The sequence below is a fragment of the Crotalus tigris genome, unplaced genomic scaffold (genome assembly GCF_016545835.1).
Source record: "Crotalus tigris isolate CLP2741 ecotype Arizona unplaced genomic scaffold, ASM1654583v1 scf7180000017851.206555, whole genome shotgun sequence".
Classification (NCBI taxonomy): domain Eukaryota; kingdom Metazoa; phylum Chordata; class Lepidosauria; order Squamata; family Viperidae; genus Crotalus; species Crotalus tigris.
In genome coordinates this window covers 125159-197247 of record NW_024096673.1, presented here as the reverse complement: position 1 = coordinate 197247, position 72089 = coordinate 125159, and the positions used below count along the sequence as shown (strand labels likewise).

General features: G+C 39.9%; 2 protein-coding genes across 4 annotated transcripts in view; one reads left to right on the top strand and one right to left on the bottom strand.

The window, feature by feature from the left end:
- Positions 1-18759, top strand: part of LOC120308022 (suppressor of tumorigenicity 7 protein homolog) — a 28067-nt gene extending 9308 nt beyond the window's left edge. For both annotated transcript variants that reach the window (XM_039343441.1, XM_039343440.1), the window contains exons 4-6: positions 9566-9658; positions 16756-16895; positions 18451-18759. In XM_039343441.1, coding sequence (XP_039199375.1) covers positions 9566-9658; positions 16756-16895; positions 18451-18546 — 329 coding nt within the window. In that variant the 3' untranslated portion in view covers positions 18547-18759. The remainder of the gene's footprint in view (positions 1-9565; positions 9659-16755; positions 16896-18450) is intronic.
- A 3187-nt stretch (positions 18760-21946) lies between these two features.
- On the bottom strand, positions 21947-70987 carry ASZ1 (ankyrin repeat, SAM and basic leucine zipper domain containing 1). 2 transcript variants are annotated; one of them, XM_039343438.1, is made up of 13 exons: positions 70779-70987; positions 69347-69446; positions 67469-67591; positions 64507-64618; positions 52293-52404; positions 51180-51314; positions 40924-41048; positions 40092-40167; positions 39068-39124; positions 31323-31435; positions 30241-30346; positions 26521-26634; positions 21947-25909 (listed from the first exon to the last, which is right to left on the bottom strand). In XM_039343438.1, exons 1-13 carry the CDS (start codon positions 70875-70877, stop codon positions 25757-25759), a joined length of 1425 nt encoding a protein of 474 aa, XP_039199372.1. In that variant the 5' UTR covers positions 70878-70987; the 3' UTR covers positions 21947-25756. The 2 variants fall into 2 exon arrangements, with proteins under 2 accessions (XP_039199372.1, XP_039199373.1); XM_039343439.1 differs by having other exon boundaries at positions 52323-52404.
- Positions 70988-72089: the final 1102 nt, after the last annotated feature.

The following is a 72089-nucleotide window of genomic DNA, read 5'->3' as shown; positions in this document are numbered from 1 at the left end:
AAGCATGTTTTAGTTGAAACTGTAATATGTAATTTATATACAGGTATGCCTGAGAGAGGCATCATAAGTTCACACCCAATTTTATGACCTTTTTTGATGAAGTTCTTAAGCAAATAACTGCAGTTGTTAAGTGAGAAATCATATGACTGCGATTTGTGGCCTTCCCTGTTGGTTTTCCCATTGATTTCACTTGTTAGAAGTCATCTGGGAAGGTTACACATAGTGATCACATGACTGTGAAATACTGTGATCGTCATAAATGCACAATGGTCGCCAAAGTGCCCCAATCATAGTCACATAACATCAGGGACACCGGCAGTCATAAGTGCAAGAGCCAGTCATAAATCACTTTTTCAGTGTAGTCATAACTTGGGTGACCAAATGAACGGTTGTAAGTTGACAACCTGTATATAATATAAGATTTATATTATTTGGACAATAGAAGAATATTGTTAGTAAGTTAGAAGACTTTCCTTAAGTTTACTAAATTAAATTGGAGCAGATCTCCAAATCAAGGCAGATGCAAATTTCCAGCCTAAATGCCTATTTTGCAGAATAATGGCAGCCCCACAAATGGTCAACACTCTTAAGAAATATAATGGTGCAGTTTGGTGCCAGACACCAGAATGCTGATTGGAGCTGCTCAGTTAGTAGCAGCATTTGACCAACTTTGAACTTTAAGTTTAAAGCTTTGAACTTCAAGTAAACAACATCATGCTTGGACAGTACTTGGATGAAAGACTTCCAGAGTTCACCAAGCCTGTAGAGCAGATCGAGAAGCTGAAAAATATCATGGAATGCACACTTTCATAGCCTTCCTGTTTCTAAATGGTTATTCAGAATACACAGCAATGCAAAAGTAGCACCTCCTGAAATTACTTTAAATTTGCTATGGTTTTTCTAGGATTGGGAGGGATTAAATCTTGAATTTTGAATAAAATCTTGAATAAAACCTTGAATAAAATCTTGAATGTTCAAGATGGCAACAGAGAAAGCAGAGATGGTTACATCACGGGGAGAAAGTTGCTATTAAACTAAGACAAAACAGTAGGAGGAGAGGTGGAGAGGGAAAGATAAGTCATAGAAAGAGAAAAAAGACTGGAGAAGGGAAAAGGAGAGGAAATATTGGAGAAATTAAGAGGAAAACAAAGGAAGTGGCCTGCAGCAAACTTGCCTGCTGAGAGAAGCCCAGCTGCACTCAAGAGGCCTACCTAAGAAACCGGAGGCCTATTGAGCAGAGAGGCGAAATGACTGCAGGCAGCAAAATGAACCAGTGAAGAACAAAGAGGCAAGCTGGTGAGTGATTGGGGCCAGCTGCAGAACTGACAGGAGAGTCAGCTGTGGGGCAGAGAGGAGATCTGACTGAGGGCAGCACAACGACTGGCAGAAAACAAAGAGGCGGGCTGGTGAGATAGCAGAACAGGGAGGAGAGCCAGCTGCAGAGAGGAAAGGAGAGCCTGCGTGGTCAGTGACCTGCCCAGGTGGAGGACTTGTGGGGGACTTGATCAACATTCCCTCTCCAGTGAGATTAGCAGCCCCCCACCTCCTGCTAGCTGGGCAGACCTTCCCAGCAGCCTATCTGGAGGAGGACAGAGGGCCTGGAGCAACCCATCCAACAAAGGCTGAGAGAAATTGGTGTGGCAGAATCAGTGGAGAGGAGAAACACAGCAGTAGAATTGGTGGAGGGGAGATTGCAGCAGCAGAGATGGGCAGCACAACAGATCTGTAAAGCTGAGTGGCGGGCTGAGAGAGCTGACCAGAGAAGAGACAAGGCTGAAAAGACTTGAGCACAGAAAGAGAACAGAGCTGGCAGAGAAAAACGATAAGAAGCTGGAGCAGCAAATGATGGAAGTGAAGGCAACATTTAAGCTTGAGGTCCCAATAGGAAGGGAGGGAAGACCCCGATAGAGAATAAAAATAAATACAGGCCAGAAAATAAAAGATAAATAAATAGGCAAATAATAAGGACAAGAGCGGAACATTAGAAATCAAGGAAGAATAAGATTAATAAAGAGGCATATCTTAACAAGACAAATCTTAAATAATAAGGTAGGGAGAAATTGGAACTCAAAAACTTTTAAAAAATATAAGGAGGAAAAAAATAAATAAAACTAACATAATAGTAAGCAAGTTAAATAAATAAGGTAGAAAAAAAGCAGAAAAAAGGCAGAAAAGGGGATGGGAAAAAATAGGCATAATTACCTAGAACAGAGAAGGTAGAAACATGGTTAAAAGCAAAGCACATCCACCAATCAAAAAAGAGGGATTTTCAAACAACAAACTCATGGAACAGGTGACTGATACTATTGTGGTATGCAATAAATGTTCCATGTATGTACTTATGCCCAAAGAACACCCAAATTATACATGTATAAAATGTAAACTAGAGGAAAAAGTAAGGAATCTGGACGCAACTCTAGCCAAGAAAGCTATTTCCAAATCAAACCAAATAATGAACAAATAACTCCCAGAGTATTTGACCCTGCTGATAAACCTTTGAAGGAAGAGAAATGGATGTATATTACACATAGAAGGAAACATAATAATCAAAGAAAGAAGCGGCATACATCTAACAAACCCCTACTGCCCAATCTAATCCAACCAAAAGCAGCTCCATTAAAACTGAGCAATCGATTTCTCCCCCTAGATCAGTGGTTCTCAACCTTTTTAATGCCGCGACTCCAACTGGTCGTAAGTTGAGGACTACCCAACCAGTCGTAAGTCGAGGACTACCCAACTGGTTGTAAGTTGAGGACTTTCCCTGCCCAGGAGTGCCGCCCCCTGCGCTGGCTGAGGCGTAGCTGGCAAGGGGCAGCGACGGCGCAGGGCGACCACTGGCTGGGCCACCAGCTGGCCCAGCTCAAGGGAGGTATGGCACCCGCCGGGCCCCACGCGCGCCAGCAACCCTCCCTGTGCTCGCCAGCCTCCCACCTCCCACCCCTGGCCCTCTTTTACTTATATTTTTAGTAGTTGCTCAGCAGTTTCCAGACAGCTCGCCTTCACTGCAGACAACTTGCAGCACCGTTTGCAGACTGGGGCTTTTGGCGGGCTCAGCAGGGCAGAGACAGCCTGGACAATTCCGATTGGCTTTTGAAAGCCAATAGACTTCAAGAGAGTCTATTCTATTGGCTTTCAAAAGCCAATAGAATAAAAGGGAGTAGCACAGCTCTGGAAAAGGGGAAAAAATGGCGGACTGCATTGTTTGGCGACCCCCGTGAAATGGTCATTCGACCCCAAATGGGGTCGCAACCCACAGGTTGAGAACCTCTGCCCTAGATGAAAATATGCAGACCCACAACCTCCCGCTCAAAACATGCAGACACCTAGAAAAGAAACATCACCAAATATCCCTAAAAAGTCACATCAACAAACATACCTGACATAAATAGAAAAGCACCCAGACTGTACCCCCCAAAAAGAAGTGATGGTGATAGGAGATTCTATTCTCAAAGGTACAGAACCAGCCATCTGCAGACCAGAATTAAAATCTAGGGAAGTATGTTGTCTCCCTGGAGCAAAAATCAAAGATGTGGCTGAGAATCTAACCAAAATAATTAGGCCCACAGATTACTACCCTTTCCTCCTCCTTCACATTGGGACTGTGAATGACACAACAAAGAATTTGAGTACAATATTGAGAGATTATAAGCAACTAGGCAATAGGTTAAGGAGCTAGGAGCATCAGTACTCCCAACAAAAGGTCAACACCCATTGATGGAAAAAAGAATTATAGAAATAAACCGCTGGCTAAAGGGTTGGTGTCACTCAAAAAACTTTGGTTTCCGGGACCATGGACTGCATTACCTACATGAAGGACTCTTGCAAGGGATGGGCTGTACCTCACGAAAACAGGGAAAATGTACTCTGAAAAAGACTGGCCCAACTCATCAGAAGGGCTTTAAACTAAAATTGATGGGGAAGGATGACTAATCTTTAGAATTTCTAGAACACAAAACCAATCATAAATCCCAAGAAAACTAATCAATGAGGTAGGGAGTGATGAGAAAAAAAGAAAAACTCAGACAATTAGGAGATGCAGAAAACATATCCACGAACAGGCATAAAAGTCTTAAATGCTTATAAACAAGCACTCAAAGCTTGGGGAACAAACAGCGTGCACTAAAAGCAATAGACACGAGGGTAGGTATGACATAGTTGCCATTACAGAAATCTGGTGGGATGAAACCCATGACTGGAATGTACGAATGGAGGATACAAATTGTTCAACAGAAACAGATCAAAAGAGGAAGTGGAGTTGCACTATATGTAAGAGAACACTACAGTGAGGGAAAAAATATTTGATCCCCTGCTGATTTTATACGTTTGCCCACTGACAAAGAAATGATCAGTCTATAATTTTAATGGTAGGTTTATTTTAACAGTGAGAGACAGAAAAACAAAACAAAAAATCCAGAAAAATGCATTTCAAAAAAGTTATAAATTGATTTGCATTTTAATGAGTGAAATAAGTATTTGATCCCCTATCAATCAGCAAGATTTCTGGCTCCCAGGTGTCTTTTATACAGGTAATGAGCTGAGATTAGGAGCACTCTCTTAAAGGGAGTGCTCCTAATCTCAGCCTGTTACCTGTACAAAGGACACCTGTCCACAGAAGCAATCAATCAGATTCCTCTACCATGCCAAGATCAAAGGGCTGGCCAAGGATGTCAGGGACAAGATTGTAGACATACACAAGGCTGGAATGGGCTACAAGACTATCGCCAAGCAGCTTGGTGAGAAGGTGACAACAGTTGGTGCGATTATTTGCAAATTAAGAAACAAAAAATAACTCTCAATCTCCCTCAAGCTGGATTCCATGCAAGATCTCACTTCGTAGAGTTTCAATGATCATGAGAACAGTGAGGAATCAGCCCAGAACTACACAGGAGGATCTTGTCAATGATCTTGTCAATGATCTCAAGGAAAACAGTTGGTAACACATTACACTGTGAAGGACTGAAATCCCGCAGTGCCCGTAAGATCCCCCTGCTCAAGAAAGCACATGTACAGGCCCATCTGAAATTTGCCAGTGAACATCTGAATGATTCAGAGGAGAACTGGGTGAAAGTGTTGTGGTCAGATGAGACCAAAATTGAGCTTTTTGGCATCAACTCAACTCGCCGTGTTTGGAGGAGGAGGAATGCTACCTATGACCCCAAGTACACCATCTCCACTGTCAAACATGGAGGTGGAAACATTATGCTTTGGGGGTGTTTTTCTGCTAAGGGGACAGGACAACTTCACCGCATCAAAGGGACAATGGACGGGGTCATGTACCATCAAATCTTGGGTGAGAACCTTCCCTCATCCAGGGCATTGAAAATGGGTCATGGATGGGTATTCCAGCATGACAATGATCCAAAACACATGGCCAAGGCAACAAAGGAGTGGCTCAAGAAGAAGCACATGAAGGTCCTGGAGTGGCCTAACCAGTCTACAGACCTTAATCCCATAGAAAATCTGTGGAGGGAGCTGAAGGTTCGAGCTGCCAAATGTCAGCCTTGAAACCTTAATGACTTGGAGAGGATCTGCACTCCTGAGAGATGTGACATGTGTGCAAAACTGGTGGCCAACTGCAAGAAACGTCTGACCTCTGTGACTGCCAACAAGGTTTTTGCCATCAAGTACTAAGTTATGTTTTGCAAAGAGGTCAAATACTTATTTCACTCATTAAAATGCAAATCAATTTATAACTTTTTTGGAAATGTGTTTTTCTGGATTTTGTTGTGGTTGTTGTTGTTATTCTGTCTCTCACTGTTAAAATAAACCTACCTTTAAAATTATAGACTGATCATTTCTTTGTCAGTGGCCAAATGTACAAAATCAGCAGAGGATCAAATAATTTTTCCCTCACTGTACATATCTACAGTAATGCACATGATCAAAGATAAAACCCTTCCAGAATGTATATGGGTCAATATAAAAGGAAAAAAAAGTAACATTGCCATAGGTGTACATTACAGGCCACCCAACCAATCAGAAGAAATAGATCAACTCTTTGCCAACCAGTTAACAAATGTATGTAGAAAGATACCACAGTACTATTGGGAGATTTCAATTACCCAGATATCAACTGGGAGACAAACTCTGCAGCGAGTGGGATGTCAAACAGATTCCTAACCAACATAGCCGACAGCTTTGTCATCAAAAAGGTAGAGAAGGAAGTAGACGTAAAACTATACTGGATCTAATTCTTACTAATAGAGAAGAAGTGATAGAAGGAGTTGAAGTTGCTGGAACCTTGGGTGAAAGTGACCACATCATATTAGAATTCAATAAAACGTAAACAAGCAATAGAAAATAATCCAACCAGTTTCTTAAACTTTAAAAGAGCTGATTTTAACAAACTCAGAGAGAACCTAGGAAAGATTCCATGGATGAAAATCCTAAAGGAGAAAACAACTCAAGAAGCATGGGAAGCTCTGAAAAACATGATCATAAAAGCCCAGACCAGCATAATACCACTGAAAAAGAAATTCAAGAAGGAACAAGCATGGTTGCACAGAGATCTCTTTGACAAACTGCAAGACAGAAAGGACAAGTACAAAAAATAGAAAGAGGGACACCTAACTAAGGCTGATTATCAGCAGACAGCCAGAACAGGGAAAGATGAAATCAGGAAAGTAAAGGCTCAGAATGAACAAAGTCTTGCAACAGAAGTAAAGGACAATTAAAAAAAGTTTCTTTCAACACATTAAGAACAAGAAAAAAGTCAAGGAAACAGTAGGTCCACTAAAGAGAAAAGATGGCAAGGAAGTAACAAGGAGTAGGGAGAAAGCAGATCTGCTTAAATCATTCTTTGCATCAATCTTCACACAAAAAGAAATTATAGCCCAACATACCCAAAAACTACTGTAAAAGACAAACTAGAAATAAAAATTAAAATAAGCAAGAAAATGGTAAGAGAATACCTCTCTGACCTTGACTAATATAAATCACGGAGGCCTGACAGATTACACCCCAGAGTTCTGAAGGAGCTGGCAGATGTTATCTCAGAACCATTGTACCACATCTTTCAAAAATCCTGGAACACCAGGGAAGTACCTGAGGATTGGAAAAGAGCTGATATGGTTCCCATCTTCAAGAAAGGGAAAAAAATCACTGAGGAAACTATAGACCAATCAGTCTGACATCAATACCTGGAAAGATCCTGGAAAAGATAACTAGAAGCCAAGTTATAGCTAGTGGCCAGCATGTGTTTGTTAAAAACAGATCATCCAAATCAATCTTATTTCATTCTTTGATGAAGTGACTAAACTAGTAGACCAGTAAAATGCTGTGAACATAGTATACTTAGATTTCAGTAAGGCATTTGACAAAGTAGACCACAACCTACTTCTTGGTGAACTAGAAAAATGTGGAATAGACAACATCACCACGAGATGGATTTATAGCTGGCTGACAAACTGTACTCAACGAGTAGTCCTCCACTGTACTACATCCACACGGAGAGAAGCAGTGGGATACCACAAAGCTCCATCTTAAGCCCCGTACTCTTCCATATCTTCATAAATGACTTAGCTGAGGGAATAGAAAGGGAACTCATCAAATTTGCAAATGACACTAAACTGGCAGGAATAGCCAACACCCCATAATATAAGCTCAAGATCCAAAACGACAAACTGGAACAATATGCCCTATCCAACCAAATTAATTTTAATGTGGAGACAAGCAAAGTTTTACATTTAGGCAGGAAAAATCAAAGGTATAAGTACAGATTAGACAAGACCTGGCTCAAAAACAGTAACTGTGAGAGGGACCTTGTAGTTCTTGTGGACGATCACTTGACTATGAGCCAGTAGTTTGCAGCAGCAGCCAAAAAAGCTAATACAATCCTGGATTGTATAAACAGAGACATAGAATCAAGATCACGTGAAGTATTATTACCACTTTAAAAAACCCTAGTAAGACCACACCTGGAATACTGCAGCCAATTTTGGTCACCTTATTACAAAAAAGATGTTGAGACTTTGGAAAAAGTTCAAAGAAGAGCAACTAAGATGATCAAAGGTCTGGAGACTAAAACATATGAAGAACGGCTGCAGGACTTGGTTTTGGCTAGTCTAAAGAAAAGAAGAAATAGCGGTGACATGATAGTATTCAGTATTTGAGGGGCTGCCACAAAGAAGAGGGGGTCAAATTATTCTCCAAAGCACCAGAGGACAGGGCAAGAAACAATTGTTGGAAACTAACCAAAGAGAGAAACAACCTGGAATTAAGGAGAAACTTCCTAACAGTGAGGACAATTAACCAGTGGAACAGTTTGCTTTCAGAAATTGTGGGCGCTCCATCACTGGAGGTTTTTAAGAAGAGGCTAGACAGTCACTTATCTGAAATGTTATAGGTTCTTCTGCTTGAGCAGGGGGCTGGACTAGAGAAGACCTCCAAGGTCCCTTCCAGATCTATTCTGTTCTGTTCTTTTCTGTTCTGTTCTATACCAGAAGCACTCCACAGCCCTAATACAATTGCAATATTGCTCTAATGTTTTGTATCTAATAGGCATATTATAGTGGAAAATGTATAATAGCAATTATCTATGGTTACATATTATTTACAACATATTTTCCTGTAGTACTTCTGGCCTCCACTCTTGTCTGCACGCATCTGTTTCTAGTAGCTTTCAATTTCTTGCACTTTCCAATTTTCCAATTTAAAGTTTGTTGTTTTTAAAGAGAAAGCTGCTATACTGCAGAATAAAGCTTTATCTCTAGAATTCCTTGGAACTCACACCCAAGAAATAAGACTGCTGGGTACAGCTCATTCATTTTGATATACATCTAGAAAAAAGTTAGGTGTTTGAAGGGTGTAGATGAGATAGTGGATTACACTGTATCATTTCTTTTTGATGCAAGTATATACTGTAGGTGTTATATAGATGCATATGTTTTGGAGCTCAGTTCACATTTCTGTCCTATTAAGTAAATGATTTTTTGCTTTTAACTACTTTGGCTTCTGAGAAAGGTGTTTTATAACTGGGTATGCTAACTTTGGTAACTGTTTTATAAAAGAGAGACACAACTCCTATGTCAATAATTTTGTGAGAACATCCACAAAATCTTCTTAGAATCCAAATAACCGTACCACCACTAAAAGATTAGCGGGTATATATGTTAAATCCATTGTAATTAATGAGACTTACTTTTCAATAGACACGTTTAAGATATTTTGATGATCATCCTTTGCCATATTATTTATATATGTTATTTCCATCTAAAGGCAGGAAAATCAAATTCTTAAACATACCATATATTGATTCAATTTATTTGTATAGGAATATGCTTTGTGGCACATTATGGATAAACAAATGGAAACTATATTAACAGTTCAGAACAAGGTGGACTATATGCAACTTCAAAGAGAAGTTCAAAAGTTCACTGGATTTCACTGCATTGAACTCTACCTAAAAGATATAGTGGACTTAACACCCATAATTTCAATCAAGCATAGACCTATCATTAGCCATACTGAATAGGGATTATGGGAATTGAAAGGCCACACATCTAGAATCCATTAAATTGGAGAAAGTTACTCTGCAGTCTTCAAAACTTGTTTTCTTTTTCTTTAGCTTTCAGAATGATCCCTTATCCTTTGGAAAAAGGGCACCTTTTTTATCCTTATCCCATTTGTACCGAAACAGCAGATAGAGAACTTCTTCCATGTAAGTTTGAATCTTTTCTGGTTTTATCTTTAAGTAAGGAAGATTAAACAATTTGTCTATCAGTTGGCTCATCAGCAAGGAAAGTTTCTGCTGTATAACTTTATCCAGTTGTCTCAAAGATGCTTTTTAAAGAGGCAACTAGACTTTCTTGTTTTTCTTTGAAGATGTTTTGCTTCTCGTCCAAGCACCTTCTTGGATGAGAAGTAAAACATCTTCAAAATAAAACAAGAAAGTCTAGTTGCCTCTCGAAAAAGCACCTTTGAGACAACCATGACCTGGAGGACTGAAAATCGCCATAGACAAGTTTATCCAATTATTCGCAGAATGGAATATAAGGCTTATCCATATTTGGTTTTGCACAGAGGTCTGTCACTGCATGAGATGTAGCAACCAGGTTTGAGTTGAATTACAAGCCCATTATTACATTTTTGTCAGTACACTACTCCCAGATTGAAAGTTGTAAAATAAACTCACTAGATTTAACAGTTAATTCCTTTGCTAACCTGGAATTAAAATCTGACATAACTGTTTTTACTGGGATTGGGAAAGAAAAATGTTGGTTCCTGAAGCTAATTCAGTTTGTGCTATACCTAAGACTTTGACGATCCCCAATTACTTTTTTCATTAAAAAGCTGTGATTATGCGTATTGTGAAGGAGGCAACTGTCAGAATCCAATCATATTTCATCTTTAATTATCAACTATAGAAACTCCCAATTCTGCCTTCTTTGGATTCTGCCATAAGAGGGAGAGAAGGGGGAGAACAAAGGGGCTTTATGGCCCTCACTTCCTTCAGTACACTTCAAAGAGCTGAATGCTGAATGTGTGTTTATTGTAACATCAAAGCGTTAGCACTAGAGAACCTTATCATAACAAAGCAGGATACTTGCCTTTCATGTAGTTACCTGAAGTCTCCATTCAGACGGAAGAAAGAAGAAAGGGGGTGGAATTGTGATACTTGAAACTATCACTGGAAGGGGGGTTGATTGGGTGGGACTACTGGGGAACCCCTTAAAACCTTGAATGGAAGAGCTTGAACCCCAAGTCCTGTCTAGCATGCCTGCAACCATTTTCTCTTAATAAAGGATTCCTGTTGGAAGAATTATTCCAAGAGTTCTGTCTTCTTAAGATGCAAAGTGGGGTGGGTCCTTACATTAGACAGGACTTGCAAAATTAATCCACCTGGAAGGAAGACCCTTGCCGGGGGATTTTGCAAAAATTTACCATGTCAGACAATGGAGCAAGAGAGGGGGAAAACTCCCTGGAAAGAGAGCCACTGACCCAGTTGGAACCTTGCCAGATGTTGGGATCCGAGAGGCCAGATTCCTCAGGAGAAGAAGTGGTGGAGACACAGGACCACAAGCCTCGCTGGTCGATGGGCGTTGGAAAGAAAAGTGAGTGGGGAAAGGAATCAAGAAAGGTGACCCTGAGACGGGGGACCAAGCAACCAGAATGGAAGCAGGAGATGGAGAAATCCCTGTACGCAAGTGAAGAGGGAGGAAGCTGGGCACCATACTCAGACTGGATCCTAGAGAAAGCTATTGACCTGATGAAGAGAACTCTCAGCTCCCTAGGAGAGGAGAATACTGAACCCTACGGCCGCCCCAGTTCCTGGAGCCGCAAAGGGAGAGACACCGGGGACATGGAACCTGCAACCCCAGGGACATCTACTGATCCAGGAACTCCCACCCCCTACCGGACCACAGATGGCAATCTGGACGGAAGGCACTACCACCCACAACAGAGGCACCGATCCATTCCAAGACGTCCACCGTTGGAAGTGAAATTCAAAGGGGAGCCAACACGCTTGGGGTTTTTCCTAACCCAAGTCCTCAGCTACATGGAGGAATATGGGCAGGATATTCCCAGCGACAAAGCCCGCATCCGGATCGTGCAATCTGCCCTGGATGGACCAGCTGCGGATTGGGTAGTGAACTTGCATGACTCCAATGCCCCAGAACTCAGTAACTTCAACCGTTTCATGTCCTCTTTGAGAAGACGATTTGAAGACCCCCTGGCTGATCGCAAAGCCCGTGAAAGAATAACAACGATGAGGCAGGGCAAACGCCCAGTGGCTGAGTATACACAAGAATTCCGGGCCATTGCCAGCAAACTGAATTGGCCAGAAGACATCCTCCTTGGCCGTTTCAAAGACGGACTAAACTATGATCTATATGATGCTTGCCTGCCCCGAGGGGACCCACATCGACTTGAGGAATGGTACGTCTTGGCAGAGGAAGCAGAGATCGACATATTGAAGAGGCACCGCCGAGGAAAACAATGGAGCCGCCCCCCGCCTGAGCTGACACACCAACCGGTGAAATCATCGGATACAGCCAAGAAGCAGATGGGGTGTTTCAAGTGCGGAAGAGAAGGGCATCGAGCTGTAGAATGCCGCTCAAAGGCCCCCCAGCACAACCCAGACAGATCCCCAATCAACAAACCCAGAGGGTATTCAGCTAAGCCAAAAGAAACAGCCATGAAAATGATGGAAATTGCAGAAAACCCCACCTCTGCTCACCAAGGGGAAAGGACTCCAGCCTACACCACAGGGCCGGTGGATGCCTCAGATGACAGCTCGGAGGGCGAACCCCTGGTAAGTGGATGCATCACACCCATCTTCAAAACAGTGACTATATTAATCCCCCCCATGCCCGAAGCTGTGAAGGTGAAAGCCTTAATAGACTCTGGCTGTACCCGCTGCCTCATTAGCCCAACACTAGTGGGGAATCTGGGCATCCCATCCAGGAGACTGGAACAACCAATCTCATTTGGCCAGCTAGATGGATCCATAGCAGGGGGGGTGCCAGCTACCCTAGCCACTTTGCCAATACATCTCTCCCTGGGCAACCATGAAGAGGACTTAACGTTTGTGGTGACCCCAGGTATGGAATGCCCAATGATTCTAGGGATGGAATGGTTGAAAAAATGGAACCCCTGGGTAAATTGGAGGATGACAGAAATCAAATTCCCGAAGGGGGACCCTATGGACTTAAAACCCCAAGGGAGGCTACCAGAATCAAGAATAGAAAAAGCATCCATAGGAGAGGAAAAAAGATTAACAGAAATACCAGAGGAATATAGGGACCTTGCTGAAGTCTTCAGTGAGGAGAGGGCGAATGAGCTTCCCCCCCACCGACCCACAGACTGTACCATTGAATTCAAGCCTGGGGCAAAACTCCCGAAGCCCAGATTATACTCCATGAGCCCAAAGGAGAAGGAGGAAATGGAAAGATTTATAAAAAAAAACCTGGAGAGAGGTTTCATTGAGCCAGCCAAGCCTAAAGTGGCTGCCCCGGTCCTTTTTAGAGAGAAGAAGGATGGCTCTTTACGTTTATGCGTGGATTATAGGGCCCTGAATACAATCAGTGAAAGCAACCTATACCCGCTGCCCCTCATGAAAGACATGCTGTCACACCTATCGAAAGGGAAAATTTTTTCTAAACTAGACTTAAGGGAAGCTTACTATCGAGTGAGAATCAAGGAAGGGGACGAATGGAAGACTGCATTTAACTGCCCCATGGGGTGCTATCAATTCAAAGTCTTGCCATTTGGATTACAAGGGGGCCCTGCAGTCTTTATGCAATTAATCAATGACGTTCTAAGGGAGCACCTGTTTAAGGGGGTCCTTGTTTACTTGGACGACATTCTTATCTTTACCGAAACAAAAGAAGAACACGTCAAACTTGTCAGAGCGGTTTTAAAGAAGCTGCGAGCCGCCCACCTATATGCCAAACTCTCAAAATGCGAATTCCACCAGGAAAGGATAGACTACCTAGGCTATCGCATATCCCCACAGGGCATTGAAATGGACCCAGAGAAGGTCAAAGCAGTACTAAATTGGGCACCACCCCGCACAAGAAAGCAACTACAAAGTTTCCTGGGCTTTGCAAACTTTTACCGCCAATTCATCCCCTCATTTGCCCAGATAGCCTTGCCCCTCACTAACTTACTAAAAACGAAGGGAGCATCCTCAGTAAAACCTAGCCAGCCACTAACATGGACAATGGAGTGCCAAGCAGCGTTTGAGAGACTAAAGAGACTTTTTTCTGCCGAACCAATACTAAGGCACCCAGACATGGACAAGCCCTTCGTAATACAGGCAGATGCAAGTGATGTGGCAGTGGGGGCTGTGCTATTACAAGAAAATGATGATGCAGTATTGCAACCCTGTGCATATACATCCAAGAAACTCACGGAAACAGAACAGCGCTGGCCCGTATGGGAGAAGGAGGCTTATGGGATACGTTGGGCATTACTCACGTGGCGACAGTTCCTGGAAGGCAACAAAATCCCCTTCCAGGTGTGGACTGATCACAAAAATTTAGAAGCCCTGAAAACTTCCAGGAAACTCAATCCCAAACAAGCCCGCTGGTCCCAGCATTTTCACCAATTCCAATTTAAGCTCAAACATTTACCAGGAAGAAAGAACTTCCTGGCAGATGCTCTATCTCGCATGCCCCAATATAACAGCGCACGAACCACAGACTCTAGACCAATAATGGCAGAGTCACAACTGGCAGCACCAGTAACTACAAGAACCCAAGCCAAAATAAAACCACAACTGGACAGCCAAACTGGGATTGAATTCAGAAAAAGTTTGGAAACAGATGAATGGTTCCAGAAAAACAAAAATGTGTGCACAATGAGAGACGGGTTGCCTTGGGTAGGGGAAAAGTTATATATACCAACAACTCAAAGAGTAACTTTCATGCACTTTGCCATGACACAAAATCAGCAGGGCATTTTGGATTTGTAAAAACTTTACATTTAATTAAACGGCAATTTTGGTGGCCATCCATGAAAAAGGACATTGAAAGTTATATAGCCAGTTGTCCAAAATGTGCCACGGCAAAGAGGTTGCAAGGGAAAGTGCCAGGACTATTGCAAACAGTGGCAAGTCCCTCAGCCCCCTGGAGAGAAATAGCCATGGATTTTATAGTGGAATTGCCAGAAAGCAATGGGAATACTGTGGTCTGGACGGTCACGGACTTGTTTTCCAAACAGGTGCACTTTATCCCTTGCCAAAAGATTCCCACTGCAAAAGCCTTAGCAAAACTTTTCATCCAACACATTTACAGATTGCATGGGGCACCCCAACGCATCATCTCTGACAGGGGGGTGCAATTTACGTCTGCATTTTGGAAGGAATTTTTATCCCTCTTAGGAACCACTCAGGGACTGACATCTAGCCACCACCCTCAAGGAAATGGGGGGGCTGAAAAAATGAACTCCGTACTTAAGCAATATTTAAGATGTTTTCTTAGTTTCCAGCAGACCGAGTGGGCGGACTTACTCCCCTTTGCAGAAGTTGCCTACAATAATGCAGTCCACTCCAGCACAGGTTACACTCCTTTTCAAATAGCCACCGGTCAAAGTTTCAACCCCATGCCAGAATTAACCCCAAACGAACCAACGATCCCCTCGCTGAAAGAATGGATGGAGAAATTACAAAACACCTGGCCAATAGTCAGAAAAGCACTAGATGAAGCTAGGCAGGCATATAAAACACAAGCCGATAAAAAAAGGGTTGAGCCTACACCATTCATTATAGGAGAAATGGTGTACTTATCTACAAAATACCTAAAGTCCCTACAGCCCTGTAAAAAACTTGGACCAAAATATATAGGACCTTTTCCAATTAAAAGAATCATAAATCCAGTAACAGTAGAATTAGAATTACCCAAAAATCTCAGGCAAATACACCCAATTTTTCATTGCAGCTTGCTGAAAAGAGAGCATCAGTCACCTCTACGGCCAAAAATCCCCCCCCACCACCTCCAATCATGGTGGAGGGTGAACAACACTTCGAAATAAAGGAAGTCCTTGACTCTAGGAGATATCATGGAGCAACTCAGTACCTAGTTGCCTGGAAACACCTCCCTCCCTCACAAAATGAGTGGGTCCATAAACGTCATGTCAGAGCCCCGAAGCTATTGAAGAAGTTTCACACAGAGTATCCTAACAAGCCTAACTAAATTTTATACTTGTGTTTTCTTTCAGGTGGATCTCTCTTATTTTTAAGAGGGGCCGGATGTCAGAATCCAATCATATTTCATCTTTAATTATCAAATATAGAAACTCCCAATTCTGCCTTCTTTGGATTCTGCCATAAGAGGGAGAGAAGGGGGAGAACAAAGGGGCTTTATGGCCCTCACTTCCTTCAGTACACTTCAAAGAGCTGAATGCTGAATGTGTGTTTATTGTAACATCAAAGCGTTAGCACTAGAGAACCTTATCATAACAAAGCAGGATACTTGCCTTTCATGTAGTTACCTGAAGTCTCCATTCAGACGGAAGAAAGAAGAAAGGGGGTGGAATTGTGATACTTGAAACTATCACTGGAAGGGGGGTTGATTGGGTGGGACTACTGGGGAACCCCTTAAAACCTTGAATGGAAGAGCTTGAACCCCAAGTCCTGTCTAGCATGCCTGCAACCATTTTCTCTTAATAAAGGATTCCTGTTGGAAGAATTATTCCAAGAGTTCTGTCTTCTTAAGATGCAAAGTGGGGTTTGCAAGCCTTTAGTCAAGAATACTCAATGTAACAAAAGATAGAGATTCAAGCTGGGATCTTTAATATGAAATTATCTTCATTGAACAGAAATTCAGTGAAGTATGTGTACATGTATTGCTTTGTTAAATAAGTAAAAATAACCTTGGTGAAAGGATACACATATCAAACTTGGTATTATATAAATATTAATAAAACATACAAATTAATAATTAGCAAAAACTGGATTAAGTATAGTCTGATAACAATTTAATTGATCTTTTTTAAAAAAGAGATACGGATAACTGAATAATTTAATCAGTTATTATTTTGTTCTTAAGTCCAAGGTCCCTTCTACTTTTCATACTTGGGTGTTGTGTTATTTTATTAACTCTGTTAATGCATAATTTTCTTTTTGTTAGTTTAATAAAAAGTTATTTAATTATTAATAGCAGAAAACCAATTACAGTATAAAATTAATTGTAAGAATCATGGAGATTTATAATAAAAATAATTTTAGGAAATTTAACCAGATTGGTTGAAAATCTGTAACTTTGTTTAAAACAGTGTTTTACTTGTTTTTTTTCTTTATTAACGTCTTGGCAGCATTTCATGAAGTCTCTGTTTACCCCAAGAAAGAGCTTCCATTCTTTATTCTGTTCACTGCTGGACTATGTTCTTTCACAGCTATGTTGGCCCTTCTGACACATCAGTTCCCAGAACTAATGGGAGTTTTTGCAAAAGCAGTGAGTAGCATGTTTTCTTGTTTGCTTATTTTGGGATGGTTCAAGGGGAGGGGTGAGTAAATGAATGAATGAAATGGGATAACAGGTTTTTTTAATCAGCAAGCACAACAGTTGCTGTTTTTTTTTTTGTGCCATATGGCAGCTATCCTTTACAAATCATTATTTGTCACTGTATTTTAGAAATGAGTTGGAGGAATGTGATTTGAGTTACTAATCTGTTGCCAGGGCTCTTCCAATACGAGAACATATCATTTCAAATGAAATGAGTAAAATATATGGTTAATTCAAAGAAACATGCCACTTTTTAAATGTGTTATGACAGGAGCACTTAAATTGTTATATTCACATATGGGCAGAATAGTTGAGAACACATAAAGTATTATTAATGTTTACAACCAGCATCATGTCAATAGTTAATGTTAGATTTTTATTTCTTGCATTTAATTTTGATATTGAGACCAACCAAACTCCTTAACAAGTCTGGGCAGCTTACAATTAAAAAAGAAAAAAAAAACATCTGTGAACATATATGAGATCATATATAATAGAATCAGGAGATGAAATGCTACAACACAGTAACAAAATATAAGTCAGATAAAATGCAAACTAAGTTACTGTTGCTGAATAGCCAGTTTCAATGGAGATAAACAAATCACCACCTAAGCAAGGGAATTCCAGGAGCATATATTTTGTCCTGCTCTTGCTACTCTTTCATTCCATTTTTAGTGATAAATGATCAGTTAAAAAAAGGAGGGGGAAGGCTGATATACTTTTATATCCTACTGCAGCCCTATCGGTATATTGCTCTTATGATCTGACTAAATGCTGTTATTTATTATTTGTTCAATTTCTGGCTGGCTTATCCCCAAAATTTCATTTTGATGTATGCCGATTGGTGTACATTCAAAGTGACAAAGTTGTTGTTCTTATATCCTTAAGAATCCCTATCAAACTATTCTTTATATTGTAAAAATGCTGTCACCTTTGGACACCAGCCTTTCCTATCCTCATGCCTTTCAGAAGTAAAGAAATTCCCGAGCTAAGAATTCTGAAAGTTGACTGAAGGGCACCATAAGAGATGAGAGGCCAATAGGTTCACATGAGGTGAAAACCAGAACAAAATTCTTGGGAAAAACAGACCATGATTAAGATGAGGATGATCTGTTTAATGAGTATAGGAACATTGGGAGAAAATTTAATGGTATAATTAAGCAAGAGCCCCATGATTAAAACAGTCATCAGAGAAGGCCAACAAAGAGTACTGGAAAACCTAGTCATAATAGAAAAGAGATCCTCAGTGAGTTGAGGAAGAGGGCTTAAATCATACATCAAAATATATCTGAACTATAAATGATTTCCTTTGTAGCATGCCATCGATAGAAATGTCAACAGGACAGTTTTGTTCTGCAGATTAAATAAACTTTATATTAATATATTGATTCAAATGTATCTACTAAATATATTAAAATTATTTCAAATGAAAATGTGTTATTGCAAGCTAGGTTGAGTGGTACAGATCAGATAACCATAACTCATAACCATAATTTTCTTGCAGTTTCTTAGTACTCTCTTTGCTCCCTTGAACTTTGTGATGGAAAAAGTGGAAAGCATCCTGCCCTCCAGTCTCTGGCATCAGCTAACAAGGATCTAAAGAAAAACAGTTCTCAGTGACTGCCATATTTTCTGTGCCAACTTCCTGTTGACTACCAGAAAGCATGATTTTTTTTTTAAAAGAGAGCCCACGTTAAGCTCCTCATAAATTGTCTGTTATCATAATTTTTGTTGTACAAAATACATTGATGTTTGATTCTATTTTGCTTCCAAAAAACAAAAACTAAAAAAAATAAACTTTTGTGTATGGCAACCATTTGATCTTGTTTTAATTCTCTTCCAGCTTCCATGAGGAATTGAGTGTCATGATTGATTAAATAGGGGAATACAAAGCACCTCCTCCCAGGTTATATTCCAGAAAAGTGGAGAAACTAAGGACAGATTTAGAGGGTGAGGTGAAAGGATGTAACTAACGAGAGCTGGGAGTTTAGGAAGACCTCTGTCAGAGGGAGAGTGTTAAATATTTAGTTCCAGGGAAGGCAAGAATTGACAGCCTGTAAATATAATTGTAAACTAATCTTAACCAATTTCTTTGTTTAAACAGTACAAAGGGACTATGGTGTTCTGCAGCTTATTTCTGAGTCATGATTTGTTAAATATATAAAAGAGAAGATAAAAGGCCATTTCCAAACCAGGAAAGGGTTTAGTAGTGGCAGCAAAACCAATAGACGTTTCAGAGATTATTTCCATTTTAATAGGATTACACTTTTGATTTTAGTAGTGGCAGCAAAACCAATAGACTTTTCAGCGATTATTTCCATTTTAATAGGATTACACTTTTGATTCTAACGATTAAAAAAAGTTAAAGTATGCTCACAACACTGTATATACACAAGACATGCCAAATGTGAAGTTAGAAGTTAGGAAACAAAAAGGACAGCTCATGAGACAGAATAATAACAAACAACAATGAGGTAAAAATTGTCAGAAAAAACGTTAACTGTCAACTATAATTGGAAACGCAGGAACAGAAAGTTTTTTCACACAAAAGACAATTCTGGCTCCAAAACTGTGTCAATAAACAGGTCACCTTTGTTAATATAATGTAAGTTTTCCTCATGAAGGTGTCAGCTCAGAGGAAATGGGGTTCCCCATCATAAGAAACTATATTGCAGGGTAGTGTATATAAGGAGAGGAAAGGGGACAGATAAAACCCACCAGGAAATAATTGGAAAGTCTGAAATAGAAAAACTGAGGAATCCAAAGGAAAAAAAATGACCCATTATGTGGTATGTGAGAAATACCAGCAACCTTTGACTTCAATTAGAACAAATACAGTGTGCACAACTATTAGCCAAGTGAATATTTTGACCATATCATTCTTCATGCATATTTTCCATCTCCAAGCTGTAATCTTAAATGCTTAGTGATATAAGCACATCAGATGACGTGTATTTGTTCACAACCAGGGGAGCAAAAACTTGGGTTTTCAAAATTATAGTCTATATACATAATTCATTGCCATTATTTCAAACTTTTGTAAGGGGTGCAGCTTTTTTTCCTCAGGCAAAATGGCCAAAAAAGAGATTTAACTGACTGAAAAGTCAAACATTGTAAAAAGTCTTTCAGAGGGATGTGGCACTCTTGAAATTGCTACGATATTGGGGCGTGATCACAAAACCATCAAATGTTTTGTTGCAAATAGTCAACACGGTCACAAGAAACATGTTAAGAAAAAAAGATACATATTAACTGCCAAAGATTTGAAAAGAATCAAATGTGAAGCTACCAGGAATACATTATCCTCCAATACTGTCATATTGCAGAACTGCTACCTACCTGGAGTGCCCAGAAGTAAAAGATGTTCAGTGCTCAGAGACATGGCCAAGGTAAGGAAGGCTGAAACCCAACCACCACTGAACAAGACATATAAGTTGAAACTGAAAGACTGGGCCAAGAAGTATCTGAAGACAAGATTTATGGACCGATGAGTAATGCATGATTGATTAGATGGATGGACCCATGGTTGGACCAGTAACGGGCAGAGCTCCACTTCAACTCAAATGCCAGCATGGAGATGGGGTACTGGTATGGGCTGGTATTATTAAAGATGAGCTAGTTGGACCTTTTCGGATTGAAGATGAAACTCAAAATCAACTCCCAAACCTGCCAGTTTTTAGAAGACACTTTAAGCAGTGGTACAGGAAAAAGTCTGCATCTTTCAAGACCATGATTTTTATGCAGGACAATGCTCCATCGCATGCACTGAAGTACTCCATTGCTTGGCTAGCCAGTAAAGGTCTTAAAGATGAAATAATGACATGGCCCCCTTCCTCACCTGACCTAAACCCTATTGAGAACTTGTGGACCCTTCTTAAACATGAGATTTATGGTGAAGGAAAACAGTACACTTCTCTGAATGGTGTCTGGGAGGCTGTGGTTGCTACTGCACAAAAGTTGATTGTCAACAGATCAAGAAACTAACAGACTCCATGAACAGAAGGCTTATGACTGTTATTGAAAAGAAGGGTGGCTATATTGGTCACAGATTTTTTTGTTTTTGAAATACCAGAAATATTTATTTGTACATTTTGAGTTATTATTCTCACTTTAAAAGTTGCAAATAAATGAGATGGGCAAATTTTCATTTAGTTGTATAATTTTCCACACTAATAGTTGCCCAATAATTGTACAAAAAGCCAAAACTTCACTTTTACTTTTTTAAATATTCATGTTTGAGGTTTATTAACTTTTTGGATTGACTGAGAGCACTGTAGTTGTTCAATAAAAAAAATTAATCCTCCAAAATACAACCTGCCTAATAATTGTGTCCAGACAAAGAAAAGAATTGTTTTAATCTACAGACCCTAAATTTATATTTTAAAATACTTTTTAGGTTATAATAAACCCAGTGCTAGTGGTCATTTTAGGTATTGGAAATCAGTGGAACAATATTTTTATATTTGCATTAGCTGACATAATTGCTGCTGCCATTCTCCACTATAAAATGGACATGCCTTTACATACTGCCAGCAAAAAGCAAATCTTTAGGACCTACATCCATTCCTTTCTAATGAGGAATCAGCTTTAGTGGCATTGGAGGTAATGTTGCCGGGATGAAAAAAAAAAAAAAGCAATCGGGTCAGCAGCTTTGAACTACCATTCGTTTTGTGGATGTTGATGTTACACACATGTGCAAAGAGTAGGGCTTCAATTGTTTTGCTACAACTGCAACCTAGACTCTTTAACTCCCAATGAACACTGCTGATTATATTCTGTATTTCATGAATCCAAAGATCATGAACTTGCAAGTTTTTAGTATTTAATTCAACATAACAATGTTTTTAATGTATTTCTCATAAACCATATTAACAAAAAGCAAACATGAACCGACACCAAAGACAAGCCAAAATCACGTATGGTAAAATAGATATCCTCTCCATTGTATTTTATCATAAAAGAGTTGATATGTATTCCTTAACAGAACTGGCTTTCTACTCAAAGCTTAAGTCCAACTTTATTAGCAAAATAAATAGAAAAAAGCTGTTTATGTACAAATAAAAGTGTAACAAAGGCTTCAACACAATAACCAGGAATTACATGAATGGAAAAACAAATGTGATTTTTTATTCCAGTCATTCTTGTTACTTTTCCACATTTTAGCCCTTTCCAGTTTTTTGCACATCCATTTTATCAAGGCATAGAATAATAGAGCCCGAAACATTTATAATCCTAAGGATGTCAAAACATCTAGCACAGCCAAGAACATCACAAATATCACTGCCATGAAAATTAGGTTTGCAAGTTTGGCCAGTGTATCAAATTCTATGAGAAAAAAACTCATTACTATACTATACAAAAAGACCAACATGAAGTACATAATGTTCTATGTCCAAACAATGTTTGTATAAAGAATCTTTCCTCAGGGCAAAAAGAGGTGAGATTATTATTGGGTAAAGTGGCATTCTCTTACACTGTAATTTTTTTCTTACGTTAGATGCTCTATTGGTTTTGCAATTCCCCAATCTAAGGCACATGAAAGTTGGTTTTAGTATAAAACACATTATCCATCCATAAACTATTTGGTAACAGTGGAAAGCCTTTGAACCTGCTACGGCATATGTATTGCTTGAATATGCAGTGCTGAATGGTTAAACAATCAACTGAATTCACACATCGTTTTATATACCATAATGAGCGCCATCTCTTATACTTATTAATCACATTTCTACGCTGTTGTGATTAAGAGATGTTCAGTGGTTTACATAAAGCATCTAGGCAGAAATAAGCAACTACAAAAATAATTTAAAAATACAACATAAAGTACAAATAAACATAGAAACATTAACATTAGGAGCTTTCTAAAACAATTCAGTCTTCAAAATTCTCCAAAGGACTAATAAAAGAATCTGATCTTCTCACAGATGTACCACAATATTGACACTATTAGAGATCATTTCACCACACTCCCCCAAACATCTCAAAATGCAGGATTCACAGCAGTTTCTCTTTTGTGTAAGTTACTGATGGGAGTAGGTTGTCCTGAAGGTATCCAGATACCAACCCATAAGGGTCTTCATTGATCAGTAAAACTACCTTAAGTTGGACCTGGAAATCAACTGGAATCAATGTGAAGTCCACCAAATGTAATGATGTATGCCACTGCATTTTGGACCAATGATTTTTTCCAAGTACTTTTAAAGGGTAGCACCAAGTAGAGTGCATTACAAGTAGTCTAACTGGGTGGTGATAAGGGAGTTTTACTACTACCAGGTCATCTGGTCCGAGGTGATGCTGCAACAGCCAAAGCCATGACCAATCCATTGGCCATGGATTCCACTTATTGATTCAGATATGCTTAGGTTTGCAAGTTTCTCTTGGCTCACACTTGTCCCAAATATTACTCATGAGTACTAAGATTGAGTTCATGAAAAAGCTAAGTGGCCATGTAACCCATTTGTTAAAATATCTGTATACAGATGTGTTAGGGAGGAAAATGGCATAGCAAAGACGTTACTTTTAATAATAGTACTAGAAGAGAGCTTTTCCTTTTGAAGGAATAATAAAAGTTGCATTGGTTAAAGTTGGTCCTTCTTTACAAATCCTGTTCATAGTAAGGATGGAAGTTGGTTATTTGAGAAATATTGAACAACAAGTTGCTTTTTATTTGGTTTGGGTATTACTTAGTTATTGGACCAATTATAATAAGCCAGCTGTGTGACTTTGGCCAGTCATTCTCTCTCAGGCTAAATCACCTCACAGGACAGTTGTTGTGGGGAAAATAGGAGGATGGAGGTGTTTTAGGTATGTTGGTTTTATTATTTATAAAAATAATAAAGGTGGCATAAAAAAAACCTCCCAAATTAACCCTGTATTGTTGAAAATCCTGAATATAATTTAACGTAGTATAATTTCTGTCTAGGTATTTTCTAGTAGCACTAGAAGGCTGAAGACTTCCAAAATATTTGAATGAATGTTTTTTTCTTTTATATTCTGTATGGTAGCTATCTGTTAAAATCCTAATTTTACTAAATTCAGGCTACTACAGCCATGTGTTATAGTTTCATAACACTAATATTTCTTAACTTTTCAAATAAAATAATGTTGCTAAAATTGCAATTTATGGATATTGACTTCGACTTGGCCACCCAAATTCATTAATATACTCTAAGCAAACAGGCTTTTGACTGGTATGTTAATTTCTTACTGGCACCATGTTGTCCATTTGTTAAGCTATATCTGATTTTATTGCACTGTAAGCAATAAAACTCAAGGGAGTTTATTGAATGTCAGTAGTCTTCTTTCAGTTTTTAAATAAAGTATTCTTGAGAATTTCTGTAACAGTTTGTGATACATAATCATGTAAACCCCAATAGTAGTGTTTTAATAGAACCAGGAATATATATGTGACAACCCCTCACAGAGGTTCTCTCATAGGTAGGCCATGGTGATTTAACAAAGTCTTTTCCATTATAACTCATTTGGTTATTGATCTGTTAGTTGCACTGCCTAAAATATATAGTGAATGTGAAAAATAAACCCGCAATGAAAAGGGCGAGCATTTTGGAAATCTACACAGACTGGTATAGTTTCTATTTTCACTTCAGCGTTCAGTATTAATTCAAAATATACCATGTGATGCAGAGATCTAGCCACTGTGGTTTCTTTATGACATGGTATAAAATTAAACAAGGGCAGCCTGGTAAAATATGTGAATCCAAGCTAAACAGGCTGTTTTTCATGAGTTAATAATTTATTAATTCCTAATAATGGGAGCATTTTGCTATAATTATAAAGTAATTTTGCTGAGATCTTTTGATCTTGCTTTTAAAAATACAAGATCAGGAAGTAAACGAATCCAGACAAAAGTAACATTCTTGAATATTAACTTCTTGTAGCAAGGTCAGAATGCAAACTAAGCAAACTTGTGGCCATTGCAAAAAAACATTATAAACAAGATCAAAGTTTATTTTATTTGTTGGATTTGAGTTCCATCTTTCTTCTTCCCAGTTTTCCTAAAATAAGACAACTTCCGTAGGTAGAATCCATAAAGAAATAATTAATAATAGTCAAATACGTTAGTATGAGAGAATATTTCCTGTCTGCTCAAAAAATGCAAAAAAAATCTGATGATGATATATATAGAGAGAAATAAAAGAACTTAACATACAGCTAACGTAACATTCCTATTGGCAGTATAGGGATTACTTGGAGGCATAAATTAATGAATAAAAAATAGTTCTTACTCAGTTATATTATATGCATAAAAATATGTATCTGAAACATAAACATGTATTCATATGGATTTAAAATTTGAAAATCTAAGAATTGGGATTTATTGTGGTGGTGACCAATATATGAAAGTGAAGGTTACAATTCAGCCTCATGACTATTCTGAGAGACACTGCCAATTTACCAGCAGAGCTGTCACAAACACACCCTTTTTCTAATTTTAACAGTGAGCGGCAAATTGTTCGTTTTTGCTATAACCCAAAATCATGCTGTCCGAATGTAATAGTAAACAGCACAAATGTCAGCTGAGTGACTTTGTACCTGACTTGTGCATGACAAAGGTTATACAAATGGAAGTGGGAACATTTTGCTTCCAAATCCTATCTCCACCCTCATTTTTTGCAAAAAAAAACTTGAAACATTGCACCAGCAAAAATAGGTCAACTTCAGTAGCATAATCGGTTTGTGTAAGAAAGCTGCATGCTTAACTTAGAAGTGGTGAAAATCAATCTACCTTTTAAAATTAAAACTGGAAAATTATCTAGCTTTATCCACTATACATAAAATCTTATTTTAATTCAATTTTTCTTTAGAGATAATTTGAAAATAAAGAAAACACATCCAGACCCAACCAGAGTTAGTACTGCTATTTTTAGAAAAGCTGTCTTCCATCTGCCATATTCCACCAAAGGTTGCATTCGGCAAGGATCATCATTCTGCCCATCTTGGAGCTGATAAAAATATGTTGAATAGAAGAAAAAATGTTAGAAATCTATACTAATGTATTCTAGAAAAATTAAGTTAGCCTTCTGTAAATAGACACAGATTTTATATAAATAGCAGAAAGGCAGCATTGTAATTGCATGTGCAAGCCCTAATTAATTTTGCTGTATCTGCTCACTGGCAATTCTGAATAGGAAAAGACTACTGAGTTTCCAAATTGCATGGCCGCATCCCTATTGTTTTTTCTTAGTTACCCATATTTTGCTTTTACAAATAGTCTTGTTTATTGACTTTCTCATTTAGTGACCATTCATAGATCTGTGAAGTAAAGGAAAGCTAAATATAGTAAGTTCATTCACTTAGCAATTGCTTTTCTAACGAAGTTGACAGTCCCACTTGTGACTGCTAGGACGTATTCCTATAATGGCAAATTCTAGAATACCAAATCTATTAATCCATTATTTATTAATCAAATTTGAAGACCGCCCTTCTACCTCACAAGGCGACTGTGGGCAGAGTATTATTAAAACATTAACAATCATACTGCCCGAACAAACTAATACTTAGAAATCTGTTGGTAATTATCATACGTACTCTATTCATAAAGGGATATATGTACCTTATTCATGAGCATTTTTAGTTTTACCACCTCTGCAGTCAGATCTTCAGCACTCAAAATTAGGTCTTCACACACTGTAGCAAGACTGTGTGGTGGACTCCATTCAAGAACCAACTAATAAATTAAAAAAATATCTTTACAGTTACATATGAACTGCATTCCACTGGTATAATTTCACTATTGCAAAGTTTTATTGGTTGAAAAATACACAGGAGCATACACATGTTGAGGTTTTGGATAAGCCGCTCCCATACAAGCTTCCTGCCACATCTTGGAGAGGATTTTCCATCCTCAATACAGTTCACTGAATGAGTGTGGTTTTGTGCTGATATGCAAGCAATGGCAAACGTATGGGGTATCCTCTGTTTCAGGATCTTGTAGGAGAACTGACCATTTTAAGACATATTTAAAGTAATGCATATCAAGGTGATTTTTAGATGAAATGTTGGCAAATCTCTCCACTTGAGAACAGATCTATAGCCAGATAGATTCCAACAGTGTGAAGAGTTTTAAAAATAGTTTTCAACTTACAATAACAATAGGGACTGGAATTTCCATCATGAATCCTCTAGTTTTATGACCACCTTTACAATGATTGTTATGCAAATCATGTGGTCATCATTCCTCAATGGGCATTGCAAAAAACACTGCAAATCACAATCATGTGACTGGACTCTGCAACAGGTAAAAATGCGAACAGGTGGCCAAGCAACCAAATTGCAATCATGTGACATTTTGTGACAGTTGGAAGTGCTTTACAGGCCATAAAGCCTTTCCAAGGCTGACATAACTTTGGAATACCTTAAACACTGGTCGTAGGCCAAGGACTACCTGTATTTGTGTTAGTATATTCTTATATTTTAGGAGTAATTGTAACCTTGTCAGTCATGTTGTTTTACAGGTATCACTTTCTAGTCTGGTCTGTATGATTTGTTTTGGTGTGCTGATCTCCTGGTATGTTCAATCTTGTTACTTATACACAGAGAATCTTCTGGTATGGTTGGATATGCTGATTGGTATTGTTTTACCATTGGTTTAAAACTTGACTTTCATCTTGTATGTTTATTTCACTTCTATTTGCTCTGGTACTTGGGCAATATTTTTACTGCAAGAATTGTACTCTGCTCAGGCTGAGGTATGAGTTTCACCTTACAAAAGCAAGCCTTATGTGGTGCATTCCTTCTGTGGTCAATGACAATCGTATCAGTTATTACTACTATGGCTTTAACTTTTTTTATGCCAAGTTGTGATAAGAGAAAAAGGAATAGACTAGACTAGACTAGACTAGCAGCTGGAAGGGACTTTGGAGGTCTTCTAGTCCAGCTCTCTGCTCAAGCAGGAGAATCTAAATCATTTCAGACAAGTGACTGTCTAGTCCAGGGGTAGGCAACCTTGGCTCTTTTATGACTCGTGGACTTCAACTCCCAGAATTCCTGAGCCAACATGGCTCAGCTTGGAAACCTCTCCCTTTCCCCTCAGCATGGTTGGCTCAGGAATTCTGGGAGTTGAAGTCCATGAGTCATAAAAGAGCCAAGGTTGCCTACCCCTTATCTAGTCTCTTCTTAAAAACCTCCAATGATGAAGCATCCATGATTTCTGAAGGCAAGCTGTTCCACTGGTTAATTGTCCTCACTGGGAGGAAGTTTCTCCTTAATTCCAGGTTACTTTGGTCAGTTTCCAACCATTGTTTCTTGTCCTGCCCTCTGGTGCTTTGGAGAATAATTTGATGCCCTCTTCTTTGTGGCAGCCCCTCAGATGCTGAAATATTGCTATCATGTCACCTCTGTTTTTTCTTCTTTTTAGACTAGCCAAACCCAAATCCTGCAGCTGTTCTTCATGCTTTAGTCTCCAGACCTTTGATCACTTTAGTTGTTCTTCTCTGAACTTTTTCCAAAGTTTCAACATCTTTTTTGTCATATGGTGATGTTTCCATTCTTGACTTTCATTATCATCATCATGATATAAGCAGTACAATATCCCAATATCATGCATCTGAAAATAACTTTTTACCAAGGACTTCCCCAGAACTACCAAGATCAAACAAGTTCTTCATAATGGAGAATACATCACGTCTGGTGATTTATCATGCCCTGGTACTTCAAAAGTTAAGTGGACTAGATGCTGGTCTAGTCCAAGGTGACACTAAGTGATCAATTCAATTCTTTTAGATTTTTTGCTTCTTTATGGAATCTCAAGTTGGTAAGACCCACTGTGTTCTTTTAAGCAAACTGTTAAGCTTCTCCAACAGAAAAAGAATATAGGTAATCCTCACTTACCAACCATTCATTCAGCAACTGTTAGAGGACAAAGGAGACTTACAACAGGTTTCTGAAATTCTCGCCACTCAGTACGCCCATGGCCAGGTGATTGCAATCAGTTCGCACTTAGGGTGGATGCAGCATCCCAGTCACATGATTGCCATTTGAGACCATCCCTGCTAGCTTCCTCCAAACAAAGGAAATGAGTAAGCTAGCAGGGAAGGTCAAAATTTCTCCAGTAAGTTGCTTAGATCCTTTTCTAGCCATTAGTGCTGGCCACTCATGTACTCTCCCCTCCCCAGGTAGAAACCATTCGCTCATGCCTTACCAGCCTATCTGGCACTCATTTAGTGACCTGGGATCCTTGCTTAAGTGGTAATGGGGAGTGCTGGCATTAACTGATGCAGTCAGCTGACAAAATGCTTTGGTCTGCATCATTTAGCGATGGAAATTCCAGATCCAATCACTTGGAAAAATAAATACTTTTCTGGATAGTGTCTGGCATATGTCCAAACTGACATTTTCCCTTCACATACTGTTCTTCCACAGGGCTATAAACTGTTATCATAAGTGTGCAGTTTTACTGTTCATTTAACAATATATTTTCTGATGTCACTGTCCTGGTACAAGATAACAGACTGGATCCCATTCAGTTGGGCTTCAGGCCTGCATATGGGACAGAAATAGCATTAGTTATGCTTGTGGATGATTTCTCATCCTGCTAGGACAAGCCCATCCTACTCGTGCTGGCAGAGAGGGCCTACTTTGGATCCTGTCGTTCAAAGAACTCCAACTATCAGGATCCAGAAGAAAAGTCTTCTCTACTACAGCACCCGTCCTTTGGAACATCTTACTCTCTAGGATAAAATCTACCCCCACTCTATTCTTCCACAAGAGCCTGAAGACCTGGTTCTGCTGGTTGGCCTGGGGGCCAAATGGGGGAATTCTCCACTGGAGATGGCTGCTGGATTTATGGCAGATTTCATTCCCCCCCCTTACCCTCTGCTCTCCACCCATCATCTTGTTATCATAGTGCTATATTCTCATTTTCTTTTTCATTGTTTAATTTATTCTATTATTTTACTTCTGTTGTTTACTTTTTCAATTCTTCCTTTTTATTGTTTTAAGCCATTCTAGAGTAGCCGCAAGGCAAAATAGGCAGTAAATAAATTTAGCAAATAAATAACAATAAATTTCTGGCAAGAGTAGAAAGGGGCAGTGTACCCATCCTTGTTCGCCTTGATCTCTCAATAGCTTTTGATATCATCAACCATGGTACCCTTTTGGGGCTGGGCAGCATAATATTGTGCTACTTCAGCTCCTCTCTCCAATGCCTGTCTCAATCAGTGTTAATATGGAGAGAGAAGTCCAACCCATAGCCATTCCCTTGTGGAGAATTAATTCATTTTACTTAAGTAAAGGATGATGTTCTGAAAAAAACACATTTAGATGAATATTGTACCTTATGAGCATCTGTAGGAAACTGATTAATAATATTCTGCACAGAGGTTTTAAGTTGAATGCATTGTCTTTTTAGTTTCATAAGAAAGGAAAGAAATTCATCACCACTGTAACAAAAATGTTAAACAATTATTCATTTATACTAAAACAGGTAAATTCTTTAAAATTTTAACTTTCATGACTGCAACTAGATGCAAAGGGAGTATTTACTTTCAGATAAGGAATTACTATCAAACTAATTTTTTTTAACAATAACTAGGTAGTCTTATTTATTCTCTTATTTTATGCACATGCATAATGGGTGAGGACATTGCTCACTCTAAGGTCATGTGAGAATGAATATCCTCAGCTCTGACAAATGAATGAGTTACAGTGAGGATAAAAAGTATTTAATCTCCTGCTGATTTTGTACATTTGCCCCCTGACAAAGAAATGATCAGTCTATAATTTTAATGGTAGGTTTATTTTAACAATGAGAGACAGAGTAACAAAAAAATTCAGACAGCTCTTTGATCTTGGCCATGGTGGAGAGTTTACAATCTGATTTATTGCTTCTTTTATACATATAACAGGCTGAGATAAGGAGCACTCCCTTTAAGAGAGTGCTCCTAATCTCAGCTTCTTACCTATATAAAAGACACCTGGGAGCCAGAAATCTTGCTGATTTGATACTTATTTCACTCATTAAAATGCAAATCAAATTATAACTTTTTTAAAATGTGTGTTTTTGGATTTTTTTGTTGTTATTCTGTCTCTGTTAAAATAAACCTACCATTAAAATTATAGACTGATCATTTCTTTGTCAGTGGGCAAATGTACAAAATCAGCAGGGGATTAAATACTTTTTTCCCTCACTGTAATATAAAAAACTTAACTGCAAACTCAGAAAGTTTCCAGGGAGTAGATATTTAGTTTGCTACAAAAGAAAAAGCTAAATAAAAATAAATTGATTTATAATGGCATAAGCTTTAGTATTTCATACTAGATCTTTGCAAAATAATAATTTGACTATTAAATATGAGATCTTTATTACTATTTTTATTTAAATAAATGGTTCATCTTTCTTTTTATCACTATTTTTACCTGAATTCCAAATCTGTCACTGCAGACAGTTCTTCCAACTTTACTTCTTCTATATGTAGTTCTTTAAAAGCATCTAAAATTTTTTGTTGATCTCTGGTATTCTTGATGCCAATCTAAAAATTTAAAAACATTTCTAAGGAGTTTTAAACATTCAAGTCCTTCAGATATTAATTATGCATTGGGAACTCTGCACTTGACGTAATTTTGTTATCAAGGTAAGAATAAAATAAAAAACTACACATCTGAGCAAACAGTACATTTCTGTTTTATAATGAATTTTAATCAATAGATACAAATTTTAATACTTCCCTAAGTGACATAAGACTCAACAAAAAATGCAATACAAAACAATAGATATTTCTTTTGACAAAAAAAATTAAAAAAATTATTTGTTTCTCGACAAAGACGGGATGCAAAAAGGTATGGTACATTTATTTTGAATCATATTTAAAAATAACAATTCTTCTGGTCAATAAAAATGATACTTTTAAAATCTCCAAGATGTGAATAAGGTAAGGTGTCAACATCCAACTTGAGAATCTAAATAACACTCAAGATTAAATCTGTTTGTGAAAATCTTCTGGTTTACTGAATACACTCCGTGATTATGTTGAAGTAAAATTAACTCTGAGGTTCCCACACCAATTCACAGACTTAAACTGTCAGAACCCATTTCTTTGTTAGGGAGGGGGTGGTTCTGTTCCTTTCGGCTTCTTTCTGTGGGTTCTGTCATTCTCTTGGGGGGAGGGGGGAGGCTCCAGGGAACACATATTTTCTCCTTTTTGCTTAGCCACAATGTATCCTCTCTGCCTTTTCTATCTGCTTGTTCTTTGAACTGTTCCCCCTTGATGTCAACCTGGGGTGAGAAAGGACATCTGGCTTATCTCTCACTGCGGAAGAGAAAGATGCGAAGACCCAAGAACATCTTCACAAGCATGTTACAGACTCCGTTATCAGCTCTGTTCCCAAAACAGACCTAACACCTAGGGATTGGCTCATTTGAACTGTCCAGGTAAACTGTTGGGGTGGGGTTTGCTTGATGTTCTTTTAATCTATTGATTTGAGCGGAAAATCCTCAGATCCTGCCTTCTATGCCTGCTTTCTTGGGATGAGGTTTTGAAGCGGGTCCTTCATAAACAATAGTTTTCCCAGTCAAATCCCCAATGTCTTACATAATCCACATCAACAAGTTCACTTTGTTATGGGAACCATCTGCTTCAAATCCACACCCGTTCTGGTGTCCTTGACAAGGCTTCAGGCTCCCACGGTCTGTAACTGACTTGAAAAAGTTTTGTTTCTCCATCTACCCACTTGAGAGTAACACCTCTCCCCTTTATCTAAAGACAAGTTGAAACGCAGACACATAGCCACCAGAGTTTGATGCTTGACATAAGGTAAATAAGAACCTATCAGTTTTGCACAAAATAATGCTGATGCAACACAGCACATTTTATACATTTCATTTCCTTGCTTATATATGTATTGTCATGCTTCCAATAGATGAAAACCATTTAAAAGAACTTCAAGGCAGGCATTTCTTCCTTAAAGAATATTTTTATTTGGTTACAACATAACGGCACATACAAAGGTGAATCCAAGACTAATTTCCCCTCCCTTGGTTACAAAGTTGCAAGTTTCATTTCCCACCCCAAATTGCTGTCATAAATCACATTCATCAATTGTTTGAAATGCAGGAACTCCTCCCAGCTGCTCCAGCCCGCCAAAATGTTATCAACAATGGCCTTGGTTCCCATACATGTGAAATGTTTGGGCTAACTGAAAACTTCTTCTAACTAAATATGTAGCAATGAAGACAAAATGAAAATGACTTCAGTTCGGTTTGTCACAGCATTGACATTCAGCTCCCCTTAAAAGGAGAAATCCCGCAAATCAAACAAGAATAACAGTTAAGAATCCCCTCTCGGTTTACTTTGATGTTTATCATAGAATTTGTAAATCAGTCTGTCAGCTTTCACTTCAATACTTTTCACCCAGGTGGCTTCTGATAACGGATATCCCTTCCGCTGCACTAAATATTGCAATTTTCCCTTGTATAATCTAGCATCAAGGATACGCTTTACTCATTTACATAATGAGTCTCTCCAGCCACAAGTGGGCTAGGTGCTTTTTTAGGAGGGAGTCTTAGAGTTGATTTTCTGAAAGGTTTTAACAGACTGCAGTGGAACATTGGGTGGATCTTTCCTAAAAGACGAGGGAGTTTTAATTCCACAGTGACTGGGTTTATGATTCGCACTATAGGAAATGGTCCTAAATATTTTGCTTCTAATTTTTTGCTAGGTAATTTTAGTCTTAAATACTTTGTAGAAAGATAAACCTTTTCTCCCACACGGAAAGTTTTCTGAGGTGCTCTTTTCTTATCTGCTTGCTTTTTGTAAATTTCTGAGGCTTTTGTCAAAGCTTTGTGTTGTCCCAAACACCCCTCCAAGCAGATACCCACTGATCTAATGTTTGAGAAGTAGAGGGTTCCTAGGGGTATTCAGACATCAGAATAAAATCCCTTCCAGTGACTATCTTAAATAGTGTAAGTCCGGTGTTGCTGTGTACAGTATTGTTATAAGCCACTTCAGTGAAAGGGAGAGCAGTCCAATTTGTCTGCTGGTAATCCACATAGTACCTAAGATATTGCTCCACCATTGCATTTGCTTTTTCAGCCGCCCCATTTGTGGAGGAATGAAAAGCCAATGACAGTCCTTGTGTAAAACTAATCAGTTTGAGGAAATTTCTCCAGAATCTGGCCGTAAATTGAACTCCCCTGTCAGAAATTATCCGTTTTGGCGAACCGTGTAGCTGGTAAATATGCCTGAGAAACAATTTGGATAGTTTCTGGGCAGAGGGGAGGCCTGAGCATGCTATGAAGTGAGCTTGCTTTGAAAAGAGATCAATCACAGTCCATATTACTGTATTTCCTCTACTCTCCAGTAATTCAACAATAAAATCCATAGCAATCTCTTCCCATGGCTGAGAAGGATCTGCAACAGGCTGTAATAGCCCAGGAGGCTTTCCTGGGATCCTCTTCATGGTAGCACAGACTGCACAACTTTTTACATAGTTCTCCACATCTTTCTTTAAGCCTGGCCACCAAAATTGCCTTTGAATTAAACGTAGTGTCTTTAAATAACCAATGTGACCAGCTTGCTTAACGTCATGGCTGCGTTGGAGCGCTTGAAGCCTGAGTGGTTCAGGCAAATATAATTTCCCCCCTTTCCAAGCCAATCTATCCCTATGAATCAAGATGGTTTGATTCTCCTTGAACTATTGATCATTTTTTAGTTCTTGTTTTAATTTCTCTATTAATGGGTCACTTGGATTAGGTGACCTCACATGTTGTTGCTTTCTAGGGTTTATCTGAGAAATAATTTGTGATGGTGGCATAATAGGGTTTATAATTTGTTCACGTTGGCTTTTATATTGGGGTAACCTAGAGAGGGCATTAGCCCCCCCCCCAATTTTCCACTCCGGTATATATTTCAGAGTAAAGTTAAAACGGTTAAAATATTGCACCCAGCGAACTTGTTTGGGAAAGAGTTTGCGGGGAGTTTTCAGTGCTTTAAAGTTCTTGTGATCAGTCCAAACCTCAAAAGGCACCTTGTTCCCCTCTAGAAAATGATGCCAAGTCAATAAAGCCCATTGGATTGCAAAAACCTTTCTCCCAGACAGCCCATCTTCGTTCTGTGTCAGTGAGGTTTTTTTTGAAGTGTAAGCGCAGGGTTGTAATTCTCCTTTCGGGTTTTTTTGTAATAGGACTGCCCCCACAACCACATCACTGTGGCTGATAAACTTCAATGATAAACTGCTCTTCAGGATGAGGGTGTTTGAGAACTGGTTCAGTGGCAAACAGTCGCTTTAAGTTCTCAAAAGCAGTCTGTCATGTCCCCCATCGGAGCCTGAATCTGCTGAGGAAAATTAGCTGGAACTGGAGCCGACAGAGGATGAGGGAGAGGTGTCTGTGGGGAAGAGGAATGTGGGAAAGAGCAGGCTGAGGCAGGCTAGGGCCTTTCAGGATTGGGACAGGATGAACATGAGAGACAGAACTCAGATGATAAACAAGGGCCACCCCCTCCTGATCCTAGAGTACGGAGAATGGAGAGAAGAAGGGAACAAAGCAGGAGGCTAAACTACTTGGGAGGAGAGCGGCCCGCCCCTCTCCACAAGGCACACCTGGAGATTGAGACTTAAGGAGACACTGAGGGGAGGGGCATTTGTCGGGAACAAACACTGAAGTCTTGAAGGTTTAAGTGCCGTTGCTGATCTTGGAAACAACTCTCTGATCTCTTGTTCTGTGTTGTGATTTCTACTTGGAAACCCTGAAACTCTGACCATTCGATTGGCTGACAAACTTGATTTGGTGTTCAAAGGCCCCGGATTGAATTTTGGATTCTCTTCTGAAACTGCTCAGGCAAGTTTGTATTTCCACAGACTCATTAGATTTTGGATGTATGTTTCTTTCCTTGTTATCTACGTGGCCTTGAGTAAATTACACTTGTAATCTAACTATGTGTGAGTTGAAACCAGCTTGTTCCATACACATACTTTTCCTGCCTGAAGAGTTAAAAACTTGTGAAACTACTTGTCAGAGGCTGCTGAAGGTGTGTGTGTCTTACTTTGTTCTGCGGCTTCTAGAAATGTGGTAACATTTGGGGAAAATTTGGAGCAAATAAAGGGTGGTTTGAACTGCCAGTTGACTGTTTTGCCTCTGTGCCGTGCCCTGGGCCATCACACTCTGGCACTCTAACAACCAGCGTAGGGGTTTGCCTGGTCGTGGTTTACCCCCATCTTTGCCAGTTTTTAACAGTTCAGTGATGGGCAAAGCAATCTCAGCAAATGAGGGGATAAATTGGTGATAGAAATTAACAAATCCTAGAAAGCTCTGAAGTTATTTTCAAGTTCATGGAGGCTGCCATTCGATTACAGCTTTCACTTTAACTGGGTCCATCTCTATTTCTTTGCTGCATATTCTGTAACCCAGATAATCCAAATGTGCCTGATGGAATTTGCATTGGAAGTTTTGCATAAAGTTTTGTGTTCAGCAGTTTTTTGAGCACTTCTCATACTAAAATCATATGTTCTGCCACAGTCTCTGTATAGATTTAGATGTCATCAAGATAAACCAAAACCCCTTTATACAAATGATCGTGCAGCACCTGGTTGATCAGCTGCATGAATACAGTAGAAGCTCCTTGTAATCCAAAAGGCATGACTTTAAACTGATAACTTCCCAGGGGGCTGTTAAAGGCAGTTTTCCATTCATCCCCTTCTTATTCTCACGCGATAATATGCCTTTTTAAGGTCTAATTTGGTAAATACTCACCCTTTCGCCAGGGGCTGCTACGGGTTGTTACCGATCTAAGAGAGCCTGTAGGAATCCATACTGTTGCAATTGATCCTGTGGGAGTCCTGCTGCTTGATTAGCTCTTGGCAGGGTTCCTGGACTGGTATGGCACCGGTGACGTTCAGGGCTGAGTCGCAGGGGTGCCACTTGGGACTAAGTCTGTAATGATGATGGTCTGGCCTGGGCTGGTACCGATATCATTCTGGACTAGCCTGACGTGGATATCTATTAGGGCTATCTGGGTATTGGCGGCGATCAGGCTTGCTCTATGCCGATAACATTCAGGGCTGATCTGGCGTGGATATCGGTCAGGGCTCACATAGCATCGGTACCGATCGAGGCTGACATACCGCTGTTGATGATCACGACTAGCATAGTGTTGACGGCAATCAGGGCTGGCCGTCCGCCGCTGATGATCAGGGATATCACGCCGCTGACGGTGGTCTGGCCTTTGCCTCCACACTGGACTCGAAGTTAAAACTGATGGCTTTGGTTGTAGGGAGGCAGCTTGGGCCCCAGCTAAGGGACTGGGACTTCGCCTGGATTCTGGACGGTCTAGGGGACATCTGTCATCCCGTTTACTGGAAAGTAACTGACGGGTGACCTGCTCCTTTCCTCCCACCTCCAGTTTTTCAAACTTCTCTCTTAACCGCTCAATGGATTGGCTTCGGATCGCAGTCAGATATTTCCATTCACCCGATTCATCCCAAGGTGTTGTGATTCCTCACCAGCCAGTAGATCCGACAGCTGAGTCCAAGGAAGATGAAGAGGAGAGGCATGGAGTGACATTAGAGTCAGAGGAAGGCTCTGAGGAGCTCCAAGACTTACAGTCGGACAAGGAGCCTGGCCCCTCTACTTGCGCTCAGGCTGAGACACAGCTGTGCTGGGAGCCTGAGTTACACAATGATGAAGAACAAAGTTGGGACAAATCCAGGATGCACGAAATTGTAGCCAAGAGAAGCAAGTAGGAGAAGAGGAATGCAATGGGGGGGGCTCCAAAGGCAAAGAAGGCATTAGGAAGCCACGCCTTGGCTGAATTATAAAAGGGAAGATGTGGGAGGTGCTGGTTGCCAAAGGCAACCGTTTGTGTTGAGGATCGAGTGTCTGTGGACTGTGTTTGTTTGCCTTGGACACTGACTCAGGTCTGTGAGAATAAAGGGATTGGTTTTTTTCTTACAGTTCCTGCCTGTTTCTTGGAAGAGGGGTTTCTCCTTGTGAGCATAACAAGGACTCACATAGGCTGGGACAGAACACAAGGTGCCAGTCGCTTGGCCCCTCTTCAATCAGGAGAGCGTGGTTCATGGGAAGCAATTAGTGGAAATTCAGCTTCCACGGCCTTTATTAAACTTCTCTTTGCTTGGGCTGCCTGTGCACGCCAAGTGTCACCAATAGATAGGATTCCCTCTGACAACAATAATGGCTCCAATTGGATCTCACGTTCCTTTGGTCTCGCGCCCATTGCCCGAGTCACAGAAGTCACACTCTCTATCAGGACAATGGTCTGCATCCTATCCGCTGATGTAGTTGCTATAGCTTCGAGGCTAGTAATAGGCTCTTCCTTTTTCTCAATCATGGAATCTTCCCTGAGTCTTTGTTTTCCTCCCAAGGCTTCGGGTAGGCAACCGGAGCTCAGGACCCCATGGTATTAAAATAGTTTGGAGTCTTGGGTTAATGTCATGGTTCCCATAGATGAGACCATTTAAAAGAACTTCAAGGCAAGCATTTCTTCCTTAAAGAACATTTTGATTTGGCTACAACATAACAGCACATGCAATGGTGAACCAAAGACTAAATTCCCCTCCCCTTGATTACAAAGTTGCAAGTTTCATTTCCCATCCCAAATTGCTGTCATAAATCACATTCACCAATTGTCTGAAAATGTAGGCACTCCTCTCAGCTGCTCCAGCCCGCCAAAATGTTATCAGCAATGACCTTGGTTCTCATACATGTGAAATGTTTTGGCTAACTGAAAATTACACATCCCCCTCCTTCTTCTAATTAAATATGTGGCAACAAAGACAAAATGAAAATGGCTTCAGTTCAGTTTGTCACAACATTGACATATATATTAACTTAATGAAGATTCTCCATTTTACTCACATTACCAATCATTTCAACTGAGAATTGCAAAACATCTTGTACTGATAGTTACAAATATCAACAGACCCTTTGTATAACAATAATTCCTATTAAAGCATATGTCCAGCCTAACCTTTTTTTTGAAAAAAAAAAAGAGAGATTCAAATCAGTTAAACAGAAGATACTACTTTTCTCAAAATAAAATGCAAATCATGTTGAAAATTGTTATGAAGTGAAAAAAATACAGAATTAAAATTTAAAAGAGCAGTATTGTTGTTGTCATAAGAGCAAATATACAATAAATGAATAGGCTAACCTGTATTAAGTCTTCTTTTCCCATTGTCAAAAGCTGTCTTAAAGGTATTTCTCTCTCCTATAAGAGATGAAAGTATATTCCTAGAGATACTTTGGGCCAAGATCCTATTATGTAGGGCAGTAACCCACTTTATTATTAAATTTCAATTATTTTCACAATGAACACAGAAAACAAGCTCAGAAGACATTTTTAATTTGCATTAGACAATATTGGGTCATCATTTCAGAAATATTTCCTCATCTAAACAGAGAAACAGAATGAGCACAGGTGGACAAAAAAACAGTGGCAACAACTTCCAACTTCCTGCCAGCTTCCCCATGAGTTTTCTTGTGGGAAGCTCGCAGGGAGAATCTTTCCTTGAACATAGAAAAGAAGCTACTTTTAATTTACATCTGTCAGAATATTATGAACAGTTAATCACATGAATGGTTGAACTTCTGGATTAAACCTAAGCAGTGACATTTTGAATTGTACAGTAATATATTACTATGAAACTTCAATTTAGTGGGCCTGATAAAAAATAATACAAACTACAAAAAATAAGAGAGTCCACTACTGGGGTATCCACTGCACCTAAAGCAATCAATAGGTATGGCATTTAAAATAAGGAAGCACAATTATTTATATCTTGTACATTATCACATTAAACAAATGACATTATTTATTTTGTATCCCACCTTTTTTATTTACAAATAACTCAAGGTGGTAAACATATCCAACACATCTTCCTCCTTCTAATTTCTCCATAACAACCCTGTAAGAGATTGTCCCAACTCACTCAGCTGGTTTTCATGGCTAAGGCAATCTTAAACTCAGTCTCCTGCTTTCTAGTATGATGCCTTAACTACTAGACTAAACTGTGTTTCTTTCATATCAATATAATTATTAAATATTACAAATGATGCAAATTCTCACACCAATTACGCAGCTCATGTTATTATATAATGGCAATAAATTATCCCCACCCTGAATAATCCATTTGAGATTTCACTGCACCCATATGTTTTCAATAAAGAAATCTTACCTTCAGTAATTCTGTTATGTGTTCAAGTTCAAGACCATGTAGAAAGACTTCCATGTCACTAAAAGCTGCATAGGAACTTTTCACATGCATTGATTCAATTATTTTTTTTTAATATATAAATAATTTTAATAAATGTTTTAAACCAAAATTAAATTATTTGTTTCAAAGAAAGACATGCTATTATTAATCCATTTTACAGATACTAAAATATATTTGTCTACATTTTAAATACACAGAAAGACAAAAAAGCCCTAAATATTGGGCTGTAAAATTTGAAAGTACATACTTGTTCTGAAATACTGGATCTAGTTCAAATCTGATTCTACATAAAATTATGTTGGAATTTAAAAATTCATGCTCTGTAATATCTGTATTAATTTCTTCCAAAAGTAAAAAAGAATTTGATGCATGTCAGGTAAATTATTACACGGTATATTAGAAAACAATTGATGATTATATTCCATATAATCCAGCATTAAGGTATGCATAGATCAGGCATGTCAAACTGCCGGCCCGCAGGCCGGACGCGTCATCCTAAAACCACGCCCACCCCATTGCCAGCAATGGAGAAAAAGCTCCGATACGTCGCGCAACATCACGTGACGTTGCGAGTTTGACATGCCTGGCATAGATCCTTAATTTCCAAAAACTCTATATCAATTTAAACATCCAAGCGCAAACTAGCAGTGCAAAACTGTAACTCATAGGACTTTTGATAGAAGATCTGAACAATTGTCCATTTCAGGCCTAACAGCAGTTTTTCTACTCTAGAACAAAGATTTAAATTAGAACACAACTTGCAAAACATAAGTATTGAAGTCTGAGGTACTACCTGCTTTTATGGCTTTTAAGGGCATCTGGAACTGTAGTTATAAATCTGTGAATAGGTTCTTCTTTAGTCAGGTTCTGGAACTTTCTTTGGAAAGGACTTGCCGTCAAAGAAAGTAAACTGAAAAGCTACAAAAAAATCACAGGAAACCATTTTCACCATTTTTATACCTGTAGCAATATGTTCATTCTAAAACAAAAGAAATTGGGAATTCACTGAAACAGTGAAAATGAGTTTCTAATACAAAAATTTCTGCTAATTTATCTTTTCAATAAAATTATCTGAAATTATATCTCAATTCTCAATTCCAACATGTTAAATTAAAAGATTTATTGAACTGATAAACTATCAGGAAAACCATGCTTATTATGGGAAACATTAAAAATGGTTTCTTTAGGTATATATGAATATACAGGTTAACCCTATGTAATGAATTTCAGTAAATTTAGCCTGTGAAAACAAAATATTTTGAGATGCTTGGAAGCATTATTTCAGAGAAAACAGAACTATAGAAACGTTTATGGCAACCCAACCTAAGCATTTTTAAATGTCTTGCATGTTCTTTTGAAAAATAGGATATAAACTATTTAATGGGAATATTAAGTACTTTGTATTCCATATAAAGAAACAGAATGCAGATACTTAAAACACTTATTGGAAATAAAGTAGCAAGTTTGGAGCAGCAGTTAAAGTACCAGCTAGAAATTAGATAGCTGAAATTAGATAGACCAGTCAGTCTCTCAGCAAGAGAGGAAGCCAATGGCAAGCACTTCTGAAAATGTTTATGGAGACTGTCAGTCATCCAGGTCATGTTTGTCCCAAAGGTGCTTTTTTTCAAAAAACAACTGGACTTGTCTTTCCTTGAAGACGTTTTTGCTTCTCATCCAATAAGCTTCTTCAGTTTTGACTGAATGGTGGAGAATGGAAGGATTTATATTCCTTGCAGTCATTTGATTGTTAGCACTTTCACTAGTAGGTTTATTTGTGCCATCAGGGTCACCTGAATAATGGAGATGGGTGCGGAACTTTCTTGGAACTGCTGATAGGACTGTGTTGTAAACATGACATAGGTGGTATCGTATTCCTCCCCCCCCTCTTGAGAAAGAACTGTTCAATCTTAATGTAGCTAGCCTCTGACCCCTTTCAAACCAGCAGTGCTCTTTATCCAGAATGTGGATTTGGCTGTCTTCAAAACAGTGACCTTTGTCTTTTAAATGAAGATGGACAGCTGAATCTTGTCCTGATGGGTTTCTTCTATGTAGTGCTATGCATTTGTTTTTCCAATGTATAGATCTATGCATGTATCTATACATGTATTGTACTGCATATATCACATTGCTCAGTAGCTCCCAACCTTTTCTATACCCCGCACTTCTAGAACTTCTTGTGCCATATCCGTTATCGGACATTGGTGATCATGTTGGTGATCCTGTTTTTATCAGCAGCTGCACAAAAAAGTGCTACTGAGTTTTGTCCAAACCAGTCCCTTAGATTTTGAGGCCATGATGTTCTTCTTCTGTCTGGACCTCGTTTGCCTTCAATCTTTCCCTGGAGGATTAAATGGAGTGTGCCGTATTTTTCTAGGTGTCGCATCACATGTCTGAAATATTCTAACTTTTGTTTTTTAATTGTTTTGATGATTTCCCTTGGCTTTCCCAGGCGGCTTATCACCTCCTCATTTCTGATCTTGTCAACCCAGCTTATATATAACAGCTGCCTGTAAATCCACATTTCAAATGCTTCTAGTCTCTTCAGGTGGCCTTCTGTCAGAGACCAACTCTCTACTCCATAGAGCAGGACAGAAAAATTATTTCCAGAGTTAAAGTCTCAAAATAATCACAGATATAATCTCCCTGGTCAGCTCTGTCTGCTTTAAATTTTACTCACAAGTTCATTTTGAAAGCAGATGTGTAAGCAGCGTCTAGCTTTGCCCCCCCCCCCAAAAAAAAATTAGAGCAAAGGCATCCTGGAATGTGGAGAACACCTCAGACTCCATGGGAGCTCTCAACCCTCCAACCACCAAAGAAAAAAAACTTTGGGGTCTCTCAGGGAGCCCTGCCACTATCCGAGGGAAACTCATCTCCTCCCCTTTGCCCAGGGAGAGAGATTCCAAGCCGCGAGACGGCTGTTGCTCGCTGTCTCAGCTGGCTTTGACACATTCCAGGGCGGACGGCTGAGAACATCCGCCATCAGCGCCGCCGTCACAGGAAGCCCCCTTTCAACTTTTTCTAATGGTATTCCTTCTGAATTTACTGGTGGTAAATTAACGGGTTGTGTGCTGATGACCATGATCTTGGTTTTTGAGCTTCAAGCCGTATTTTCCAGATATTTTTCAGCTTCTGATATATTCTCGCACCCGTTACGAATTATGCATATACATTATAATTTTGAAAACCCGAGTTTTCGCACCCCTTGGAATAATTATCTCACACCCCCAGGGGGTGCAAGCATCCCCGGTTGGGAACACCTGGTCTAGGTATTTTATCCTTGTGGTGGGCAAGCTTCTGCCTTAGTGTACTTTGGGTTTAAAGTGTGCATGTATATTGTGTTGGATGAAAATCTTCCTGAGCTTTTTTAGATATTCCTTCAATGTATGGAATAACAATGTTGCTTTGTTTGTTGTTCTCTTCTTTGTCTGCTCCTGCTGGGTCTTTTTTTGGATTTGAAAAAAACACCTTTGGGACACTTCTGAAAATGTTGTCAAAAAACCAGCAGAGACTTGTCCAGATAGTCACTTGAACCCAATAACTTGAAAATACACACACAAAAAGGGAATACACCAGTAAATTGAATCTATAGTTTTTCCCCAGTAAAAGAAAATAGATCTATATGAGTATTTAAAAAAAAAATTCATTTGATAAACTGTCGATTACCTATTGTATCTATTAAACCATCTTTGCCTTTCTTGTCCAAATCCCTTAATTATACCTTATTTTTAATAGAACAATTCCCTAATAAAATGTCAAATGTGTACAGTTTATTTTCAGACATAATTAATTCTTGCATTTTTTATCTTTTCATACTAAGTTGATTGTTCTGGTTTTCTGTTCTGCTTTAATTAGTATTTTAATGGAAAGGGGCGTTGTCTTACCTGAATGCCTTTTCTCAGCACGGAGATGGAGAATTCACCAATGGGTTTGCTCTGTCTTCCTGCCCTTGAGACCAAGTCAGCCAAACTTGTCACGCCCCCTGCTGGGCTAGGAGAACCCAATCTTGATGAGAGCGAAAGCAGCTGACGACAGTCCGAAGGTGTTGGCTCTCAGACCCCTAACCTTGGCCTTACGTACCCTAAGAGGTGGGAGTGGATTCTCCATCTCCGTGCTGAGAAAAGGCGGTGCTGAGAAAAGGCGTTTAACTAAGACAACACCCCTTCTCCAGCACAGGAGATGGAGAATCCACCAATGGGACATACCAAAGACTCACTGTCCCAATTGGAGGGAAACAGACAAGGCCGGGTCCACATCCCCAGACACCACCTGCTGAAGGACCCTCCAACCAAAGGAGGCGTCCGCGGAAGCAAAGCAGTCTATTTTATAATGTCTAACAAATGGGGAAGGCGAAGACCATGTCATGGCCCTACAAATCTCTTCAATGGACGCCTGAGTGGCCCATGCCACAGAGGTCGCAGTGCTGTGAGTGGAATGAGCCGTGACATGACTTGGAGCTGGCAGGGAAAACGACTGGTATGCCTCCGCAATGCAAGCCCTGATCCACCTGCCTATAGTGGAGGCAGACACCTTCTATCCCAGAGAAGCAGGGTGAAAAGAAACGAAGAGGACCTCGAACCTGCAAAAGGACACCATTTGCTTGATGTATTAGCGTAATGCCCTGCGGATGTCCAGCGTGTGCCACTGCCGCTCCAAGTCATGGGAAGGATTAGGACAAAAATCCGGCAAAACAATCTCCTGGGCCCTATGAAAAAGAGAGCTGACCTTGGGCACGAATGTGGGATCCAATCGAAGGACCACCCAGTCCTGGTGGAAGATACAGAGGTCATCCCTGATTGATAGTGCAGCCAGCTCATCATGGAAACTAGTTTGGCACAGAAAAAAAGCCAGATTTAGATTTAAAAATGTGATTTAAAATCTCATTTATTGGGTCAAAAAGGCTTTAGAGATCCGGATTGATTTGACAATTAATTGAGTATGTGAAATTAGTAAGATGATAATTTGTGTAATGATATGTTTATTTTAGACATGATAATTATTTTGGTTGAGATTTAAACTTTATTTAATGGGTTGAAATGTTTCTTTATTTTTTATTCTGGTTATATAGAAAATTACTTTGTAATAGAAGAAGAACTAGAGAGATTTACGATAAGAGAAGAAAGGGTATTAACCAATGACCTATTAAATTAAGAAACAGAATATATGTGAAAATATTAGAATGTTATTGCTGGAATACTATGTATGTTGTACAAGGGATACCCGAAGTTTTATTAATATGTTTATTTAAGATGAATTTGAATATGTTAATTGAAATTAGTGAAGCTTAAATGCAGGATGATGACTGTTTGGACTGACTGAATTTTATGAAGAAATGGATTAAACTAAATTTGTTATATCATGTGAGAGAAATAGAGAGGGAAATCTTTAATGTACTAACTTCAGTTATATATGTATGACTTTGTTTTGGGATGATTGATTTCCCCTTCACCATGGTGTTTTCTTGAGCATTTTGATGCAAAAATTAAAAAAAAGCCAATAAAATTTGTTTGAAAAAAAAGGAAGTGCAGTCAGCTCAGAAATGCGCCTGGCTGATGTGATGGCGACCAGGAAGGCGACCTTGTGGGATAAGGACCGTAGAGCACTAGTTGTGAGAGGCTCAAACGGTGGTCTGGTGAGGGCCCGTAGGACCTGTGTACCACGGGTGGCTTAGTGTTGGTGGCGCCCTTGAGAAAGGCGCGTATCCTGGGATGCTGGGCCAAAGGGACCGAATTGGCACAGGTAAGTAAGGTTGATAGGGCTGCAACCTGCCTACGGATGGTATTAGGGGCTAAGCCCATATCAAGGCCATCTAGGAAGTATTCTAAGATCTGTGGAATTGTCAAGCCTTTCGCACCAATGGCAGAAATTCTCCATGTGGTGTCATGGATGCGATTAGTCGCCAGCCGGCGAAATGCCTGAATCATGAAAATCGCTCTAGCCGAGAACGACTCCTGGGTCATGATCCGGCGTTCAAGTGCCAGGCGGCTAACTGTAGCCATTGGGGTTCTGGGTGTTGTAGAACCCCTGGTGGAAAGATACACAATCCAATGGAATCCTCCATGGGGGACAGCGGGAGAGGTTCACAAGGTCAGCGAACCAGGATCTCAGAGGCCAATACGGAGCCACGAAGATTATCTCCGCTCGTTCCTGTAGCAGTTTGCGAATGACTGCCGGGATCAGGGGGAGAGGGGAAAATGTGTAGAGCAGACCCTTCGGCCATGAAGCTCGAAGGGCATCCGCTCCCTCCGCCCCTGGGGATGGGAACTGGAAACAGAATCTTGGGAGCTGGGCATTCTCCGTAGAAGCAAACAAGTCGAGGACCAGTTGTCCGAACCGTTGTGTCATCTCTGCGGAGAGATCCAGATGCAGGCGCCATTTGGAGTGATCCATGGTCGACCTGCTTAGAAAGTCTGCTTGCCGGTTTGCCTCCCCCGAGATGTGCTCGGCCCTGAGGGAGGAAAGGTTGGTCTCTGCCCAAAAACCCAGTAGCTGGGCCTCAACCATGAGGGACCTGGACAGGGTACTCCCTTGCTGGTTCATGTGGGCCTTTGCTGCCACATTGTCCGTAAGGACTAGCATGTGCTGCCTCGCAACCTCATTGTGGAAGTGGCGGAGAGCCAGGTGTATGGCTCTGACTCCAACCAGTTGATGTTGTGTCTCAGATCTGCGCGGGACCAAAGGCCCTGCGTGAACTGAGATTGGAAGTGTGCTCCCCAGCTGAACATGCTGGCGTCCGTTGTAAGTGTAAGACAGACGGGATTCCTTGAATAGTGACCCTCTGGCTACCGCTGGCGAGAACCACCAACAGAGGGATCTCAGGGTTTGAACAGGAACTCTTACCTGTTGGTTGGATGAGCTGACGCCCAACCTCTAGAAGGGGAATAGAAACCATTGAAGACTCCGTGAATGGAGTCTGGCCCAAGGGACTATGGCGATGCAAGAAGCCATCTTCCCCAGGAGCTGGGAAAGTAGGACCAGCAACACTACGCGGTCCCTGCACACCTGGAGTGCTAGGTCCCGGATACTGTCCTGATGCTCTTGGGATAGATAGACCAGGCAGTTGACTGTCTATGACGGTGCTCAGGTGTAGGAGTCGGGTCGAGGGAACTGTCTGACTCTTTTGGAAGTTCACCAAGAACCCGTGCTGTTGAAGGACCTGGATTGACAAACTCAGATCCGACTGGGCCACCCGAAGGGAGGTCGACTGGATAAGAATGTCATCCAGGTAGCATTGAATGCATACCAGCACCAGCCTTAGGTGTGCAGTGAGCACTGCCAGGATCTTGGTGAACACCCTGGGAGTCGAGGAGAGGCCCAACGGGAGGACCCTGTACTGGAAGTGACGGCCTATATAACAGAACCTGAGAAACCGCCAGTGGTCGGGAAGGATGGGGATGTGGAGATATGCTATCGTGAGGTCTATGTACGTCAGGAAGTCTCCTTTCCTGACGCTCCCTAAGATGGAGTGTTTGCATTTTGAATTTCCGATATGCAATGTAGGAATTCAGACCCTTGAGGTCTAGAATCGTCCTCCATCCTCCTGAGGCCTTGGGGACCACAAAGAGGATGGAATAGAATCCCCCTCCCTGCTGACCAGCTGGCAACGGTTCTATGGCCCTGATGTCTAGAAGATGACGAATGGCCTCTTGCATGAGACCCCATATGATTGGATTCCATGACTGGGGACAAGGAATGAAGCGCCCTGGTGGGCTGGGTACAAATTCCAGGGACAGGCCGAATTGGATGGTTTGTAGGACCTAGGAGTCTGTGGTGGCGAGCTCCCACTGATGGAAAAAGAGGGACAGCCTGCCACCTATGGGAGGGACAGCCCGAGAGTCACTTAGACCTCCTGAAGAGGCGACCTCCCCCTCGAAAGCGCTGCTTGCTCTGGTGTTGTTGCCTGGGTCTAAAATCTGATCTGTCGTACGGACAGTCCTGTCTGGCCGTGAAGGGACAGGAAGGCTGCTAGCTCCCGAGCCTCTGGCCGAAAGGACTGTCTGCGGGCGTAAGGGTTAGTGTGCACGTCAGTCCGTCTGTTGAGGTGGGACATGACTTTCCACTTGTCCTTATTCTCTGTTAAATAAGGATCCAGGGCCTCTTGATAAGGAGCCGCCGCCAGATGCCACTTGGACTTGGCATTGGCTTGCCAATGTTTGAGCCATAGCATCCGACGTGCTGTGACATTGGATGCTAAGGACCTGGAGGCAAATCTGGCCGACTGCAAGGTCGCGTCCGAGACATACTTTGTCGCTGCAATCAGCTTACTCAGGTTTTGGTGAGTTCGTATGTCTTCCAGAGGGAACCTGGCCTGAAGTTGGCGAAGCCATAGGAGAGAGGTCCTGACAAAAAAGGAAATGCAAGTGGCCGTCTTAATCGCCCACGCTGCCGCCTGATGAATTCTGCAGAAGGTCGTGTTCCCATCTCCTGTCCTCCGTCTTTAGTGTCTTGGCCATATCTCCCGACACTGTGGACAAGGACACAAGAGGGGCCAAGGCTTCGTCCACCTTTGGTATGTCCATAGCATCAGTTAAATCTGGTGAAGTACTGAATAGCTTTTTGTCCGTTCCTCCCAGAGAAGGAAAGGAACCCGGGGAGACCCATTGTTTCCGAAAGGCGTTGAGAAAGAGAGATGGGCAAGGAACGTGGTGTTGAGCTGCAACTGTCTCAAAGAACACCGGATTCGGGTTAGAACCGGATGGGGGGTCCGGTTGAGGGACCCGATCGGGCCCTATGTTGGCTGTCGTGCTAGCCTTGTGTAGCAGTGGCAGGAAAAGGGCCAGGTTGAAGAGACCTCCAGGTGGAGAAGGGTCCGGGGGGAGTTCCTCCTCCTCTGACCATGGGAAGTCCGGCTGGTCATACTCTGCCAGAGAAAAGGCCCCATTATACAAAGAACAGGAAGGTGATGGGGGACCATGATACCCGGAAGCCCTTGACTGGGGAAGATAGGATGGAGGTACAGGTGGCATCGCTTCTGGTCCAGGCATGCGGTAGGACCGAGGAGAAAGTGCCTGGTCCACCGCCCAAGAGATCAGGTTAACCCTCAGAAGGAATATCTACGGGTCCGACCCCCGAGTCCGGCGGCTGTAGGGGTAAAGGTGGCTTCTGGACCCGAATGTAAAATCTGCGAGGAAAATGCTGTTGGATGGACGCTTGCATCATGAGTCACCCTGGAAGAGGGAAAGTGGTGGTAGAAGCCTCCTCCAGAGACCACACCCCCTGGGCAGAGGTTGAAGGTCCCAGAGGAAGGTCGAAGTCTGGGGCCACTGCCTGGTCCACCTCTGCCTTGGCCTGCCTCTGCGCTCTGGAGAACTCCTTCTCCAGAGCCTGGTGCCTTCTGCTGGCCTGCTTCTCCGCCAATTTGGAAGGCTTTTTGAGGATGGTCTTCGCCTTATGCTTGATCCTACCTGCTGCCTCCTGTTTGGAGGATTTGTGCCTTTCCTGGCTTGTGGATGGGGAGGCGGTGGCCGTAGGTTGGGACACCATGGAGTCCTCCATCCTGGGGCGAGCTATCTCAGGAGTACTGAGAGGGAACTCTGGCAGGCGATCAATTGGCGGGCAGAATAGTTGGAGCAGGGAACTGTAGGCTGCTCCCCTGGCCACCTGACCAGAAATTCAGTGCCCTCTCGGAGTCCGGTCACGGTTTCTTATTTGTGGCAGAGGCCAAAGCACAGTGAGGCTCCAAGTATCTGGCGCCACCCAGTTGGCCTTAAGTGGTCAGGCCAATACTGCACCAAAGTGCCCAAGGTTGGGCGCAGAGGGGCCTAGAATCAGGGCCTGGTTTTTGATGAATGCTGCTCTGGGAACCTTCACATGGTCAAAATGGCAGCTGTCCGCGGAAATGTTAAGGCAAGGTACAGGCTGGGCCTGTAAATAAGATGGCAGCTGTGCGAGGCTAATGAGGCCTGAGCGGCGCCCCAACGCGGATCGGTAAAGAACCCCCTGGTTCAGGCTAGTAGCCCCAAAAAGGTGATTGTGCTGCAGAAGTGACAGTGATGGTGAGACAAGGCCGAAAGGCCTAATGATCCCCTCAGACAAGGAGAGTGAGGTGTGGTCAAGATGGCAGCTGCCCCAAACGTTGCGACTGGAAAGGGATCCAATGGCTCCGCGGTGGGCGTGGGAACCTTTCCCCCCCGCTCAGAATGATCTAAAGGCAGCGTTTGGGGGCAGCAGCTCTTGAGAGGAACCCCCCTTCCCCCTCAGAGCTTCAGTTTTTGGCCATGGCTTTTTTAGCAGCAACCAAAATGGTGGCCGTAACTATCTGACGGTTGGAAAAAGCGTCCGGAGGCCAAGAAGCCTCATGGAGCTTTCCTGGGCAGCCGAGAGATATTGGAACTGCAGTGCTAAGCGCAGCACTAATGGCAACTAAAAACAAGGGGTGAGGCAAAGGAACAAGAAAATTCCCCAGAGCCCTGGGGAAAGGAAAGAAGTTACATCCCCCTTAGCCTTTAATTAGCTGATCTGAAGCAATGCTGAGCCCAGTGCTGCTAAGAAGACTGTGGAGGTGAGAGAAGAGAAATTCCACTAATTCTAAGAATGTGGGTGAGAGGAGAGGAAAAATTCACCAATGGGAGACTCAATACCTGTTAAACCTTGAGAGCCAAATCTGACATGTCTTTTAGGGTTGGAGACCAAACCAAGACTAGGTTCTCCTAGCCCAGCAGGGGGCGTGACAAGTTTGATTGACTTGGTCTCAAGGGCAGGAAGACAGAGCAAACTCATTGGTGGATTCTCCATCTCCTGTGCTGGAGAACTGCAGATGTTCACTAACTCAAATGTTAGGTATCTTTTTTGAATAACAGTTGAAATGAATATATAAGCAGACACATAACAGCTATAGAAGGACAGACCACATTTAAAAATAAAAGACATAAGACATTAATGCAATTGACATTACTGACAACTGCATAAAAATTAATTGCACTGCACATTCGTATTAATATCAATAGTAAATAACTTATCAGTTCTGATGTTTAAAAAACCCTTTATAAAATATACCCGCATAGACAATTAAAAATCTCAACTCAAGTATTGATGCTTCACATAAAACAGTACCTCTAAATGCCTGTTCTTCTTTGCAATCTCTCCTGGGGTCTGTCCATCTTTTGTCTGTATTGATTTATCAGCTCCAAGTTCAAGCAGCTTGAATACTACTTTTTTATGACCCTGGCATGCTGCCCATGTTAATGCCTGTAATGATTTATTAGCAGTTGTGATGGTATTTATTTTACAATAATAATTAAAAAAAAGTCAAAATGTAAATTACTTCTGAATGATCCCACTCTATATAACACATGAATAGTTTGTCTTCACATCCCAGTTCAACATCATGTCTTGCCAAAGTTTAAAACAAAAATTTGAAATAGGAACAGAGAAGAAATATGAGAAGAAACTGAGGTTAAAGATAACTGTGATTTGAGCTGAGATGCAATATGGGAGCACATAAATTAAATTGTGCAAAACATTATGCACTAGTTGTACCTATTCCTAAATCATGAGGTTCTGCTCAGTTATTCACACCTACTCATCTCCTGAATGGACTACTGTAACAAGTTTTATGTGGGGTTGCCCTTGAAGAGTATATGGAAGCTTTAGCTGGTACAAAATGCAGCAGTACGGGCAGTTATGTGTGACCCTGGAAAAACATATATTGCACCTCTTCTCCTTGAGCTGCATTGGTTATCAGTTTGTTTCCAGGTCCTATTCAAGTTGCTATTTTGACCTAAATGGCAAAAATCTGAATTATCTGAAGGATTGCCTCTTCTCGATTACATCTACTCATCTCATCAGGTCCAGCAAAAGAGGTGTGCCTTTTCTACCATAGCGCCCACACTTTGAAATATTAGCTCTGAGGCAAGATTAACCCCAAACCTTACAGCCTCCCCAAAGCCCTCAAAATATAAGTTTTCCATCAGGCCTGGTGAATGTTCTGGCAACAGGGAGCCCATGCAGAGGCTACATTACAAATAATAATTTGGTTTTAATCCTCTCACAATTTTGGTTTTAATAATTGTTTTAATTGTTTTTTATAACTGTTGGTTATACACTTCCCAGAATCACCTTGGGTAACATATGCAGCAATATGTTACAATAGTCTACTTTTTTGAAATATTTGAAGTTTCATAAAGAAAAGGAAATAATCTATTTAGGATTATACAAAAAGCTCACAGTGTAACCGCCATTATCTTGAGCATTTACTTGTGATCCATGAACAACAAGGAGAGCAACAACTTGAGACTGGCCTTCCCGGGCTGCATACATTAATGGAGTCATTTTCTTCCTACAGAAGAATTCATAATATCTATTAAAGAAAGAATAGCTAAATTCAAAGCATATTTTAATTTGTTATTAAATAAAAACAGCATTGTCAACCAAATATTTATGCATCACATGTTCTGTAAGAAATCTCAAGCCAGAAATTGTTAACTTCAGTGGAATGAATTCTAGGTTCCTTGCTTAACCAACTGATACAACTAATTGCTGATGCAAATGTTATCATGATCATGCTCCATCAAGCATAGAAAAAGACATAAAAATGAGACGACTCAAAAAGAAAAAATATTTCATCATTTTGCTAAAATTTTCTTTACAACTGACTGAATCCAGTCCTTGTCAGCATAATACAAAAAAAGACATTAAGACTCTAGAACAGTGGTTCTCAATCTTCCCAATGCCGTGACCCTTTAATACAGTTCCTCATGTTGTGATGACCCCCAACCCCCCATCTAGCTGGCTGGGGGTATCAAAAACTTGACCCCCCCCCCAAAAAAGGAAAAAATGGGAAAGTATAGGTAGTCCTCGACTTGCAACAATTCGCTTAGTGACCATTTGAAGTTAAACAGCATTGAAAAAGCGAATTATGATCATTTTTCACACTTATGATTGTTGCAGCATCCCCAGGGTCATGTGATTTACGTTTGGATGCTTGACAACTGATTCATACTTATGACATTCAGTGTCTCAGGGTCACGTGATCAATGGCCAGGGGACGTGGCCAGCTGATCACTCAGGTTGCAGAGTGCCTGTGGGGGGAATCTGTGAGTCTCTGGGATGGGACTGGGGTGGGTACCTGCCTTCCTTCCCTCCCTTCTCTCCCCTTATCCCTTCCTTCCTTTTTTTCTTCCTTTCCTTCACCTCCCTTAGTCTCTTCATCCTTCCCTCCCTCTCTCCCATTGTCCCTTCCTTCCTTCTTTCCTTCACCTCCCTTAGTCTCTTCCTCCTTCCCTCCCTTTCCCATTGTCCCTTCCTTCTTTCCTTCCTTTCCTTCCCCTCCTTCTTAGTCTCTTCCTCCTTTCCTCCCTCTCTCATTGTCCCTTCCTTCCTTCTTTCCTTCACCTTCCTTCCTCTTTCCCATTGTCCCTTCCTTTTCCTTCCTTCCCTCTTTGTCTCTTCCTTCCTTCCCTCCCTTCCATTGTTCCTTCCTTCCTTCCCTCTCTCATTGTCCCTACTTCCCTCCCTCTTCGTCCCTTCCTTTCTCCCCCCCCCTCCGTGCCCAGGAAGGGACAAGGGGAGGGGGACAGGCTGCCAGAGGCAGAGGAGAGCTCTGCCCAGCTCACTTGCTCAGCTTCGCCAGAAAACAAGCCGCTTGCTAAGTTAGCAGAAGCCCCAGGATCAGCGCCAGGCTACAGCTGATTCGTACTTCTGCTAAATTAGCAAGCGGCATGTTTTCTAGCAAAGCTCGAGCAAGTTTGCTGGGCAGGAGCCAAGGAGACCTCTACAGCTGACCTGCTTCTTGGCTGCTCTGCAAAAGCGCGGATCAGCTGTAGAGGTTCACCCCAATCCTGGACAAGAGGGAGGGAAGGACAGAAGGGACAAGGGGAAAGAGGGAGGGAAGGAGGGACAAAGATGGTGGCGAAGGAAAGGAAGGGACAAGGGGAGAGAGGGAGGGAAAGAGGAACAAAGAAAAGGAAGGAAGGAAGGAAGGAAGGAAGGAAGGAAGGAAGGAAGGAAGGAAGGAAGGAAGGGACAATGGGAGAGGGAGGGAAGGAGGAAGAGACCAAGAGGGAGGGAAGGAAAGGAAGTTCCAGCCAGCAGAGGCTTGGCAGCCTGGCTGCCGAGAAACAGAAGAGCGCAAAGCCAAGGAGAAGACATCTTATCCTCCCAAAGGGGGCTCCTTTTCTCCACCCCTTCCCTGGGTTTGTGGGGAATTTCTCATCACCAATGCTGACAGGTGCTGTTTCAAGCCCACTGTGAGCTTTCTCGCCCCCTTTGCTTCTCCCCCCCCACTTTCGTGAGGATTGTGGCGCCCTTGGGAAGCCGATCGTGTTTTAAAGCTTAGGAGAGGAGGAGGAGTCCCTTCCTCCTTCCCTCCCTGTCAAGCCCCGGCAGGCTTAACATGAATGGGCGGAGGAGTCAAGGATGGGCGGGGTGGCAAAGGAGACTGGCGGCCGTCGCCAGACCTCCCGGCTGACAAGCGCAAGTTCGGGGGTCGCCAGGAGTTGGGTGCTGCGGCGGCCTCCCCTTAGCTGACCTGCGTGCACGAGAAGAAGTCAGTCCGGTTGCTGCACAATGAGTCTCTGGGGAGGGCAGGCCCTTGCTCTGCGCATGCGCTCTTCATGCGCCCCCTGCAAGGCACATTTGGTAGAGTTCATGCAGACTGCCAAGCAGCATATTTTCCACAAACAAGTGAGGTGGAGCGGAGGGGGGGAGGGAGAGAAGGCGGTTGACAAGCCCTGCCTAAGACCATTGAAAATATGTGTTTTCCGATGGTCTTAGGTGACCCCTGTGAAAGGCTTGTGCAACCCCCAAAAGGGTCATGACCCACAGGCTGAGAACCGCTGCTCTAGAAAGAGTGCAAAGGGGAGCAAGAGAGATGATTAGGGGACTTGAGGGTAAATGGTATGAAGAACAATTGCAGGAACTAGGTTTGTCTTATCTAGTGGTGACATGATAGCAGTGTTACAATATTTGAGGGACTATCGCAGAGCAAACTGAGGAACAGATGGACAATTATCAAGGAAATGAGAGATAATTAAGGAATAATTTCCTGACAGTGAGAATAATTAATCAGTGAAACTGCTTGCCCTCAGAAGTTGTGGGTATTCCATCACTGAGGTTTTTAACAAGAAATTGGACAACTGATTGTCCAATAAGCGTGAGTTAGCTGCTTGAGCAGGCAGTTGGACTAGAAGACTGCCAAGGTCCCTTCCAATTCCGTTATTCTGAATGTTACAGATGTAAGAATATCATAGTTATAATGCACATTATTTAGAGGAATTACTTTAGAATTTTAAAATAATATTGTTAATCACATGTAAAACCACTAGAGGGATCTCTAAACACACACAATTTCCCCGAAGTGACCTTCTTTTCATCCCATTATTTCAATGATATAATTGTTATGGTTTTTTAGTTAGAAATATATAAACATCTAAAAAAAACTTGTTATAGATAGCAGAAAAGAAAGAAGTCAAGAATAAACTTTGTAAAGTAGAATTCTAACATAGACTAGTAATTAAAAAGTATTATTATAAACAGTTCAGAAAGGCTACTTTTTCTACCTGTACTGTCAGCTAAACAGGTATGTGTGAATGAAATAAAGCTGGGAGGAACGGCTTGTTCATAAATTATCTAGAATCATAAATATAGAAATGGCCAAATTACTCTGGATAATAAAGCCAAGTGGGCTGTAAGGACTTCCTAAATAGTTCGCCAAAGTGAACTGGCAAGAAATCAGCAAATGAATTAAAAATTCTGAAAGAGTACAAATTGTAACATTCAAACTATATCAATAGGATTTAAACAGATAGTAACTAAAGGATTTTTAGGCTGAGGTGAATACCGTAAATGCCGGCGTATAAGACGACTTCCGCGAGCGCTGAAATCGGCGCCAAAGACGGGGGTCGTCTTATACGCTGGAAATATTGGTAGTTTCCGGCGTATAAGACAACGTTCTAGGAATGCGGCCCGGCTATAAAGACGGGGGTCATCTTATACGCTGGGTCGCCTAATACGCCGGCATATACGGTACATGAAAATATCAATTTAGCTCTGGAAATTACTAAAATCCAGAAAAATATACAAACTAGAAAATGACAAAATGAGCAGTAAAAATAACGAAAGGGTAAGGGCATCTTTTGTCAAGGAAACAATAGAACTTTTAGACATGATCAGGAAGAGATGTAAAAGAGATTTAAAAAGTAAGTCTTGATGTGGAGAAAATTGGAACATTTTTTCTCTACCTCTTTTATATAATACCAGAATGAACTTGTTGACCAAATTGTAATGAGTCAATGAAACTGATGGCAGTAGTTTCTGCATTAACAGAAGTAGTGGATGGGCATGATTTTATGATTTAAGCAAATACTTTGCATGAGAAAAGTACTGGAAACTGAGTACAGACAAATCTTTAACCTATTCCTGCTTAATTTAGAGCAAATGTCTTTTGTACCCTAATCTAAAGAACCCAGCAATCAAAAGTACATACAATAATAATAAACAGACCACCTGACTTTTAAATGTTGTTTATGTGTAAATATATTTCATAAAGTAACAGTTTATTGAAATCACAGTCACAGGTAGCTTGATAGTTAAATTAGGCATTCAATTCTCTGTAAATCTTAATATACAATAGAATAATAAAATAGAATGTTAGAATCTATGCTCACTGGGTACTAATAACTGAGAAGGGGAAACTGTCAGAAAAGAGCTATATCGTGATTCCTCCCGGTTTATGGTATTCCCAAAAGTATATGACTGGCAACTATAAAAATATGGACCTTTGGTCTTACATTTCCCAACTCCTAGTCTCTTAGTAAGCATTTTAAATTTACTGCAATATACTAGAATGTCAATTGCTAACAATAAAATGAAAATAAACAATGAACAGTGGGAATTGTTACGCAGAAGAATGATTCACTGTTGCAACAATGAGTAATACCATTTTAGTCAAGGCTGACAAAACATCTTCATATGCTGATGTGATAAGATAGCTTGCAAACTGGAGTATAAAGAGAATCTAGAAGTTGATTTAGATGAGCTATGTAACAAAAAACAATTTACCCGATGGTAGAGGTTTTAAATATTAATAAAACTACTGAATGACTGAAAACAAATATTCCTTGAGTTCACCAAACAAACAACAATTTCAATGAAGATTTATAATAAAATTATTCAAGTTGTGAAATAAAAACATGTTGGGGGTCTGCAATAATATTCTATAGAAAAAAAAATAAAATACATAACAACTAAATATTTTAGTAATTGGCAGACTATAATTTTCATTTGTCAGAACTGGAATTGTTCTGATGACAATTTTGAACTCTGGTAGCAATTCAATACAGAAGGTTAGTTATCAGGTACAGAAAAAAATTGTATACATATTAAAATTTGCAAATCCCCAGGAAAACAATTCATATATATCAGAAGATAAATCACATTTTCAACAAATATATTCTATTGCACCTTATAAGGATCCAACCTATGAAAATGTACAAAGTTAAGTCCCACTGATTTTATTGAAGCATATCTGTTCTATGCAAGCTGTGAATCTTCTGAGTGAAATGCCAACTTACACATACTCTGCATTCAATTTGTTCGTGTAATGCTGCTAGAGGTGGTATCTTCCTGCATCCCATTCAGTACAGAAGTTGGAAACCCATGAAAATATAGGCATCAATAGCAAAATATTCTTTTAAAAATGGCCACCAACTAGTTATCTCATAAGCAAGCATAAGTTGTCCAGAGTCATTTGGTTTAGTTGGGCATCTGTAGAAATTGAATGAATGTGTCAGGGCCTACTTCAAAACCTCATCCTAAGAAAGCAGAACTCACGGAAGCGGTTTCTTCCAAAAAGAACTTTTATTAAGAGAAGCTGGTAGCAGGCATAATAAACAGGATCTGAGGGTTTCCCGCTCAGATCAATAGGTTAAAAGTGTCCCAAGCAAACCCCACCCCAAAGTTCATCTGGTCAGTTTACATGGGCCAATCCCCAGGTGTTAAGTCCATTGTGGGAAAGAGCAGATAACGCCAGGCTGTCTCAGGGTTGCAGCAATGTTTTGTCGGCTCTTCACACCAGTTGCCAGAGGCGCATTCCTTTCTTCTCCCCCCCTCTTTCTAGCTGACATCAAGGGGAAAGATAGTTCACAGAAGAAGTATGCCCAAATAGCAAAGTGTTACAATGTAGTGATAGAGGGAAACAGAGCAATAACCCACAGTGCTTTTCCCCCCTCCCCTCCAGGAGCATGGCAGAACTCAGAAGTATAGAGAGAGTAGAGTTTGAGTTAAAGATAGAAAAGAGGCCCCTTAGAATATGGGTTCTGACTGACTGACTGACTGACACAATATGATACCCTTATGGACTGAATTATCAGTCTCTCCAGAGAATATTTTTTTTAACGTCTACCTTATAAGATTAAAATATCAAAAGCAAAGGAGTATCTTTGGCCCAAGATTTATAAATATGAATTTATGAATTTTCAGTTCATGAATATTGAAGGAATTACTGTTTCAAATGCTATCTTCTTATGAACAAAATTATTTGATTCTTCAACTCAGACCAAATAATCTGCAAATGTCTATTTAAAAGTATTGCATTACCAATAATCTTCTAATGAAATGTATAAATCTATACATTTCACATGCATGTGAATTTAATTTCCACAAAGACCAAAGAACTCTTCTCCTTCCAATTTTTGAGTTTTGAACATTTTCTAACAAAAGGCCCCATTATTTTTCTAAATCAGTGAATAGTAATCAATCAATTTTTCCTAGATTTCAGAATAACAGCAGCAATATAAAAAATGGTTTAAAATAGCTATTTAACTGTAACCAAAATATAGAGCTTCACTGAATATCAACTATTTATCTCTGTGTCTTATCTCTTTTAGCATCTACAAATATGTATTTCATCTCCAGTTGAAATGCGGATACAAAAAATATATTGTAGAGAACAGACAGATGATGTTGAAATTATATTTTTTTTACAAAAAAACTAAAAATCTAAAATGTGGTTTTCTGGATCTTATGTTGCTACGAGTTTCATATTCTAAATTCTTTTTTTGCCTTGTACATATTGTATAGTGAGTCTTATGATGGCAAAGGTAATACTGGGAATATTGCAAGGTATTAAAATGTTTTCAATATAATGTAATGCTATGGTTTTCTTTTAAGTACTCCCTATTTTCAAGTTGATTTTATGTATCTTGCAAGGGAGCATACCTCTTACATTTGGAAAAATACCAAAATTTTTCCTGCTTAGCCATGGCCAAGAAGCAAAGATTAATTACTGACTAAAACATACAAAACAACTAGTACCAACTATCAGTACTATTAAGTAGCTGGCAGCAAAAGACTTCAGAAAGCAGGGAAAGGGAAAAGAATCTCCAAAAAAAAAAAAAATAAGGTGAGGGAAAATAGGCTGGTGCCATCTGTTCACTCAACATACCTTATTTCCAACTTCAGCAGACACTAGAGAATATAAGACAAATATTTTAATCCTTATTTTAGGACCCTGTACTCTGAGCAACGCAGCACTTTGGATTTAAAAGGAAAGAGATGCTCTGAAGCGTGTGAAATGTTAACACAGCATCTGTCAGTAAGTCCTTAAAAACCTTACATTTTCCTGAGACTACACAGGTACACTATGACAAACCCAAAGGACAATATCAAACAGATACTATTGAACTTTTATCTTTTCTCATAGCTATAAATCAACTTGAATGTCAAGGACATTCAAAAGAATTACCTTGAAATAATATGGTCCCCGTGCTTCCCATTCTTTTCTTCCTACTTCTTTCTAATCTAAGGTAATATATCTATCTCTACACCAGTATTTCTCAATCTTAGCAACTTTAAGATATATGGACTAGCTTCCAGAAACCTCCATCACTGAGAAAGATTGAGAAACACTGTACTAGATATCCCAAAGGTGCTTTTTCAAAAGGTAATTGGACAGTTCTTCAGAAGCTTCTTGGATAAGAAGTGAAACATCTTCAAGCAAAACAAAGAAAGTCTAGTTGCCTTTTGAAAAAGCGCCTTTGGGATAACCATGACCTGGATAACTGAGAATATCCATAGACACTGTGTTAGATAATGAAATAACCAAAAAGCCAACACAATAATTCAGTATCAGTAAAATTCGGTATCCAGTACATATCAGGGATTTGTACTTTCCTATTATTAATGTTTCTTCTCACTAAGAATCCCATCTCATCTGAAAAGACATTCCGCAAGTCTTTTGTTTGGTTTTCCTGTCTCTTACAGAATTATTGGTTGTTTTCTGGGTTTTGTTTTCAACCAAATAATCTCTACAGAAAAGAAAGATGTTTTAAAGTTTTATCTTTACCTCTAGTAATTAAGAAACCGTTTGAATATGTGACATGTGAATACAATTTAAATAAAACTTATAGTCCACCAGGAGTGGCTAATAGGGGCATAAAATAAATCATCAAATAGCAAGACAATTCAGCACTATCCAAATAGCTGTGGCAGAAAGGCATGAAGGAATCTTTTATCCCACAGACTTTTCTTTTAATATGCCTTCTTTAGTATATAATTATCTCTCAGTACTGGACTAGTTTTATTATGTAAGCTTCTGGGGGGGTTCGTCTTCATGTACTACATGGAAAACCCAACATTGTACAATTCACTTTTGAATGGCATTTGTTTATATTAAAAATATGCCAAGGAACGTATGAATTAAACTGATGCTGAAGGGTATGTCTCCAGAACAAGGAACATTGTAATAGTTATAGCTCACATACAGGAAGTATTTTTTTAAATGCTACAAACTGATGGCTGATAATTTTTCTTCCATGACAAGGAACTACATTATAGTAAATTATTAAGTTTATGTAACTGTTCTCTATCTCTATTTAGATACATTTGTGATAAAGTTTATTAACTAAAGAATAAATGTGACACTTTTCCCAGGCTATTTGCAAGTACTGGGATGTCATTTAACAAAATTAACCATCACAAAATGATAAAGTCAAGGACAATGAAATCACACAGTAGTGCTAACATTGTACTTATCAGCAGCAATAAATATTTTCTGATATAATTAAATATTAAGTAATTGGTTAAATACCTCATATATTAATCAATCAATCAACAACAACAAAAAGCTCCTACTTAGAATAAAACATCCTTTATGTTACTTCACACAGGACTCCAAATTAGTAACCAAAAATGTTGAAAAACCGAGTTCACAAGCAGAATATTCTAGAATTCTCTGGAACATTTTGTTCCTCCTTTGGATCACATAGATCCAGATGTGGCCTCACTGTAGATAGTTAATTATTGCCTATTCCATCTACTAGGCAAGTCTATCAACAGACATCAGGAAATGACATCACCCCTTTCTTATAGTACTATTTATGACACAGAAGTTAAACCAAACTCAAAAGTTGAAATGACAACTTTAAAGGACAAATTTTGATCATTTTCCAACCCCTGTAAACACCCAGACTGACTTATAGAGCACTGTGGTATGAAGGAAGAAGGCCATTTACTAAGACTTTGTACAATTCAAAAATGTTTCTGGATACATGCTTGATATCTTGCATGACTGTAACACTTTTCCATTGTATATTAAAACAGCTTTTTTATTTTCAGATCCTGCATGAGCCTGAACAAATATTCTGTTGCTTTTTCCAAAAGTGCTTTTCAAAAGGCAATTGAAATTTTTTGGTTTTTTTCCTTGAAAACATTTTACTTCCATCTTTCTTCCAGATGAAAAGTGAAATGTTTTCAAGGAAAAAAACAAGAAAAACCAGTTGCCTTTTGAAAAGCACCTTTGGACAACCATGACCTGGGAATCTCCATACATATTCTGTTGCTTGTAAGAAACTGATTAAACTTGATGGGACTTTTCAAGCAACTCCATTTTCTTATACTTCTTATACAGAAGTCTGAAAAAATATAAGCTGCTTCAATGAATATCACAGAGGTGGTTTGCTCACATGAGACTAAAATAACTTTTACATATCATTTTTGAAGGAAGTACCTACCATTTATCTAGCTCTAACTTAGTACAGTGGTTAAAAAAAACACACACATGACAATGTGTACTAGCCATTCGAAGGGTAAAATATATATTACAATTTGGTACAACTACAGGGTAAAATTTAAATATAGAGGAAGATGCACAAGCTTAATCTTTTCTCCCTGTTATTCAATATTCACAGATATAAGTGATCACACTATTCTAGCTACACACTACCCATTAACCTGTAATAAGAAGACTGACCCAGCAAAATTATCTTTTTTAAACTAGAATATAATTAGTTCTTTCCCTATACTTATTTTCTCTTCACATGCTAAAGGAATGGAAAGGAATGCAGCTTTGGAGGCCATCACATAAGCTACTCAAATCATTTCATTCCACTAGAGAAATGCTCCGTATTATTGGTAAATACTTCTAACACAGAAATTATTACTTCAAAGCACTTTATTACAGGTAGTCCTTGTCTTACAACAATTCATTTAGCGACCATTCAAAGTTACAAAGGCATTGAAAAAGTGACTTATGACCATTTTTCACACTTATGACTGCTGCAGCATCCCCATAGCCATAGTAATCAAAATTCAGATAGTTGGCAACTGGTTCATATTTATGACTGTTGTAGTATCCTGGGGTCATATGTGATCCCCTTTTGTGACCTTCTGACAAGTAAAGTCAGTGGAGAAGCCAGATTCACTTAGCAACCATGTTACTAGCTAAACAACTGCAATGATTCACTTAACAACTCTGGCAAGAAGGGTCATAAAATGGGGCAAAATTCACTTAACAAATGTTTCACTTGTTTGGGCTCAATTGTGGTCCTAAGTTGAGGACTAACTGTAGTTGAAAATTAATGCATAAGATTAATATAGTAAAGAACCCAAGGTCTTGATTCTTGCCAATTCAGCTGCTGCAACTGTTTCAATTCTTTAAATTAGAAAAAAAAATAAAGCTGAAGTTTCAGTTATGCTTAAATAGGTTTAATGGAACTTCGTCTGTGGGGGTCATGTATAGGTTTGTACTAAATGTTCAAGATTAGAAAACTGAACAGGTCTATTGGTACTGTGCAATTTAAGAAACTGCACAATACCAAAGGAATTTACACAGGGACAAATAAAAATGTGCTCCCAGGAATTTACAATCTATAGCTCTTACGAACAATAGTTTTTAAAAAGGAGAAAGGGAATATCTCTCTAGACAGATTCATCTATAGAAATAGCAATCATAGTACACTTCATTACTAGTTCTAAATAATCAACTCCTTTTTGCAGAAATATGATGTCAATTAAATAAAGCATTAAAATGATTTATTTAGCAACCTAAATAAATCATAAATGTATATTGAGACTTATCTGTATAATAACAATTCTCTTTTGAAAAAATCAATTTCAATTACTATATTCTACTCTAGGTCCATGAAACCTGCTATAAATCTCCAAGAATTTATTTGCTAGCACAGACTAATAGTATGAGGAAGTTAAATGGAAAACATCTGCTCTTCCATTCCTTTAATATAGGGCTTTTCAACCAGTGGTACGTGTACCACCAATGGTACTTTATCACCTGGAGATAAAGTACCATTGTACCAAGTGTAGCCAAGTGTAACGGAAGAGGGAACCAGCTAAAAGTGCTGCTGCACAGACCTGCAGGAGACCAGCTGGAGTTGCAGGGCTGCAGAAGCCCCAGGACTGACGTGCGGTTACATGCTGATTGGAGCTTCCAGTTCACCCGGAAGAGAAAAGGGAAGGAGGGCGGAGAGAGAAGCTATAAAAGGTTTTGGTGGGAAGAAGCTTTTTGTTAGTGAAGCAGCAAGGAGAGAGCAAGTGAGAGGGGCCTTTCCAAGCAACGGAGGAGTTAGCGAGTGAGCAAGTGGCCTTGGAAGAGACGGAGTGAGTAAAAGGAAAGCAATTGTCTTCAGCTAGAATCTGACTTAATTCTATCAGTAAGCACTCTCCAGCCACAAGTGCAAAGATTAATGTCAGAGAAACAGGCACAGGTTTCCCATTAAAAGTGTGGTAAGTAGGTGTACTTTATCACTTTTTTCCCTTTTTTTGGTCATTAAGTTTTTGACACCTTGCTAAGCCACTGGAATATTGTCATGTCCTGAAGGTGGTACAGTCTGTGAAAAGGTTGAAAAGCCCTGCTCTAATAGACAGACACAATTAGATGCAATTATCTATGTCCTTATGGAGAATACAGAATACATTACATATAAATATATTACAAATAAATAGTCAAACATTTGTCAAATGAACTTGGGAGTGAGTGTTAAAAAACAAAAGATCTAATAAAGATAACAGTAGATATCCAATAAAAAGAATAATATAATATTTTATTAGTTAATTAGCTGTATTCAGCAATCATTTTTAAATATATATTTCTCTCTCTCTCTCTCTCTCCCCATATATACACATCTGCATATATATATAGTGTGCTTACTTGCATGCAGCATTAGGATTTGCATTCCTTGAAAGCAGTAATTCTACACTCTTTAAAATCTGTTCTTCTGAACCAGAGGCAGTACATGCGGCCATCAATACTGAATAATCATCTAAACAGCAATTGTTAAGAAACAAGTTGAAAAAAACACCATTAAATCTGTAGAATAAACCAGGCATAATAAATACAAAAACTATACTTATTACAAACATAACACATAACTGAATTGTAAAATGAATTTTTCAATGTTAGTCTCACACCAAGATATCCAAAAACGTAAAACAGACCAGTTGAATAGGGCCAAGACACATCTTAGAATTTTATTTCTCATGTTAATCAACAAGTCCTTTCTGGGGTGCACTCAAACAAAAGATAAAGACAGAGCAAGCTCTTGACTTTGTTCTCCTTTAATGGGTACATGGAGGTTTGCTATCTCTACTCTGGAGATAACATGCAGTCTTTAACTTACGAGTGGTCATTTAATAATTGTGAAGTTACAAGGGATTCAGAAAAAGTTACTCACAACCTGTCTTTGAAGTTATGACTATTACAATATCCATGTGGTCATATGATCACATTTCAGGAGCTCAGGAAATCTATTCACACTTATATTCAGTTGCCAAGTACCCTACAATCACGTGATTGCCATTTGCAATGTTCTCTGCTTAGAAAGTCAATAGGGAAGCCAGCAGGGAAGGTTGCAAGCTGCTACTACAGTGTTTCCCCTAAAATAAGACCTGGTCTTACTTTTTTTTGCCTCCAAAAGAGGTACTAGGTCTTATTTTCGGGGGATGTCTTACCTGCTTACCTTAGGATCGCTGCAGCTAGGCCTCCCGTGCCCTGGCAACTGTCGCACCACTGCCCGACTTCTTCTGCAGTGGCTCTCAGCCCCTTGCGGCAGGACACTACATGGTATGTTGTGTCGTGGTGCCCGCGAGCGGCCTCCTGCGAACAGCCACCAGCAACCAGAAGTAGACAGGGGTGCTGATACTGGTGTCACTGCTGTGAGGCAAGGCAAGTGTCAGGGTGTGGGAGGCCTGGCTGCCGGGCTCTGAGGTAAGCCGGTGCGGGGTGCAACTCCACCCCATCACCCTAGCTTGATTTTTATGTTTGTACCTCACCCTACCTCGTACAACCAGACAGTGGGACGGAGTGGGAAAGATCTTAACTAGGGCTTATTTTTGGGATAGGGCTTATATTAGGCGTGAACGTAAAAATCAAGCTAGGTCTTATTTTCGAGGAAACATGGTACCTGCTGAAGGATTTCCCCTGTCCTACCTCAGGGATGTCAAACTGCCGGCCCGCAGGCCGGTTTCATCATACCGAAGCCGCGTCCACCCCATTGTTGGCAATGCAAAAACAGTCGCGATATGTTGTGACACATCACGTGATGAGTTTGACACATGTGTCCTATATGCACCAGGACATATGGGGGAATGGACTCCTGTGCTGGGTTGGAGAAAGAAGCTAGGATCCTGAAAATCCAGACTTCATTTCTCCAGCTGAACACTTGGGTTCTATTCTCAGTACAGAGGGGAAGGATCTCAAAGAGCTGAACTTTGTTTCTCCAGCTATCAGACATGAAAGATCAGGACAACGCATGAAGTTCTAATTAAACTGACTTATTACTAATTACTCAATTACCGATTAGCACTATCTTGACATTGGATAAGGGTCAACATAACTCAAGAGAGGTTGGACTTAGTCCCTTTGTAGCTTTGTAGAGATTCTAGGCCAGTGGTTCTCAACCTTTTTAATGCTGCAACCCCCAACCGGTCATAAGTCAAGGACTAAACCGATCGTAAGTCGAGGACTAAACCGGTCATAAGTTGAGGACTACCCAACCAGTCATAAGTTGAGGACTTTTCCTGCCCGGAACGCCGTGCATGCGTGGTGCCGCCCCCTGTGCCGGCCGAGGCGTAGTTGGCAAGCGGCAGAGACGGAGCAGGCCGACCACCGGCTGGACCACCAGCTGGCCCAGCCCAAGGGAGGTAAGGCACCTGCCGGAAAAGGGGAAAAAAATGGCGGACAGCCTTGCTTGGCGACCCCCGTGAAATGGTTGATCGACCCCAAATGGGGTTGCGACCCATAGGTTGAGAACCGCTGTTCTAGGCTGACTGGTCTTTTGACTCTGCCCCCAGGTTCTACCATTCCTTCTCCTACACCAGCCCAGTGCAGGAGTTCCCTTCCATACACAGAAGGGAGTTTGCCATCCCTCTTTCAGGAGGCAGCTTTTTCATTCTGTCTGCTTAACAATCACAATTGGAAGAGCCAAACTGCAGTCCTTAAGTGAAGGAGTCATGTGGACATCTCACATAATGATTTATGACCAACATTTCAGGCTCAACTGTGGTCATGAGTTAAGGACTATTTATATTGAGTTTCCGTTAGTTGTAGCTTCCAAGGAATGAAGCTGATGTCTTTCTATTTCTAAAAAGAAGGAAGGCTCAATATAGTCACTTAAAACTCTTCCACAACAGAAAAAATGTATTTGATTTGGGGGAATTTCAGAATAACTTCAGGTTAAAGGCATGGTTATGACATACATTTTGTTCTTTTACTCCCCAAAACAAATGTTAAAGAATAAAAATGTAGATCCCTCATTTTAGGACTGAATGGTCTAAAAATAGGTTAAGACTGCTGACTCCTGATGTATTGCTCTTACCAATAGAAAGATCACATTTAAAAAACTGCAATTCTACATGATACTAAAAACAAAGTAAAAGTAAAGTAAAAGGGCACAATCCAAAAGCAAATTAACCAATTGTAGGATAATGAAGAAAATCACACAAGTAGTGGCAAAGTATTTTTGGAAGTACTGACAGAATAAAAAGAATACTTTACACATGATATGTTTAGTTTGGTTTGGCACAGTCATTGTTTCTTTAAATAAACATTTTTTTATTATTATACAGAACATTTAGGATTACATCCTTGAAACAGTCCATTTATAAAAACTCACCCTTCTCAAAGCTTGCATTTGCACCTCTGCTTAGAAGGAGATACATAAGTTCCACATTCGCAACACTAGCTGCATACATGAGAGGAGTCCATCCAAACTTAAGGCTAGATTCTACATTTATACCTGTAACATTTATATACATATTTAATAAAACATAAATCTGTAGTATATATTCTATTATAGAATTTTACACAAGAAAATTGAATATTAGGCAGAGGTATTATGGATGGGGTCATCCACTATCTACATATGGCTCTGCCAAAAGTTCATTTAAACACAACCCACTATTTAGTCTCCCCAGTGATGCTCTGAATAAAAAAGCCCTCCCAGTTTCTTATTTCTATAATATCTGTCTATTCTAGACCAGCCTTTTCCTTTAATAACTATAGGTTCCAAATAAGCAACCTCTCATTCCATAGCATGTAAATACAGCAGGCTACCAACAAACTTGTGATAGATTGACTTGTGACATACTGATATAGTTTGTACTAATTTTTATCCAATTTGGGTGGCTTATATCTGCGTAATGCTGGCTACATTTAGCCAGTTCTAAATATATTTTTTTTACGCCAATATTTTATGTTAGTCAGTCTGTTTATCTATTTTATTTGCCACCCATCTCAGGTTCAGGCAACTCTGATTTACACTGCTGATTGATAATTAAATAGTAAATATCAGATCACTCTGTCCCTTCACCCACCAATCTGCTACAAATCATAGAAACCAAATGAGTAGACCAATAAGGAATTTTGATTTCTGTAATATCTGCAAAAACCACAAAATTTATATTGCTATATAACTATGGATAATATCCTTTATTTCAAAAGAGCTTCATTTTTTATAAAACAAAAAAGATACCATTATAATATTCATTTATACCAGTGGTGGCGAACCTATGGCACCCGTGCCATAGGTGGCATTCAGAGCCCCCTCTGTGGGCACACGTGCTGTCACTCCAGTCCTAGGCCTTCAGCTGGGTTTTATAAAACCTTTTCGCTTTAGGCCTCCACCGCCGTGTGCAAAAAAAAAAAAAAAAAAATTTCATCAGTCAATTTCAACTTCTCGCGGGAAAAAAAAAGATCTTGCAAAGTTGGAATTGATTGATTGAACTTTTTAGTCCCACCCAGTCTGCCGTTACCATACATGCCCAGCCAATGGGCCGCACCCAGCCAATGGCCACACCCACCCAGCACCTGACGATGCATAAGTGGGTTTTGGGTTGCAGTTTGGGCACTCAGTCTCTAAAAGGTTCGCCATCGCTGATTTATACAATTAAGTCAAAAACTACATTGTTTCACAGAAATTAAAATGTGTTGGCAAATGTAATTTACTGGTATTGCACATTCATAGCAATTATTTATCACTTTCATTATACACATAAAAGACATTCAATTATCCATATAAAAAGTCTGTCAAAACAGGAAAATTGAAGTATGAACCAATTCAATTCTTTAATATTTTTAAGGTGGGTCATTTTAACCTAATGTCTCATAGTCAAAATTTCTGATTGCCAGAATATGTAATTCACTTCCATTATGAAGTGTTCAAAATTTCAGTTTCTTTCCAACTAAGAAAAAAAAGTTAATTCTAGTATTTGTTCTTGGAGTACATTGATTATTCTTTTTTTCTATTAACCTATCAGAAATTTTACTTCATATTCAACAAGGGATATATTGATATTCTGGTCCTAACCTATTTGTTCTTGCCAGAAGACAGCTGTTTTCCAATGAAACACCTTCACAAATACAAAAACCAAAAAGTAGAAATTTGATGAAAAAGTATGTGGTAAGACCTTATACAGTATTTAATTAAATACAATTATTCTGTGCCTGGAAGAGGAAGAAGTGTTAAATTTATCTGATAATTCATTTGTCATACCTGTATTTAAGAGTTCCTCAATGACAGACACGTTTCCAGCAGTTAATGCTTTTTTGAAAATTTCATTTTTATCCTGGGTATGCAAGATTTCATCTAAACACTAGATAAATAAGAGATTTATACTACAATAAATAAATTTACTAGTTCATTATCAGCAGAAGTGCTATATGAACTGCTCCATGAGTTACAAAACAAGCAAACATTTTAAAAATGAAATTCAAGAATATTTTATTTTTCTAAGATCACTTTTAACCACAAATGTACCTTCGCACCCCTGTATTTTTTTGTGTGATAAAAAAGTAGGTGCACCGATAATTATTGTATACATTCAGAAAAGAGGTTAAAGCAAAAATATTTGTTTAGCTAATCAAAATGCACAGGCCAGCATTTGTAAAGAGAAAATTGCGATGAGATTCAAATGCCATTAGAATCCTCTCTCTACCTTTTTTGGGAAGGGGGGGCAACCTCTGAGTGAATAATGTTGACTTCTGGTGACTACCTAGATAAGTTCCTGCAGTTTTCTTGCCAAGATTTCATATGTACCACTGACATTCCTAAAGATGAAAGTGTTTGGCCCAATATCACGCAGTCAACTGTTCCTAACCATTACACTGAACTGGCTCTTAATTAGAATGTCATACCACAAGTATAAGGCTGGTTTATCATTGACTTCAACCAATAGCCACTGCAATTGAAGTCACTCCTGTTGTCTTAACTGTTGTCAACGTTTCATTACTATTGTGTGGAATTACTGATATCCTACAACAAGGTTACAGTCCTATTTATTTACAAGAGCACTACTGTGCAATGTGGGATTTATAAAAATGCTTAAGACAACACAATCTCTCATTCCAGAAGATAAAAAATATACAATTTGAGAAAATCAACTTAATAGCTGGACTAGTGGGATTTTGGTTTTTTAGTCTGAAACTTTGAACTGATACAACGCATTGATCATTACTGTAACCAGTATTATCAACATACATACTTGTACATATGTATTGTACAAATTCAGCAAATTTGAGGGTAAAAGACTTATTATTTATCTCCTATACTGTATTTCAAAATACTTATCACAATTATGATATATGAATAACATGCAACGTGCTTATCGGGTTTAATTTACAATTAGCATGCACTTAAATAAATACCCTGAAAAGAATAAAATCAGGTGTAGCAGATAAAGATTTAAAATTAGGAAATGATAAACTTTTACCCATGAAGATCACTGGATGATCTTGGGCCTAATGTATATTTACTATTCTTTCCGTTCTAACTTCACCTCCTTTTCAAAATTATTACTACAACAAAGTTTTTGGAAGGTGATGAGGAAAAAGAAGCAGCTGCGTGGTTTAAGCACGCGCCTTGGCTTGCCCCAAGGAAATCGAATCACTCTTTAATTTGCACCTGCTCGGCCGTCATCGCCTCTCACCTGGGCCTCGGACATGAACCCGATACCCCAGCCATCATCGTCGCTTTCACTGCTCTCATCTCCCCCGGGTACAACGCGGAAATTCGTGCCGTTAGCCATCCACCCTCACCTCAAATTCTCTAAGTTCTCTTCCCACGACACCCCTCGCTCAAAGCAGCATTCTAGGAAACGCCGTCCCTCCCTAACGCTTTCACCAGCACGAGCGCAGTCGCGGGAAAAAGTGCGGACGCGGGAGAAGGCGCACAGCGCGAAGGAGGTCTCTGCGGTCACGTGTTCCGAATTCTGCCCATCAAAGAAAAGAAGGCCCGGAAAAAATTATTTGGACCGTATTCGTTCTAATAGATGAGACCGTAGACTCATGCAGTTTGAAAGAGCTGCTTTCACCCTAAGTAAAACGTACCTGATAATCTTCTGTTTAAAGGTATCCGGTGAAGGGGAAGGTACCCTTATGTAGAGTACTGGGCTCCGCTGTCGAACTAGCGAAGTTTTAGAATGTGTTTTGATGCATTATTAACTGGAGAGTAAACCGTCTTTACTTCACTGAGACTTCTTATGTAAGTGTATAGGACGACTATGGACTTTTCTTTTCCTGAGTTCATTGAGACTTTAAAGTGTCGATGTGGTTTTCTTTGGAAGCAAAATAAGAATTACTTCTAAATGTACATACTGTAGAATTGATTGCTTGGTAGTCCAACTCCAGTGAATCTTAAGCGCAAAAACTAGAAAAAACAACGGACGGTTCAGACTGAAATAATCTAATAGCAAAACCAACAAAACAAAACAAAACGTGCCATTGAACATCAACTCCAGGCCTGGGACCGAAGCCAGACTTATGGCTTTGAAAGAGTTGTTTTCACTTTGGAATTTCATGGTATTTGCAATGATCCACAATCTAAAGCATTTTTCTTCAGGTATAACTCAAATGCGTTGTATGAAGTTGCTCACTCTGTGGTAAATGTGTTCACGACTAAATTGTCAATAATTAATATTTTTCATTAGATTATGGACAGCATGGTTCAATCCGGAAAATTGAATATTTTATTATAGGAGGATAATTTATTTTTCCCATCTTTTATTTCCTTCCAATTAATTAAACAGAAAATGTTTATTGGATGAATATTTTATTTATTGATTGATTTTTATCTCACCTTTATTATTTTTATAAGTAACTCTGTGAAGGTGGTGAACATGCATAATATTCTTCTCTCCTATTTTCTCCATAGCCTGTGTAGTATATTTTTTTTCTACAGTCTAATCCAGGCTTCGTTAATCAAGCATTCATTCCAACTGGGATATTTTGCATTTGTTGAA

Coding starts and splice junctions, on each gene's coding strand:
- ASZ1 (XM_039343438.1), bottom strand. CDS start 70,877: ATGGCTAACGGCACGAATTTCCGCGTTGTACCCGGGGGAGATGAGAGC. Junction 64,619..67,468: donor AAATGCAAGCTTTGAGAAGG/GTGAGTTTTTAT, acceptor ATTGCTGTTTAG/ATGATTATTCAGTATTGATG. Junction 26,635..30,240: donor TTCCTACAGATGCTCATAAG/GTACAATATTCA, acceptor TTAATTTATTAG/TTGGTTCTTGAATGGAGTCC.